Source organism: Desmodus rotundus, chromosome 3 (assembly GCF_022682495.2).
Source record: "Desmodus rotundus isolate HL8 chromosome 3, HLdesRot8A.1, whole genome shotgun sequence".
In the NCBI taxonomy this organism is placed as follows: domain Eukaryota; kingdom Metazoa; phylum Chordata; class Mammalia; order Chiroptera; family Phyllostomidae; genus Desmodus; species Desmodus rotundus.
Window position 1 is genome coordinate 146,943,403 of NC_071389.1, and position 72,089 is coordinate 147,015,491.

A 72,089-nucleotide genomic window follows, 5' to 3' on the forward strand; every position below is an offset into this window, starting at 1 on the left:
TGTCAAAGCCCCAGAGGTTCTGCTAATCTCATCCTTTTTGTGTCTCACCTGTGTTTCCCGCAAGCAGATTCTGTCTTGCAGTTGCAGCTCCTAGTTTTCTCCTTTCTCATTAAGTGACAGTGCAGAACCCTCTGGACCCATTCAGAGATCTGCCAAGTTCTTCTCAGCTCCTCCAGGAATTGTCTGAAAATAGCAGAAAGCTAACCAGGGGCAGACTGAGCCACTACTATAGAATGAACATCTCAAACTGTTGACACGCAGTTAATCCATGTAAAATTAAATGCAATAAATTATAAACACTACAGAGAAAGATGCTAGTGAATTAATGCCTACTTCTCAGACCACAAACGCTCTTATCTAGCTGCCTCAGTCAACCTGTCTCCGTGACAAAATATTCTGAATTTCTCCTCTTTTCTTTCTGCTCTGGTTTTGCTAAGCCTCTCTTCTGCACTTGTCATTTGCTAGCCTGCTCTAGGATATTCACACCTTAGTCCTGGCACTTGGTCACTATCTGTACGAAATTAGAAGTCTTTATATATGCAATTGTAAGCACATGGTATTTATCAGTGATATTGTTAAGGAGGCTCTCCTTCCCTCCCAATGCTCTGCAAGACAGACCTGACACTAATTACTACTCTTCCTGGGGACTTGGATCTCTCTGGTTTATGAAGCTGTGGCTCTGCTCTTGGTGGGGGAGGTGGGGGGCGGGGGGGGAGTTGATCCTACTCAATTACTTTTGTGTTCTGTCCCATCTTTTGACGGGGAGGGAAATTATGTTCACTTCTTCCGTTTGGTAAAAAGAAAATCTTAAAACTTGGAGATCAGCTAAGACAGATTTCCCCATTAGGCAAAAAGTCAATGCCGTGATACTTCCTATGGATTAAAACTCAATGTCTTAGCTGGTTGCTATAGACCAGAGGTTTGAGAGCTTAACCATTTATATGCACATGGGCCACCTATACCACATCAGGCTATCTGTACTATGCAGTGATAAGAGTATTTTCTCATTCTCTCCCTATACCCTCCCCTTCTCCTGACAAACTATATGGATTACGAACTAAAAGCCATAGAATATATGGCATAAAATCAATAGGGCATTACACTGTGCAGTGGACAATTCTATCTTTGGGCAGATGAGCATGAAGTCCTCCCTTCTTTTAGGAATAACAAACTGTTGTTCTTTTAGGAAATTATCTCTCCTCCACTGGATACATTGGGATAAGATCCCTAATTAAGGTACGCAGCTGGCATTAACCATGAGGAGAAAGGGAGAAGGGGTATGACCATATGATCCAATCAGATGTCCCTCCCGGGAACTTGACCCCTGACCCCCGTTCATTCTGGCAGCAGTTCTCTGCTGGGCCCAAAGAGGAGCTCCTGCTCCATGGATTCCTGGAGCACCCTCAGTCCTTTTCCTGCTCTGAACTTAACTTTCCAGTATTCCTGCTGCTCCATCATCCCAAAAAATTCTCTTTTTACCCAGTGTCAGTTTCTGTCGCTTGCATCCAAATAGCCTTGACTGTGATACCTTTCCATAGTGTCACCTCTATGGACATTGCCTAAGTCTTAAATAGCATCAAGCATACCAGGTCACGTCTTCGTCTGTGGAAAGAGAAAATGAAAGCTAAACTAAACATTTTTATCTGCTTTAGCATTTTTCCCAGTTGAAACTAAATGTCATGTGAAACTTCCCAGCTGCTCCCATAGGGCTTGTCTTAAGTGGCTCACTATCTGCTGTTCTGCATCTATTTATGCAGCAAACCCACCACTTAGTGACCCTCTTGGGAAGGGACACCTCCCTTCTTTGATTTACATTCTCTCGTGACAGCCACCTATATTTGAATTCTGAGTGGTTGTTTATCTGTCCTTCATTCTGTAAAGGAAAGGGGTGGCATGAGGAAAAGAAAAATGACGGCACATTCCATTGTAAATAGCAAGAAGGTTAAAAAGTCGTTACTTGGTCCCCAACTGGTGTGGCTCAGTCAGTTGGGCATCGCCCCACAAAATGAAAGGTCACTGGTTCGAGTCCAGTTCTTTCTTCCTCCCTTCCCTCCTCTCTAAAACAAATAAATAAGTAAAAATTTTAAGATCCTTAATTGGAACACCAATAGAGAAGGAGTGAAAGGTAAAAAGACCTTACTACCTCAAGTTGTTTGAATTCAGCTCAAACAGCCTAAAGCTGTTAAACATCTCCAGGCAGGCTGAATTTTTTTTCTATCAAGACAACCATTGCCTAGTTATGAAGCAAAAAAACCCCCCTAAAAACAGCCTTCTAGTGGTTTTCTTACTGCCATTTACTTCTGAATTTGTATAGACCTCACCCTAAGTGAAATAAGAACTTCTGTTAGGTGTCACAGCCAGAGGCCCGGAAGTCCCTAAGACTGGGAAAGTGAGAATTTAGACAGCACTGTACACCTTATTTTGCATGTGTCAGAATGTTTATATTCATTCAATTCTGCTTCCTTCCTGTCAGAGAAGTGTCAAAGCCAAGAATGCATTTCATTAATTCAGTGTGATCTGTTTTTCATCTTTTCCCACACACCCGAAACACCTGCTGTCAGTTTACATCTCTACCACCGTGTGAGGGAAACTCTTGCCATTTATAGAGCATGCAAGAAAGCCACACCTGTGGTCGTAAAATAAGCCTCACTTTTTCTCACTTGAATGTTTTTCTGCCTCACTCATGTAACTTGGGCAGAAATATACCATAAGAGTATTGCAATATAATAAGGCAATTAATAATATTTGGGGCCAATAAGAGATGTAATACGTTGATATGCTTCTTTCCCCTATAACACATTGAGTTGTAGAATACGAACTATCATTGTCTTTCTCTTTGCATCACCAAAGAAACCCATAAAGATAAAGAATGACAGCATCTGAAAGAGAATTTGCATTTCCAAACTGACCTGTCATCTCCAGCAGTAGATGACACTAGAATCAGACTCGAATGGAAGACAGCAGACAGAGGAAGGGAACTGGGAGGAAAATCTGATGGCCCTTATTTCTTTAGAAGAATGGTTTGAATATTCTACGGTCTCGTGTTCATTACAAAGGAAATTAGAACAATATGCCTTCACACACTGAAAAGGAAGGAGGGAAAGGGGCACTTGGGGGTGGAAGTGACTGGAAAGGAAATCTGGAAAGATCTGTCATGTTCTCTGACACAGAGGCTATAAACACAGGCTTCTGAACTGTGAGGATTTCTGAGCAGCCAGCGCTGTTATCACACGAACTGCCGTGATTAGTGGAGGTATTGACTAACGCCTCATGTTTGAACAGTCTGGGTCTATGACACTTTCCCTTGTAAACAACTGGAATAAAGCCTGAGGTTGGAACATATCAAAAGACACGGATACATCGTGGATCATTTACCATTATATCATTAAAATCATAGAGGCCTGCAGCTGCTCATTCTTTCCTCCAAGGCAGCTACTATTACAGCTAAAATCTGCAAGCAAATTTTAAAAAAATAGGCCAGATTCTTATAGCAAAAGAGACTATCTTTAGTGGGAATTAGAGCTCTGTGTATCAAAATACCTCTCCTTTCTTTTAAAGAAAATAAGAAACATCACATGTGGAATAGCTGCATATATTTGGGTGGACATGTGGTGCTTCTTGGAAAAATAAGTGTCTTTTACCCGTGTTCATTCCTTTCCAACGAGCACTCCCCCCACCCATTTATATTCATACCATAGTCCTCTCATAACTTGTTCTCTTTTTCAGTGTGCATAGCATTTATTTTAGAAGTTATAGTATAATTATTGTGGCAAGGCTAACTCAATATTCTGTATCAAAATATGTACTATACTGAACAGAATTGATATACTTGTATTCTACAATTTGGCCTCCTTTAACTATTTAGTAGCTAGACCTATTGTAAAAAGTTCATTTTAATAATTCTTTGCATTGTATATTTCCTTCTTCAATCAATTGTCACTTTTTTCACACTCTGATTACTCCACAAAGTTGAAGTTATTTCTACGAGACCGACACCTTACCACTTGGCAATCTGAAGTTATTTCTAGACACACTTTTTCACCTAATAAAATATAAAATGTGTAACATAACTTCCTAAGTTTAGAGATACGCGTTAAGTGCCTGAACTAGACTGCATAGTCCTGTAGTAAAAGGCTCCGACTTTGAAGTTGAAGAGAACAAGCATCAAATTCAAGCTCTGACACTTACTAGACTATGTGACAAGTTACTAAACTTCTTCAAGCCTTTGTTTGCTAAGAATTAAAAGAGGCAGGATAATGCTAAATTCATAAGGTACTATGAAGTGTAGGTGAGAAAGTGGAGGTGCGTGTTTAACGCAGTGCTGCGCACAGAGGAGGTGACCAGGAAAGGACAGCAGTGGTGGCGTTGTGGTGCCACGGAAGGAGAAGCGGAGTTCCACCTCAGGACACGTGGTTCGGCTCCTGGCCCCACCTCTGACTAAGAATGCAGCCTTGGTTTTTCCATATGCAGTGTGAAACAGGGTGGACTTGATCATGCCTAAAACAGGGGGTGGGGGAGCAGATGATGACCAGTCTCTCCTGGGACTGGCATTCTTTGGCTCTTTTATACATATTGATCAATTCTTAACACATTGTTTGGTGTTTTCTCTTTCACCTGGACATGCCACCCTGGGCACTACACAGGGCAAGCTCCTCCATTGGTCTCAGTTCGCTGTTACCTCTGAGAGGCTTTCCTTGACTATATTCTGTGTGAAGCGGCAGCCTTCCCTCCTCACCATCACCTGCTCACTCTCCATTTCATAGCCCTTATCGTTTCCCTCATCATGTTTGTTTATCATTTCCCTCCTCCCAGTAAGTTGTTAGCTTCATGAGAGCAGGTACCTTTCCTGCTTAGTTAGCCTTTTACTGCCAATGCTAACAACAGTGCCCGGAAAGAAATAGTCTCAGGTAGTCTTCAGGGTAAGGCCAGCAAAGTTCATCAGGCCTGAGTAGGCCAAGCTATGGCTGTGTGAATGGAGGGGTCTGCACCAGGGAGGCACGTGAGGGAAAATGGTCCCCATCCTAGAGCCTCACAACTCAGTCTGTCTTGGATTCTGCCCAGACCTCCTGGAAAGCCAGAGCTCCACAGGGTGTTGTCTCCACAGGGCCACCAGGAGTTCCGCCACTGACCAGCTGCCTGACCTCAGTGAGACCGCCACTTCTCCCAGCCTCCCTCCCTCCCTCTGTATTACAGAGAAGAGATACTATATCCATCCCCCCAGAGATTCTCTGTAAGCATAATGGAGATTACGCAAGAGTCAGTGGCACAATAACCAGTCAATAGAAATCAAGTGTGCGATATCATTTAAAATAAAATTCCACCTCATACCAAGTAAGATGAGTTACAGCCAATTCACGAAAGCTAGTCATATCTTCAAACCACAGAACTCCACTACATTCTACTTGAAAGTTAAATGTATTTAAATATCAGTGTTCATTGACCCTTTCCAAGAAAAATTCCCAGCTTCCTTTAAAAGTAAATGTCTTTGGATCGGAACCAAGATGGTGGCGTAGGTAGACACACTGCGCCTCCTCGCACAACCAGAACTGACAGAGAATCGAACAGCAAGGGGGACTGACACCAAGGAAACAGAAAATAATCATTCATCCAGACTGGTAGGAGGGGCGGAGACGGGCACCGGGGTGGAGAGGACTCCTGTGGCTGTGGCGGGACTGAGACTGGCGGAGTGTGGGGCAAATGGCGCAGGCAGTCCGAGCACTAGCAGACCCTGCGGTCCCACATTTGCACAGATAAACCCAGAGGGCCGGACTCAGAGTGGCGGGTAGCACCTTGCGGCACCACATTCGCCCACAGATAAACCGGACGAACGGCGGGCAGCGAAGCAGACCGCTGCGCAACCCAGGGCTCCAGCTCGGGGAAATAAAGCCTCAAACCTCTGATTGAAAGCACCCCTGGGGGTTGGGGTGGCAGGAGAGACTCCCAGCCTTACGGGAGAGGTTGTTGGGGAGACCCACAGGGGCCTAGAGTATGCACAGGCCCACTTACTCGGGAACCAGCACCAGAGTGGCCCAGTTTGATTGTGGGTATCAGAGTGGAAGATTGAAATCTGGAGGAGAGTGAGGCGGGCGCCATTGCTCCCACTCGGCCCCTCCCCCACGTACAGCGTCACAGCGCAGCGACCAGCATTACCCCGCCCCGGTGAACACCTAAGGCTCCGCCCCTTAAAGTAACAGACGCCAAGACAAACAAACAAACAAAAAAAATGGCCCAAATGACAGAACACTTCAAAGCTCCAGAAAAAATACAACTAAGCGAGGAAGAGATAGCCAACCTATCGGATGCACAGTTCAAAGCACTGGTTACCAATATGCTCACAGACTTGGTTGAATCTGTTCGAAAACCAGATGAAAAAATGAAGCCTATGCTAAGAGAAACAAAGGAAAATGTACAGGGAACCAATAGTGATGCAAAGGAAACTGGGACTCAAATCAATGGTATGGACCAGAAGGAAGAAACAAACATCCAACCAGAAAAGAATGAAGAAACAAGAACTTGGAAAAATGAGGAGAGGCTTAGGAACCTCCAGGACACCTTGAAACGTTCCAACATCCGAATTATAGGGGTGCCAGAAGGAGAAGAGGAAGAACAAAAAATTGAAAACTTATTTGAACAAATAATGGAGAACTTCCCCGATCTGGCAAAGGAAATAGACTTCTGGGAAGTCCAGGAAGCTCAGAGAGTCCCAAAGAAGCTGGACCCAAGGAGGAACACACCAAGGCACATCATAATTACATTACCCAAGATTAAACGCAAGGACCCACATCCAAGATTACTGTATCCAGCAAAGCTATCATTTAGAATGGAAGGGAAGATAAAGTGCTTCTCAGATAAGGTCAAGTTGAAGAAGCTCATCATCACCAAGCCCTTATTATATGAAATGTTAAAGGGAGTTACCTAAGAAAAAGAAGATCAAAAATAGGAACAGTAAAAATGACAGCAAACTCACAGTTATTAATGACCACACCTAAAACAAAAACGAGAGCAAACTAGGCAAACAACTAGAACATGAGGGTTGTCAATAAGGGAGTGTGAGGGGGAGAGGGGGGTAAAGGTACAGAGAATAAGTAGCATAGATGATAGGTGGAAAATAGACAGGGGGAGGGTAAAAATAGTGTAGGAAATGTAGAGGCCAAAGAACTTATAAGTATGACCCATGGACATGAACTATGGGGGGGGGGGGAATGTGGGAGGGAGGGGGGTGGGCAGGATGGAGTGGAGTGGGGGGGGAAATGGGACAACTGTAATAGCATAATCAATAAATATATTAAAAAAAAGTAAATGTCTTTGAATAAGTTAGTATATATTATACTTTATGTCCTAACTGAAGGAGTTGGTTTATTACTTTCACAAAGCAATGTATTTACATCTTAAAAGTCATACTAGACCACCTATAGATATATGGCACTTTGAAAAGTTGTTGAAAGTTCTAGCACAATTATTTTCTGTACAAAGGTAAATGGTTCTGTTTTAGAAAACACACTAAAATTTCATTTTTAATGTTATCAAGTTATTTGAGCTTAAGTGTTTCAAAAGAAAATGGCCCCATTTCTTAGCTCTGAGAACCCTGGAGCTATGTTGTTTTTACTAAACAACACCTAAAGCCGATTGGTACACAGGCCCTTCTCCATTGTTAAAACATGAGATGCGGGGTGGCATTACTGTACGGCCGTGGTGGAGCCCGTAGTGAATGGTGGAAGGGGGCAGCCCAACCCCACGAGTCTAACAGGGGTCCTCAGGCATGTGCAGCCCTGTGAGTGAGCCGTGTCGGTACATTAAGGGCCAAGTATTTTCCTGTCAGAGGACAAGTTAATGGTGGGGAAGGCTTTATATTTCCTGTGTTGCTTCTGAAAAGAAATAGGAAATATGCTATTTAGATACCAAGACAACTAAAATAGGGGCATTTTGTGGCAGATGGGATTTTTATGAGCTGTTTGTCACTATATACCAGTCTTGTTAAGAAGCAATCGTTTTCTGCTTCATTACACTAAGATAGCTCTGTTTAGGGTTCCACTCAGCTGTGAAATGATTTTAAAACTTCTATAAGGAGTAGAAATGGGGTTTTTTTACATAATAAAAGATTGTTGACAAAAGTATACTAAAACACACAAAAAATGGTCAAATGCACTATTTTTTTATGCTGAGGAAATAGAGATATGCTGAATCTCATACTTATGCCTAATCTGCTCATTTATGTCAACATAGAAAACTATATAATGTTTTTATTTGTTTGTCTAAGAAAGATAAGAGTTTACATAGTCTTCATGGCATATATCATATAAATAGAAAGGGACAGGTACTTGAGTGAAGAGCAATTTCAGCTTAAAATATATAAAGGGAAAAACAAATTTAATAAATGCAAAAAGTACATTTTTAATGGCTTTACTTTCCTCAAAACCAATCTACTACTAGGTTTCTTTTCATGTTTGACCATGTTTTTAATATATCAGCAGTGGGGCCAAGGGGAGCCTAAGCTCCCTATTTTAAAGATTATAAACTTATCATGTCACCTCCCTGGCTGTACTCCTCACTCATTGTAATTTGGGAGGAGGCAGGAGGGCTTGGACTAAGTCCTGGCCTAGCCACTGACTTGTGTGACTTTAGGTACATTAATTAACATTTCTGAACTTCATTTTCCTCATCTATAAAAACACGGTTAGTAACACAAACTTTGCCATATTGATTATCTATTGCCCTATTAATGCTGCATAACAACCACAAATTCTCAGTGGCAGACAATAATAAACATCTGTTTAGCTCATGAGCCTGTGGGGTTCAGTTGATTCAGGCTGAGTTCAATCAGGCTTGGCTGTGCCTGCTGCGTGGCTCTCCTGCTCATGTCTGGGGGCTGGCTGATCTTGGGTGGCCTCAGCTTATCTAATTGGGTCAACTTGGCCATGCCTCGTGTGTCTTCTATCATTCCAGCCAGCTAGCTTGTACTCATTCTCATGACAAAGCAAAGGTGTTAAGAGAACAAACCCAGTCACACAAGATTTTTTTTACCCCTTGCTTGCATCACATTTGCAACTGGCCAAAGCCAAGTCACATGGCCCAGTCAGGTGGAAAGGCGCTACAAGATGCGAGCAAAAAGTGAGGATCATTATTACACAGAAGCAGGCTCATACAAGTTCACGTGCACTACTAGAGATTCTCCCCAATCTATGCTAAGTTCTGAGAGTTCTGGGTAATTGCAATTATGTAAATCTAGCACATTTGAAATATGGTTGGGGAGTTTAAATTTTAAATACTGTTATGGTAAATCATTTTTTAAAGCAAATTCTTAACTTAATTTTCTTGTTTTATAAAATCAGGTTTTGATACGTGACATGTTTAAAATGGGATAAATCCATAATTCAGCTTCATTAGGTGTGTAATCTTCTGAGTCTGCAAGCATCAACAGCCATGATTCTGGGAGACAAAGACATGCATCCTCATGCCTTGGACTAAGCAGAGGCAGTTCTACGTGCTTAACGAAGGGCAGAGGCGGCGGCCTGCTGTTTTGCCTCCTCAATCGCACTCCACCTGGGGGCTCTCAAGTGCTTGAGGAAACTTTACAAACATTCCTGTTTCTGTGCCTCACACACCTGACACCAAATTGTACAGCAGGAACTAACCTTTCTCTGCTCAGAATCCTACAACTTCTTCCTTTTAAAAATCAATTGCCTTACTATTTTTAAGTTTCTATTTTCAACTACTAAAGAAAAATAAGCCCTTTATCAAAACTCCTCTCATTTAAAAAAAAAAAAAGAAAGTCTATTCTCTACTAGGCACAAAGCAAACGTTTTTTCATGACTGTCAGTTTGGGGGTGAGATGCCTGGCTGACTTGCGGAAATTAAGTTGTGAATATGTGTATCATATCCTTAAAATTAAAACACAGAAACATTCATATAACTCAAAACCCTAAACAATGCAATTTAATATTTTAATTTATTGAAACAAAATGTTTTGAAAGCTAATTTGTGCTAGGAAGCTCTATAAAGGAGAGAATGTCAGTGAAGCAAAGGGTACCAAGGTGACGATGGAGAAGAATAGACAAAAAGCATCACACATTATAAAAGCAGAAGGAGATAGCCCGATGGTCTAGAAACCCCTTCTGTTGCACCCAGGGCCTTAGGACCACCATTCAGTCATTTATGGGTACTGCTAGAGGAAGAATAAATGTCACTAGGCCTTTCTGTATTATATGTGTTGTAATCTTTAATGAAATTAACTTTAACTAGTTTTTACATGAAAAAAATTGTTAAACTTCACAATCAACCTGGGTACAACCTTTATCTGCTACTATGGTAAATGATGCCTTTATGGGCCGACCTCGATTTTTGAATGTTGTCCTTAAAAAATTCATTATGGGAAGGAGAAGACCTGAAGGAATTCTTTCCAACATATAAATAGCTCTCACCAAGACAATTAGGTCATTGTTGAATCAAGTCAGAAGCATTTCCATGTCTAGGATACACTGAATTTGTAAAGGATTTTTCAGCTGTACATTTTATAGAACATCTTCAAATGAAAAGCCTGATTCACCCTTAGAGAGCAGGTTCTTTTGGAACTTGCAGAGAGTCAGAGGGCCAGAGACAAGTTCTACCTTAATGCTTCTCTGCTAAGCACTTCAGGTGGGAGGTGACATGGCCACGGATGTTTTAGAAAGCAATTCAAATGACATAATGAGGTTATGATATAATTATAAGTAGATATAATGAGGTTCTGAACTAGGGCAGTATCCACAGGAATGGCAAAGAGGGAATGAATCAAGAAATCCTGAAGAGGTTAACTGAATGTGGTCTCCTGACTAACTGGAAGCAGGAAGTAAGGAGACAACAACGTAAGTTCTAGATTGGGTGAATAAAGGGGAAAGTAAAATCATGAAGTTTAAGATACAGGACAAAAAAAGAAGAAAGATCAGACTTAAGGAAGGCACTTAATTCCATGTGGACATGTTGAGTTTTAAAAACTTTTAGGCCAGCCCTGGCTGGTGTGGCTCACTGGATTGAGGCCAGCCTGAGAACCAAAAGGTCACCGGTTTGATTCCCAGTCAGGGCACATGCCTGGGTTGCAGGCCAGGTCCCCAGTTGGGGGCACGCAAGAGACAACCAATCAATATATCTCTCACATATCGATGTCTCTTCCTCTCTTTCTTGCTTCCTTCCCTCTCTCTAAATAAATAAGTAAAATCTTTTTAAAAAATAAAAACAAAAAGAAAATGGTAACAAATCACAATTCTTTTTTAAAAAATAACCTTTTAGGCCATACAACAAACAATTAGAAATTCAGATCTGAAGTCTCAGAGAACGATTCTGAAGAATATAACTGGGGATCATACATGTGGTACTATAAAGTTCAACACAGGGAAGAAGAAGAGATCCTCAGAGGAAAAACGTGGGGAAGAAACCTTAGAACAAAAGTTGGGGAAAAGCTAAATACAATGAGCAGGAAGAAGATAAGCCATTCATTCATTCATCCATTTATTCATTCAACAAACAGTTTGAATTAAGCAACTCTTCCGTTCTGCTTTGTGGAAAGAATTTCATGGCCGAATGGGTGAGTAAGGAGTGGATGCTACAAAATTTTTTGTCCTGCTGTAAGAATGGTATAGAATGAAAAAGAGGGGCTGCTTTCCAAAACAGCTAATTGTGAGTGGCCCAAATGGGTGCAGCAAGTATTGGGGAAGCTATGTCAGAAGTCTCTGGACAGGGTTGACTAGAAACAACTCCAAGCACAAGGGTGAAGAAGCAGGTGTGGTTGGCACCCTGCCCCACACTGCCTCACCATCAGTACTCTATCATCACATCTCACCCTCTCCTCTCACTCCAGGTTCTTCTTCCAAAGGCCAACAAAGCTTAAATCAAAATATCAGGAGTCTTTCGGGAAAAGGGGAGATTCACCTTCTAGGACAATAAAATGATTCAAAATACAAGACTAAATCTTCATGCAATAAATGTACATGTAAAACACACCTGAGCACACACTTTTACAAATGTGTTCATGGCTTCCTTCTTGGCCTGATGGACATTTCTAAACTTCCATTACACCACCATCTCTTCCCAATGTAGCTCCCCTGTCTTTCTCTTCCATCACTGTGACTTAATTCTGACACATCCCACGTGTTGTGTTTCCCCATTTATCTGAATGGCCATCTCCAGATAGGCAGCCCTGTGCTTGCCTCTCTATTCAGGTCTTGCTCCTGCTCTTGTTCCTCTTTCCACACCTGCACTGACCCTAAAAAGCACACAAGGTCGTAGTGCACCATTAACACACAGGACAGCTATGCAAATCAGCCAGCCAAGTCTGTCAGGAGAGGCGTTCCTCTTCTACCAGCTGCATGGAGAGGAGTTAATGTCGATATAAACCTTCACATCAAGAATTGAGAGTGCCATTGTGGCCCAAGCCAAGGAAACTCCAAAACTACATTAGAAATAAGCAGCCTACAGCAAGTCACATTGCTCTAAAGGCACATAATTCCCTGAAGAAGAATATTCGTTTTATGAACTCAAACATACATTCTCATTTTTGCCAATTGTTCAGTAGTATTGGGTCAGAATAACTGCTTTAAGTAAACATTCATAATGTTTCCATTATTTTCTGTGTGAAGAGCTGTTCTGATTCAAACATATGCCCTGTAACTTTGCAAATCATTGTTTTTATCATTGCTGCAATTGTGTTTTTACTCCAAAAGCTCATTGTTGCTGATCTATGGTATTTTTCTTGCCATCAAAGTGTATGCTACATCCATCTAATCTTTTTGCCCTCTGTATATTTTAATTTAGAAAAGAATACCAACATGTTTCTTGGGCTGAGGATACTTTTATGGTGAAGAAACTAATGGCATATTTAATCACCCTGTTATTGGTATCAGCATATCTTGGTATAACGGTCAATGTCTGAGAAAGCTCAAGTCCTGAGGAAAAAAACTGAGGTCATCCACAGGGGATAGATATGTCGTGATTATTACTGGGTCATGTTTTCAATTTAATCACCTCCTATGACCCATTTGCCCTTAGGATATGACTATTGAAACAAAATTATTTCACTTACACGCTTTGAATGGGAGCTGTAATTCTAGTCAGCAGCTCTTTGTGTTACAAAGGACTGCACCTCCTACCAATCATTCATGAGATTTAGAAATGCATAATAATTCAAATAAAATTTCTCTCGTAAGGCAATGGGGCATATGACCATTTTATAACAAACTATAATTTGGGGGTACATAATACAATGTTCCAGCATTTGCCATTCCTGGAAGTAAAACACAGATTAGTATTAAAATATCTTGCTCTATGTATTTCATTCAACACTACCTAGTAACACATCTTTTTGTTTTCTCGACAGTGATTTAAAAGTGTTACAAACCTGTGCCATATCTAAGATAGAACATTTCGATAATCTCCTGAATCTTCCTTAAAAGTCTCTGGCACAGCAATTTTCAGCCGGTGTGCCACAAGAATTTTTAAAACATATAATACCTGAATATGTAGTCAGGGGCACTGACCTCTTTTCTCTGAGATTGTCAAATGGAAAAAAAAGAGAGAGAGAGAGAGAGAGAGAGAGAACACAACAATAGCCACCCGGTGTGAATGAATCAAAATCATACCTATTTTTTGTCAGATCGGCAGAAAATATATTTTTTGGTGTGCCTCAGAATTTTAGTTATTAGTTTCCGTGTGCCATGAGATGAAAAAGGTTGAAAATTGCTGCTCTAGCATAATGTTCCTCAGAATCATTCTTTACCACAAGCTAAATTAAATAGGTCCTCCAAAGAAGTCTAGATAATCGTCTAGTCCTCTATTTACTTTGCTCCCATAAAGCAAAGGCTGGAGGATTAGGGCTAAGTAAAACAGGACATCTTTGAAAAGGCTTTCCTGTGGTCCCAGCTTATCCTGCAGAATTAGGACACCTTTCTGTTGGTTGCGTGTCTAAAAGACGAGCAGGGTTCTCAGTCCCTGAATGCAAGACCATCTTTTTCTCATGACGGCCCCATAGCAGCCACTTCCTCCAGCACCATGGCCAGTTTACCTCCAACATTCACATTTTCCCCGCCACACATCCACGAAGACGCTCCAGGAAAACATACTTTGTGGCCTAGTCCCTGAACTCGCCTTCCTCCAGCCCTGGTGAACTGGGCTAGGCTTCCTGTGGTCCTCAACTCTCTCTATCTTTTGACACAGCTCTGGACAACAGCAAGCTTTCCCCCACCTCCATCTGGGCCCCAATGTGGTTCTGCTCCTTGCAGCAGGGTGCTTCTGGTTTAGAGGCATTCCTAGTACCAGCTTCCCAAGACAAAAGCAGATATACAGATAAGCACATTCCTTTAACCCAGCCCCTAATCAGAGCAGGATCAAATGGTCTACTTCTTGCTTCCTTTCCTCCACTGTTGATCCCCAGCCCCACCCTACCAAGGCCTGGCTTGAGCTTCCAATTCTAATGACCTGTCAATGAGAAGTGTTTCCTAATGCCTCTTATCACTATTTTATTTCACCATAACTGTTGTATGAAAGGAAAGAGAGCAAAAGAGAAAGGAAAGAAGGAACCAAAAGAGGAGGGAAAAAGAAAAGGAAGGGAGGGAGGGAAGGAAGGAAAGGAAAAAAGCCAAACAGGCAGAAAGACACTGTTCCTTATAGTTCCATCTGTAACTCCTTTTTTTCTCCAATATCTACATTCCTTACTTTGCATCTCATCCCAGGTTAGCGACCTTATTATGTGCCCTTGTGCATTTCACTTTATCCCTGACTCTTCACAGGTCAGACGAGGGGGCTGGAGAGGACATTGGCCTCCCCTGAGAAATGAGAGCATGTGATGACTACCCTCCTGGCTCAGCACCCACACATAACACCAGCCTTCAACGCCAGGCTCCTCTCACTAGCTGTCTATGGCTCCAACAGAGAAAGAAGAAAGGAGGCCCATCGCCCTGGATCTTTTCTGTCCTGGGTCCATGGTTAGTTTCTATGCTCACTGAATTCTGACACATGAGAGGGAAACTAGGACAAATATGTTCAAAACTTTTCAGTTATTTTATTTTCATCAAAATAAAGAGGGAAATTTTTAGATAATAAAAAGGAAAACATTTGAAGTAAAATGGGCAACATTGAACTTCCAAGATACACTGCTTTGTCCAAAGCCTATATGTTTATTAAAATTATACTTCAAGTGGGTGCATTTTAAACTTTGAGAATTCCAGGAACAAACTGGCCAAGATTTATGAGAACTAAACTCCATGAGAGTCATTGGAGTTAGCAGAGGAGGAATCAGACACCTACTCTATCAGTCACAGTTCAACCCAGGAAGAACTAGTAGGGGTGTGTGATGTGTGTGTGTGTGCGTGTGTGTGTGTTACAAGGAATTGGTTTATGCAATTGTGAGGACTGGTTAGAGAAGTTCAAAGTCTATAGGGTCGACTTCAAAAAGGGAAGACGTGAGCAAGTTATTACTCGTGGACACCAGCTGAAGCTCCTGTCCACAGGCAGCCAGGAAGAAAGACCATGAGTAGGCTAGAGCCCCGCAGGCACAGGCTGAAGCTTACTGTCCACATCAAGAAGGGGAACGTATAATAGGCTGCAACCCCGAGATCCAGATGAGAGAGAGAGAGAGAGAGAGAGAACGCAAATGTAGATGCAGCCACTGTTGGAATCTGAGCCCAGAGAAAGCCTCTTTGGAAAGGCTCACCTGATTAGGTTAGACCCATCCAGGATAATTTTCCTTTTGATTAACTTAAAGTTAACCTATTAGGGACTGTAAACTGCAAGATCTCTTCATTATAGCACCTAAACTAGTGTTTGATTGAGTAATTAAGGACTATAGTTTAGCCCAGCCAAGCTGACACATCAAGACGCCATCGTACCCACTGTCCCCTAAAACCAGCTGGGGAATTCTCCTAGTCCACATGTAGTCACTACAGGAACACCAGCCATATGCAAAGCCCTGTGCTTTGTGCTGGAGGAAAGTTACTAGATTGCACAAAACCTATGAAAAGTGAGGTACCAGCAGGAGCAAAAATATCTAATGAATAAAACAGAATTAACAAGGAGAGAAGGATTTAAAAATAGGATACATATTTTTAAAATGATATTAAGAACAGTTGAAAATATCACTGCGTGGAATATCTGAGATTCTCCTGCCCATGTTTTCCTCTAGGACTTTTATGGTGTTACGACTTATATTTAAGTCTTTTATCCACCTTGAATTTATTTTTGTGTATGGTGTCAGTTGGTGATCAAGTTTCATTTTTTTACATGTAGCTGTCCAGATCTCCCAACAGCATTTGTTGAAGAGGCTGTTTTTACTCCATTTTATGCTTCTGTCCTCTTTGTCAAATATTAATTGACCATAGAGACTTGGGTTTATTTCTGGGCTCTCTGTTCTGTTCCATTGGTCTATGTGCCTGTTTTTATGCCAGTACCAGGCTGTTTTGATTACAGTGGCCTTGTAATACAGTTTGATATCAGGTATTGTGATCCCTCCTGCTTTGTTCTTCTTTCTCAAAATTGCTACAGCTATTCAGGGTTGTTTATGGTTCCATATAAATTTCTGAAATGTTTGTTCTATATCTGTGAAATATGTCATGGGTAATTTAATAGGGATTGCTATGAATCTATAAATCGCTTTGGGTAGTATGACCATTTCGATGATGATAATTCTTCCAATCCATGAGCATGGTACATGCTTCCATTTGTTTGTGTCTTCCTTAATTTCTTTCTTCAGTGTTGTGTAGTTTTCTGAGTACAGGTCTTTTACCTCCTTGGTTAGGTTTATTCCTAGGTACTTTATTTTTCTTGTTGCTATAGCAAATGGGATTTCTTTCCTGATTTCTGCTTCTGATGTTTCATTGTTGGCATACAGGAATGCCTTTGATTTCTGAGTATTGACTTTGTATCCAGCTGTTTTGCCAAATTCATTTATTAGGTCAAGTAGTTTTCTGGTGGAGTCTAGAGTATTTTCTATGTATACTATCCACTGCTGAGATTATATCCTAAGAACCCTGAAACACTGATCCATAAGAATCTGTGCACCCCAATGTTCATAGCAGCACAATTTACAATAGCCAAGTGCTGGAAGCAACCTAAGTGTTGATCAGTAAATGAATGGATCAAAAAACTATGGTACATTTACATGATGGAATATTATGCAGCAGAAAGAAAGAATGAGCTCCTACCCTTCATGACAGCATGGATGGAACAGGAGAGCATTATGCTAAGTGAAATAAGCCAAGTGGTGAAAGACAAGTACCATATGATCTCACCTATAAGTGGAACCTAATCGATAAAACAAACAAGCAAGCAAAATATAACCAGAGACATTGAAATTAAGAACAATCTGACAGTAACCAGAGGGGAGGTGGGAGGGGATAATGGAGGGGAAGGGGGGAAGGTTTTTCAAGAACAACTATAAAGGACACATGACAAAACCAAGGGGGATGGGATCAGAGGAGGGAGGTGGGGATGGCTCGGGGAGGGGTGGGGGGGAGTGATGAGGGTTAAATGCAGACAACTGTACTTGAACAACAATAAAATAATTATAAATTTAAAAAAGAACAATTGAAAAAAACTGGTCTCTGTAAGAAAAAAAATGGAAAAGATATTCACACTGGTAGAGCATCAAAGTCATATTAATACTGATGCATAATAATATTCTCAGAGTACAGACCATGACTTAGCTCATTTTCCCAGTGAAGCTTTCTCAACTAATAAAAATGTATAAATATACAAAATATGTTAAAGGGAAAATTACATCTATGGGCTCCTGAGAGGAACCACTCCAATTCCAGACTATAAAAATTAAATTTCACCCTCAGTAGAACTGTATGGTACAAAAACAATGTGTCTGTCACCGTTGTTTTGGCTGTGCTCAAGAGAATGAAAGATGATGCAAAATACATTACAGAAAAGACCTGAGGGAAAAAAACAAAGTCATTATGATTTTGTATATATTTAGTTGTGAAAATTGTCACACTCTTATGGATGCTGAGCCCTGTGTTCAACAGTGTAACCTGCATAAACCTGGGCTTCCTGGGGTCCAACCTGAGCACTGTGGAGCCTCTGAAGTCCATCCTCACCTCTTGGCAGCTGTTCATCGTACTCACCCCTCCCCATATTTATTCACTTCTCTCTCCACCTCTCCCTCTGTCCCTGCCTCTGCCCTTGAATCTCTTTGTCTTCCCCTCTCCTCTCCTTTCTAGTACAGAGTTATCTGGCCTATTTTTGGTCTGTGCCATTCTCCTCCCCACTTCCCACCACACACACCTCATTTAGCACAACTGAGCCCCTGTCTCAGGCCAAGAGAGAACGAAGGATTTTTCCTCCATGGAAGGCAAGGGGAGCATCCAATTGCAAATACTCATTATATAATTTTTTCCTGACAGAGCTGTAAATCTCCAATGCATATGCAAGTAATGAATCAGAACTAGTTCTTTCATTTCTCAGATGCAAAAAAAAAGTCAGATAAAAAGATAAATATACTCATCTCAGGTGTCACACTGAAATGAAGGGGAAAAAATGTTCTATTTGTTCATTTGCTGAACTGCTCTTAAGATTTTTATTTCTCTAGATAAAATACAAGGTATGTGGGACCAAAAAAGATAGAGGTTTATTCTTTATGTGATTATTTTTTAAGTAATAGAAAAGAAATCTTTGTGGTTTAGGATGATTTTGAGACACACACACAAAAAATACAGAGTTGATGCCCATCATTATTTGTGCCTGATAGGGAAACTAAATTTGTTATAGCTGACTCTCAATTATTCTAGGAGCTGATGGGGCAACTTGTGAATTAACCAGAATCTCTGCTTCTCTTTATGCCTCCCGCAATAGGGCTCTTGGTACTACAGATTGGGACTTCTGTGGGAAGGTGAACAGGGGCTAGAGAAGTTATCAGTCCAATCCATCCATTCTGCTCACCTGCTACTTGCTAACAAGCTTAGTGTGAGATGCTGAAAAAATTAAAATTAGATGTATAGATTCGGAGGCATTTCAATTACCTCTGGTATTCCTGTTCACCATTATATTTCATACTCAAGAGTAGGCTTCATATTCAAGCATGCAATTCAACCATCCATATTCATTATCCAGGCTGAATTAACTGAAAAATATAACTTTTTCAATAATAATACAAGTAACATTTTGTATAATAATTTCAACATTATAAGTCAAGGGAATACATTTTGACAAAAATTTTCAATATTTTTATTTTTGAAAGAATCACAGTGGCCCATTCTACTTTTTCACTCAAGATTTTCTCTCAAGATTTTTATTTTTATTTCTTGAGATGAGGTGCAAAATCTTCACTATTTAATTTAAAATTTGTAGTTCAAAAATGTAAATGGTTGTCAACACCTTAAGTGCTTGCCTTATTCAAACACAAAATGATATGTCCATAGACATGAAATACCAGAAGTGAAAAGTCCTGAGAACTCTATTTAGGAAATATAAAATGAAGAATAGATTAAAAATAAAGACTCTGACAAGGGCACTCACTCTCCTACTCTAATTCAACATAGTACCATAATCCCTAGTTAGAGCAATCAGACAAGAAAATATATCAGAATCAGAAAGGAAGAAGAAAAATTATCTCTATTCACAGATGACATGATTTTATATACAGAAAATTCTAAAGACTCACCAAGAAACTGTTAGATCTAGTCAATGAATTCAGTAATGTTGCAGTATACAAAATTAACGTACAAAAATCAGTAGTGTTTCTATACACTAACAACAAATTCACCGAAAAAGAAAGCAATCCCATTTACAATGGCATGAAAACAACAAAAATACTGAGGAATAAATTTAACTAAGGAGGTGAAAGAGTTCTACTCTGAAATGTACAAGACACTGGTAAAGCAAATGAAAGAACACAAAAAGAAATGCGAAGGTATCCTCTCTCCATGGATTGGAAGAATCAATATTGTTAACATGTCAATATTATCAAAAGCCATCTATAGATTCCAATGGCATTTTTTTTACAAGCAGTAGAAAAAACACTCCTAAAATTTATAAGGAACAATGAAAGACCCTGACTAGCTAGAGAAATCATGAACAAGAACAAAGCAGGAGACATTATACTTCCTGATTTCAAGCTATACTATAAAACTATAGTCATCAAAACAGTATAATATTGGCATGAAAACAGACATGTAAAAGAATGAAACTTGACCCCTAACTTACACCAGTCACCAAAAGTAACACAAAATGGATTAAAGGCTTAAATATAAGGCCTAAAACTATTAAACTCCCAGAAGAAAACAGAGAAATAAAGCTCTTTGACGTGGGTCTTGGTAGTAATCTTTTGGATATTACACCTAAAGCACAAGCAACAAAATAACAAATGAACAAGTGGGACTACAGCAAACTAAAAATCTTCTGCACAGCCAAAGAAACCATCAGCAAAGTGAAAACAAAGCCTACAAAATGGAAAGTATATACTTGCAAACCATATATCTAATAAGGGGTTAACATTCAAAATATATAAAAAACTCACACACCTCAATAGTAAAAGAAAAGAAAATCGACAAAGGACCTGAACAGACATTTCTCCAAAGAAGGTTCACAAAAAGCCAGTAGGTACATGAAAAGTCGCTCAACATCACTATTCATTAGAGAAATGCAAATTAAAACTACAGTGAGATATCACCTCATACCCGTTAGAGTGGCCACCATCAAAAAGACACAGGATAACAAACACTGGCACGGATGTGGAGAAAGGGGAAGCCTGGCACGCTGTTGGTGGGCTTGTAAATTGGCACAGCCACTATGAAAGTAGTACGGAAAATCCTCAAAAATAGAACTGCCATATGACCCAGTGATTCCATTTCTGGCAATATAGCCAAAGGACATGGAAACACTACCTGGAAAAGGCATCTGCACCCCCATGTTCAGGGCAACATTGTTTACCACAGCCCAGACTTGGGAGCAACCTCATTGTCCACCAGTGCATGAATGGATAAAAACTTGTGAGATGTATATATATATATATATATATATATATATATATATATATATATGCCTTTAAAAATGAGGAAATCTTACCATTTACAACAACACGGATGGACCTTGAAGGCATTATGCTAGTGACGTAAGTCAGAGAAACATAAATACTGCATTATCCTACATATATGTGGAATCTAAAAACAAAAACAAAAAGAACCTCATAGAAAAAAAGAGATCAGACTCGTGGTTACTCACAGAAACAAAGGGTGGGAGGAGGTCAAAAGATTCAAACTTCTAGTTCTAAGCACTGGGGAATATAAAGCACAACACGATGAGTAAAACTAACACTGCTGTATGCTGTATAGGAAAGTTGTTAATAAGAGTTCTCACCACAAGAAGAATTTTTTTCTTTTTTTCTTTCTTTTTATTGTATCTAATGAAAAGATAGGTGTTAGCTAAATCTATTGTAATTATTTCAATATGTTTACAATACATGTAAATCAAACCATTATGCTGTATGCCTTAAACTTATACAGTGATGGAGGTCAGCTATTTCTTAATAAAATTGGGAAAAAATAAAGACTTTGGTAGATGGCATGCAAAACATTGTATGTCAGAACCACGTAGTGCCGAGCACTTTCCTTATAGAACTTGTCAATATGTGTCCAAGTCATGTGTCACTCATGAATTTATTTATTCATTCAATAAGCGTTTCTTGAGTATCAACCCTTTGCTGGGCACTGTGTTCAACATGGAGGATACAAATATGAGATAAGATGTAACCCCTGAGCAAGAGAGTGAGAGCCCACAAACTGCAGGAACAGGTAGCTGTGATGGCGCTGAACAGCCTCTAGGTTTATAGAGTCTGGTTAAAGAAGATGCCCAAATACCTCAGTAAAAGGCACGTGTTGAGCTACTTATGGAAGAAAGGGGACTGATGTGCCTACAGCTACAACCTGTCTGTGTGTGTACAGCTTGTGTGAAACATGAAGCAAATGGGGAGCCTCGTCCAGAAATGAGCTAAAGGGAAGATAGAAAAGTAGCCGCAGGAGACCCGCCTCAATCTTCTGCTTCTAGTAAAGGCAGAAGGAACTTTGAACCAATCCTCTGTTTTGTCTTTTCCAGCTCACTGTTGAATCTACCCACAAACCAGTCTGCTCTCAGTTACTGAGCCAGACCACAAGAAGCAGGAAGTCTATCTGGGGCCTCAGCTCCACCCTCTGGTGGGGATTTTATGTTTCTTGTGGGCCTCATCCAGCAGACCCAGCATCTGCTGCTAGGAATGGGGCATAAACATCTGAGTGACCCTGTTTTGACACTCTACTCCATAGTCTGCCCAATATCACTACCTTCTCCTATTTTGTCATTAATTCATGTCTTCATTCAATAAATATTTATTCAGCACTTAGTATGTGGCAAGTACTATGCTGGTGCTGGGGACCTAAAGGCAAAGAAAACTGTAGTGCTCCCTGTCCCCACAGAGCATTCAGTCAGGTAGAGTGTCTAGAACTAGAATTCCTATTCTCAACTCGAAGTCTTTGGGCTCAACTCTGAAAGCACGCTCTGTGCAGACCAGAAGGAGCGGACAGGGGGAGGAAGATGCATTTAGTTGTTAGAGCGCATGGGTGACAGTTCGCCCTCGTAGGTATGGCAATTCCTTAGCTCTTTTCTGGAGTTGTGAAATAAATTTTGACTTCACATCTTAATTGACATATAAACATAAATTTACTGGAAAATAAAGCAAGTTCTAAGGGACAGTTGAATCTTTACCTTATTCATGATACCTATTTATATTATTTAAAGTGATTCAGTTCAACTGTGGTTTTGCAAATAGATGGAATCATTTCCAGAGAAGTCATAACAACAAATCAATGTCTTATTCTAGACTTATAAAAGCATCAGCCTCTTTTTAAATAACTACAGTTGCATGTCAGAAAATCTAAACAAGTGTGTAGTTAAGAATGATTGTTATACCTTAGGGACTTAGTTTGTACAAGACAGATTAGCAAGATATGAGCCTCATTATGCATGAAAGTCATTTGTTTTTCCATGAATCCAGCACAGCACAAGTTCTGGGGTTGCAATTCATAAAGAGAACAAATGTGAAGACTGAACGCTGTTATGACATTAATCTTCATGAATATGGAAAGAAGTGAATTATTATCTTTCTCTTTATGAGGTGAAGAGAACTGTCGCAACAAATTTGAATCTTGGTGTACAGTATATTAGTACGTGAAAGCTGGAGGGGCCCCAGAGTTAGCCTGACCCTTCTGCTTACCCAAAGGAAACTGAGGATGTTTTTAAGAGGCTTACCCATCTTTTTGTGGTGAGTTAATGGCAAAGATGGTCCAGACCTATGCACTCCCAAAATTGAGATGCTTTCAACCTACAAGAGGGGCAAATTTTCCCTAATTCCAGTTTTTCTTTTCTTTCCTTTCCCTTTTTTTCTTTCTTTTAGGGGGTGGAGGTATATAGAAACTATTTATTAACAGATAAGGCCTACAGATTTATTTCTTCTCGGGCACACAAACAGTGAGACCCCGGTGGCCCACAGTCTTGGTGTGCTGGCCTCACACGAAGACCCCAGAAGTGGTGCAGTGCTCTGTGGGGCTGAATTTTCTTCAGCCGCTCCAGGTCTTCACGAAGCTTGTTGTCCCGACCATTGGCCATGACCTGGCTGTATTTTCCATCCTTCACGTCCTTCTGTCTGTTCAAGAACCAGTCTGGGATCTTGTCCTGACGTGGGCTCTGCATCATGGTGATCACGCATTCCACCGCATCCTCTGTGAGCCCTCCTGCTCTCTTGGTGAGGCCGATGTCAGCTTTCCGCAACACCGCTGAGCATATCTTTGCCCCACACCCTTAACTGCAGTGATGGCAAAGGCTATTTTCCACCCGACTGATGTTGGTGTTGAGTACTCACTAAACATGCTGGAACCTCTCAGGGGTCACTAGTGACGTGGCGGCAGCCCCAGAGTGCAGTGCAGCCTGCTGTGGAAGACGTAATTCCAGCTTTTCTAAACAACCAAGAGTCTGCTGTGTGTGTGTCCTGTTTAACACACTACCGGGGACCCTAAACTAAACATAAACAATCGATTTTGACCACTTATTGTGAGCTAAGCCACTTCTTTTGCGTTCATCTATGTTTATGCCACTCCAGTTCCACTGTCAGTAAGTTCTCTGCTCTGTCAATGTTGCTTAAAGTTATGAATCGGTGTTTTTGTAGCGGTGTTCAGCACAATGACCTTATAAGGAACGTTTCCAGGCTATGCAGCTATGGCTGTGCCTTCATATATTTAACACCTGGGTTTTAAATTTTCACTGAAAATCCATTGACATTTTATTATGTGTAAGGAATTTCAACTTCTAAGGTTGTTGTTAAGGTCTTTTTGAAGAAGCAAGATCTCCTAGCAATAAAGGAAAAATACTTTTAAAAAGTAAAACAGTCACTTCAAAGTGCCTTAGAGTCCTCTCTACATTGGAACCATTGCTAATTATAAATTTGCATTCTATAATTTCTGTCAAATATATTAACTCATTTAAAGGATATACTAGCAGAAAGGCATCTGGAAATTAGAATAGGAATAAAAAGACTTCAGTGTGAGCATTTGTTTCCCCATCAGGGAATACAGTGAAGGAAGAATGGTATAATGAGAGCTCAGCCTCGCTCCCAAGTCTGACTTCACCACCTACTTACGAGTGAATGTCAGCACATGCTTTAACCTCCCTAGTGAAAATGAGTATAATTCTTACCTCAATAGTAGATACAAGAATTAAGCAAGATAACATAGTTGAAGCACCTAGTTTATTATCTCTTCATCTTCCTTCACCCTTTCTGATCTCTCTGCCTTGGTCCCTAATCTGGAAAACTATATTATAAGAGGACTGTAATGATTACTGCAGGATGATGCACAATAAATATTTGGAGCATCTGATGCACTGCAAAAATTCTTCCATAGGAAAAAAGATTGCTAAAGTAAAATACATAACAGAAGGATCTCCTGCTAAGAGTAAAGATACATGGAGGATGCATAGGTAATGGAATTGATTGGTAACTGTGCAAGGTGCGAGGGGAAGAACTGGGAGATGGGACAGCGAGTCTTCTGGCTTAAGCAACTGAGTGAACTAAGGTGCCTGGAACTGAGGTAGGCAGGATGGAGGATAGGATGAGAAGAGGCTATGAGTTAGGATGGCAATGGGTTTAGTTTTAGTTTTAGACACTGTTATGATCTGACTACCAAGATTCATTTGTTGAAATCCTAATCCCCAAGGTGATAGCATGAAGAGGAGTTTTGGGGAAAGTGCCTAGGTCATGAGGGATTGGTGCCTTCTAAACGGGGTCTCACAGAGCTCCCTGGCCCCTCTCCCACATGTGGATACAGCGAAAAGGCACCAGCTAGGAACCAGGAAGAGGGCTCTCACTAGAACCTGACCCTGATGGCACACTAATCTGGGACTTCTAGCCTCCAGGTTGTGAGAAATAAGTTGCTGTTGTTTATAAGCCACCGGTTCGTGGTATTTTGTTATAGCGGCCTGAACGGACTAAGACGGACGTGTTGAATTTGGGTTTTATGACTCTGTAGTCATCCTCACCCCCGATAGACAGTGTAAACAAATGCTTGAGCATGTGCATGCCTCTAAAACGATCTGATTCACAAGAAATGTCTCTTATAAAACAAAGAATCATTTGAAAAAACAACTCCTTAACATATCTGTTTTATAAATTCCAATTTTAATATATCAGGTTTTCCTCCAAGAAAAGCACATCTGTACATATGCTCCTCACAGATTTTTTAATTCATTGCTCTGGGAATGCTGACTGCCAATTCTAAAATTTGAAATGTATGTCACAACTTCTATTTAATCCAATTTATCATTTCAAAATTAAGTTTACATGTTTGTTTAAAAAAAAGACCAATTTGGTCTTTAGAAGCACTTTTGGAAATAGTGTACAAATTTCTCAGAAATTATCATATTTAAGACCATGGAGTTTAACCTTGGTCTTAGTTTTCAAGAAGTTTTCCCTGCACCCAAAACTTCATCCGCTCTGTACACCTTATGCCATCTTCGCACCCCCCACCCCCAAACTCCCCACCGTTACCACCCCTCCACACACAGAGAATTTTAAGGCCACTACATCATATGGCAAACATATTAAAATAAGCCATGCAAATCATTTACAACTTTATGGGTTGAGTTGCAATAGACTAGTTGATATAATGTTATATTCTAGAGGTATTTAAATTAAATATTAATTAATTTTAATTTTGCAAGATGGGTTTTGTTTTTTAATTTGGGAGCCAACAAAAACATTTTAAATTTCAAACATTTCATAGGCCCTTGAAAACTTGTAGACCATTAAGCACTTTTTTTTAACAGTCAATGGATACAACGGTCCCAACAACAAATCCTGACTCAAAGAGAAAGATGAAACATTAGCACTTTCAGAATATTTTTGCTGATTTTTTCCCTCACAGCATAAAGCATCTGTGTTGTTTTAAGTGTTTCTTATCATGGGCTCCCTTTGTCTCATGCAATGGTTGGCACAGAGCACCACGCCGTCTGGGAATTGTTCGTTAGCTGGCTTGTCCTGGAGGTGGGGGTGCTTCCCCTCCTCCTGCCAGGGGCTTGGATAATGTGCTCAGACCTGGGGGCAGGGGGTGCACACCCAGCCATCTTGTGCACCGCTGCCCAGTTATAAGACCTCCTAGCAAACAGTTTAGGGCCTTGTACACTGTCCAACTGAGGCCTAAGGTAGAGCTGGGTCATCTATGAGATCGTGCTCCAATTTCTAAAAATTTTGGAAGATATTCACAGGAAAAATATTACAAAAGCAAAATGTGATTATTTAAAAGCAAATTGTCGAATATACAGTATCAAATATGTCTAAGGTATTTGCCTTGTCAGAAATCAGGAGCAGAAATATGCTGAAAACTATTAAGTTTGTGTGAAGTTTGTAACTAATTTGAGATCTACTTTGGTAGTTTTCTCCCAAGGCTGAAAAGGCCAGGACAAGAAGGACCATGAGTTGTTCTCTCTCTTTCTCCTTTCCCACTGATGCAGTCACTCTGCTGACCCAGGTCACACTTTGGACAAAGAGAACAGGAGAGAAGAAGAATAATGGAATTAATGGAGTAGATTGAAAGCAATGCAAAGATGTGCTCTTTTCTCTTACACCTCAGACACTCAGATCGACACCCCTCTGTGTGGAGACAATTTGAGTTGAGTCAGAGAGAAACAAAGGCCTATTACACCAATAATTTGACAATATTCTCAGGACACCCTTTCCTCTAATTAGACAGCCACTTTCTTTTGACAATGAAAGAAAAGTAGCTCTTATTAACTTCTTCAATAGCAACGTTGTATTGAATTTAATGTGTTCATTTAAGTTCTGCTTTTCACTCACCAGAGATAGCATTAGATAATTGGTTTAAAAAAAAACAAAACTGCAGAATACTATAATTACAACTTATTGATGGTATTAATTATTTTAGTTCCTGTTCTGTCATTTTTGTATACAGTTTTAAAGGTTCAAGAACTTAAATGTAAAAGGGGGGAAATTTCTATGAATGGAAATTCTGTGTAATGTTATAGCTAATAGGGTATTGATTTTCCCTCTTTCCACTTTTGCTGTGCTTTGTAGCTGCTTTTATGTATTTTAAATATACAGGTCTTGTGTTACCTTCGGGAAAACATACACATACATAGAATGCATTCTCCCAGGTGCATCTCGGCATTTCAGCTGTCAGAAATCCATCTCACACACATTGGTCCAGCATCAGACCAACTGTGAGGCCCATGAGAGGAATACATTGAAATTGGAGAATTCAGCAGTAACTGTCCAATGAATAAGACTGATTTCAAACCAGAAATAATTTCAACCTGATTTTTAATTAAAGACAAAAAAAAGATGGAAGTGATCGTGAATGCTCATACTTCCTGATGTTTCCTCCTGTTCTTTCCACACTCCGACTTCTTCAATCACATCCTTTGAATGCTGAAAAATAATTAGCTTTGGTAGCAGGGCTGGCAGGCCCTGAAACTGACATCTTCAATCTTTTTACCAATTTCAGCTCTAAGGACAAAACTGTAACATGCGGGGAAAAATTTTGACGGCAAGGGGAAATAGTTACATATTTTAAATGAGGCTATGTTAAGTACAAAAGCCAAGTGTGATCTCTTTGTATTAACTCAATCCAGAGTCACCAACTTCTAACTTAATTCTGAGTGTGGCAGTCCTCAGGGCAAGTCAGTCAGTTAAGGCTGGTTATGAATCTGGAGTAAAAATTTGTGTTCAGTGAAAGCAAAAAATGCAGCTTCTGTAGAAAGCAGGAGCACCTTAGACTCAGAATCATTCATCTTTGGGTTGGCCTCTCATTAGCTGTGTTGCCTTGGGCGTGTCACTTAGCCTTTCTGACTCTGCTTCCTCATCGGTGACATGGACTAATTGGACAGGATGATATTCACAATCGCCTTTAGTTAATTCTCAGCCAAAAAGCATTGACTGAGCAACTACCTTGGGAACCAACTCTGCAGGATAAAATAATGGGCTAGGCAAGTACCATGTGCCTGTGTGTGCGTGTCCTACCCCCCTCCTGGCCTGTGTGTAATTTGAAAGCAGGTCTGTGCCCAGTTCCTCTTTCTTTCCCCATATACTTAACACAGTGCCTAGCAAAACAGAAGCACCCAATAGCTTTCTGGGTGAATGAATAAATAAATATATAAAAGTTTCCATAGGAATTTTATAGCCTCCTTGAGAAAATATCACAAAAGCATTCTTTTGGGGGGGGTATGGGGCGCAGGGAGAATAACTACTATAACCAAGAAACATGGTGAACAGTGGCTCTGAGGAATCTCATTTATTTCACTCAGAAGCAAAAAATTAAAATAAGATACTATACTATTCTCCTGATTTAAAGAATGAAAGCTCAATTTATAATTAGGAAACACCCCAAATTAACAAGTGTTGTTGCTCATCTCTCCAGCTACACCTAAAACGACTGATGCCTTGAAAGGAATTTGCTTGCTAATAATCATGGGTGCAGCTGATGTCTCAAAGCTTTCCACCAAGATTGTTACCTTGGTTAATGGAGTCTCCTTGGAAGAGCAGAATAGAGACTCTAATCTCCAGCAAAGTAGTCATAGAATGGCAAACATCAGAATTCATTTCATGAGGCTTAAAGAACATTTCTTTTTAAAATAAACTTAACTTTTAAGGAGAAAAGACATTTAAATAGAGAAGAAAATTTTTCCAAACACAATTTTTCCAGTTTCCACAGTGACATAACAAACTGAAGCTCCACTTGATTTAAAAGCAAGCCAGGATCGAAACCTAAGCCACAGTCACCGAGACAACTGGTTTATTCCCTGGAGGGGGCTTTGGCAAGGAGACTGGGAGGTTTCTTATTTGTCAGTCAGGGTGAAAGACAAAAAGAAAAAAAAAAACAAGGTGTCAGTTAAAGAAACATATTTATGCTTCTCTAATGCCTTCGAAAGTCCCCTGTCAGGAAAACTACATATGTTCTAGTCTTGCTCATTTTATCTCCTGAGACATCACTTACCATCAATCATCTCAGTCTGTCAAGACAAAGAGCTGGAAAACATTCTGAATCCAAATCTCTCAACTATCAAATAGGTCTCACACACAAAGTGCACTCCAGTTATCGACTACTACTGGATGTTCCAGGTGACAAGTTCTGTTCCAGACTCTTGGCTTTCCCCTCCCACAGTCAGGCTCGGAGGGTTGCAGGGGAGAGGCCCAAACTCAGGAGGATGGTTAACGTCACCCTGAGGCATGAACAATGTCATTCCGTGACACAGAGAGACAGGCAGCATCCACTGTGACCATGACTTCCTCGCAGGGGGGTACCCAACATTCCCCTGAATATCTGACTGGCTCCACGATGGTGTTTTCTGAGAGATGGGAAAGCCCACACTCTTCCAGCCCACCAGCCAATGCTGCCTCCCCCAGCAACCTGCCACACATGAGTCACAGACTTAAAGCTTTACCCATGACCAAACACCCAAGGCATGGTATTGCTAATAAGAACAGCGTTAGGAGGACAAGCCAGAGAGAGGGTCAGGTAGCCACCACAGAACAGTGGGTGTTGAGAAGGAAGGGAGAAAAAAAAGAAGGCTCTGGAAAGGGAAGACATGTGGTTAACTAAAGATATCATAACCTCCTTTGCAGCTTTGCCTGAACGTGCAGCTCTGAGATCTGGAACAGGAGCTCTACAGTGATGAAAAGAGCACCAGGCGTCCTGGGCACAGGCAGGGAGCGTGGACCCCTCTGTGTGCTGTGGGTCTGCTGCAAGGCCCAACACGGTGGTGCTGAGCTGTTCACCACTGCGCACCTTTTAGCCCTCAGCTCGCTAATTCAAACCTGAACGCTTCTTATTTAATGGAATTTCAGCGTTTTCATTTCTAAATACATTTTTTTCCAAATATCCAAGTGCTTTCCCATCTTCTTATCATTGTTGATTTCGTTCTATCTGTAAGAAAAGCCCAAGTCTATCTCATGTCCTCTGTGACGATCCTCATTAAAGAGTATCCTTTCCCCCTTTGAACCCTCTATGGCACGTCTATATAAATCACAGAGAGAGCGAGGGCACGTCAGAGCTGCACAGAATTCACACGTTTTCTAAATTCGGGACGCAGGCTGGCGGGACAGGCAGAGCATAGGATACACCCCGTCCCTGCTCCAAGGATAACCAAGGCAGGGCGCTCAAAGCATGTTCGTACAGTTCTCCAGCTCTGACCAGTTCCTTTAAGGAATGGTTTCCCAGCACCCTAACCTTGTACAGTTCTAAGAAAAATTACTTTGGCTTGGAACTAATGATAGCAAACAAGTTTTGCCAACATTAAAATGAGGTTGCTTCGTCGTGATTGGGAAAAGAATTTTTTCACTGTTGCTCTTCTATTGTTTTCACTTAGCTTTCATACCAGTTCTACTATTTTCTCATTTTTTGGTGTATTACCAAAACTTTCAAGTAAAAGAGCTAAGGTAGATTGTTTTGTATATTTTACCTTAACATTTCACTTCAGTCTTAGAAAACATATATAGTTATCAAATGAAAATAATAAATACCATTTCTGTATTATGCTATTTTTAGACAGTAAGATAACTATTTTTTACATGTTTCTGATTTGGTTTCAATCTAAGAAATTAGGTTTCCCTGATCTATAATCTATTATATGACTAGTGTGTGCAAAGTTCACCTTCAAAAGCATCTAAAATAAGGAATTTAGTATGTAAGATCATTATTTATATTCCTATTAGCCTGATAATTAAATTAGCTTTTTTCTTTCTTAAAAAAATATACTTTTCAAATTTTTTATTCCTACCACTATGCTTCTTAATGGTTACTGGTATTGCCTGACAATATTAACTAAAAAAGGGGTAAACAAATTGTTAAGTAATATTTTTGAAAATGTAATCTATAAAAAGAACAAGCAACTCGTGATATCCAAAACTTTCTATAGGAAAGAACAGCACATTTATGGGTTCATGTGCACCCACAGGGAAGTTTATAAAAGATTTAAATACCATCTTCATAAGATAACCTTGGATTTTAAAGAGTTTGTGTTACACTCACATGAGTTCTCCTCAGCATCAGGATGGGCCAGGTGACCTATTGCAAAGCCACAGTAATCAAGACAGCGCCGTGCTGGCATGAGGACAGACATATAGATAAATGGAATAAAACTGAGAGTCCAGAAATTTTTTTTAAAGAAAAGATTCTGGGAGATTTCAACCTAGTCATGAAACCATAGATAAAAATTTGCAGATTATCTAGTTTAATATAGAATTATAGAATTACAAAGTGACTTATAGTACTTCTTCATCTAACTACATATGCATGATGAGCTCTAGGGTATTTTCCAGAAAAAGTGTCTACTAAAAACAACTAGTAAAACCAACAGAAAAAAAATAAGCTAACTCTCTGTTGAGGGTGATATAGGGCCACATTTCTTATGAAGGTAAATAAGATGCTAAAATTTAGAGGCATAGCAGAAACATCATTTCTATCTGTACTCCGTCCACCTGTCCTTCCACCCAAAGTCAATAGGAAAGAGAGATAATAGAAAATGACAGGGCATGATCCCAGAATAAAGGGCACAATCAGACACATGTTACTGGGCTTGCCAAAAAGTCCACTTAGTTTTTTCCATAAAATAAAAGACATTTTTCATTTTCACCAATAACTTGATTGATTTGAGTATGTCAGCTATCTTCCATGTGGTATAATGTTGATTGTTCTCAATTAATGCCTCGATCTGATCGCTATCAACTCCAACTGGTCTACCCAACCAACCATGGGACATTGTCCATCAAGAAATCTCCAGCACAAAATTTCACAAACCACTTTTGACACATTCAATCAGTCACAGCACCTTCTCCATACATTGCACAAGTCATTTTTGCCTTTCAGTTGTGCATTTACCTTTCTGGAAATAATAAAGCTTAATATGCCAAAAATGTTGCATATTTTCTTCCATCATCAATATTAAAATGGCTATACAGAAACTCACCAAAAAAGTTTTTTTTTAATGCACACTGCTATGACAGCTGTCCCAATACAATCTAACAAAATTGTTTCAAATGAAGTTAAAGACAGCTAACTTACTACAGCCATCTTAGGGAAAAAACCAAAAGAACTGTTGGCCAACCCAATACAATATGGCTTTTCTTAATCTGATCCCTGTCTCCAATCTCTGGAGCAGTTGGCAGGTACTAGGTCCTGTACTATGCACTGGAGATTTGGCATTGACTCAGAAATAGTCCTGGCCTTCCAAGAGTTCATGGTTTAATTAGGGAAATCTGGCAAGTACATTAATTATTGAAACCATAGGTAAAACATCATCCATGTCATAAAGAAAGATACAAACATAGAAATGTTCAAAGACAACAACGATGACCCCCTGAGTGCCATCCGGGATAGGTGGGATGGGTGGGATGACAACAGGTAGAGGTGGGACACCAGAAAAGGCACAAAAAGTGGGTATCTTCCAGAACTGGCACTTGGTTTCCTGGGCTGCAAGTTCAAACACGGTTGATTGGTGCCACAGTCTGGAGGGCCTGGCACACAGCAGAAAGGATTTTGTATCTGACTGGTGACCTTTGAAAAAGTTGTTGCTGTCAAATGGAAAGGTTTAAAATTAAACCAAGAAGTGTGATTTGCATTCGTAAATCCACTGACCAATCCTCCCACTGTCCCTTTCTTCTTGTAAGGCTGCTACCAGCATCTGGAATTTGATTCAACACCCCCAAAAGTCATTTTCTCACTCCCTAGACCCTTGGAAGATTTAATTGGTGATATAGTCAAAGTAAAATAGACAGTAATAGAAAGAGAAATTGGAGTGGTGGGAGGAAGTATCAGTAGCAGGAGACTGGCCGAGAGAAGAGATCAGTGGATCTCGAAGGTGGGGTGGAGAAGTTGCACACCCAGCCATGCCCCTGCCCCAGAACTCACACTCCCCACAGAAGGTGAAGGTCAACGGGTGAGGGGAAAGGAGGCTCTTTGGGATTCAAGGATCCGTACACTGTGAGCACAGAAGGTAAACACGTACATTAGAGTCAAACGGATGTCCGTTTGAATATACCCTTACCAACTGTGTGAACCTGAGCAAGTTACAATCTCTCCGGCCCTCAGTTTTCTTGTCTGTAAAACGGGAATGCTATTAATATCAGCCTTAGGGGACTGTTGGAGAAGAGAATGAGATGATACAAGAAAAAGGACTCAGTCCAGTGAGCCCTATAGAGGACTTCTATGGTCAGCTACAAACTCACCCGGAAATAGAGATCAGCTAGACAACCCTTTACTACGTTCAGAGAACAGAAGGCACAAACCCTCCCTACCCCAGCGTGTGTGCGTGTATCAGAAAAACTTCACTCTCAAATCGTTTGTTCTTTTCTTATGAGAAAAAACACTCCCCACAATCACGGCACCTTAGTGCCATTTTGGGGATGAGTTACAAATTAAGCCACCACTTACAAGGGAAGGGTCGTATAGAAAGGAATAATAATTGATTTTTGTCGAGATTTGGCATCCTGAATGCAGGACTATAAAAGGACACATTAACTCAAGTAATTCTCAGGATGTGGAAAGCATGTGTGTACGTATCAGAAGAGATGTTCTTTGGTTACACATACAGGCGGAGGACTGCAAGGGCAAAGCTGGAGGAAGCACCTCTGGTGGATAAATGGAAGAGCTCCAGCAGCTCCAACTTTCAGCAATAGGCTATGGTCTCAATCCAGCTCGAGTCACATGTCACCTTGCCTAGGGTTTTTATCAGTCTGTTTGAGGAATGAAGAATCAATTATTAAAACAAAAAAAAAATCTTACACTCAAAGTGAAAAATAACAAGTTAACATAGTGATTTTGGCTTTTATACACTGTATGTAGCCGGTTGCATCTGGAAGAGTTCTTTGAAATCACCTTATTCTATTTTTTCATTTTACAGATGAAGAAGATGGGATCCAAAGAACATCGGTGACTTGCCCACAGTCACCTCTCTCCTTAGAAAGGCTCTTTCCACTATAGGACAGTGACTGCATGTTAAAATGTCATTCCTGGAGCCCCCTTTCTCTATTGGTACTAAAGGATGAGGGGTTCTGGAGGACTGTCTTCTTCTCTTTCTACTAAAAGGTTAGTGTGCTCAATACCCTGAGTTAATTATCAAGGACTACTGCATTGCCCTGGCTGGGTAGCTCAGCTAGTTAGAGCATCATCCCGATACAGCAAGGTTGTTGCACGTTCGATCCCCAGTCAGGGCACATACAAGAATCAACCAACGAATACATAAATAAGTGAAACAACAAATCAATGTTTCTCTCTCTCATCTCTGGCCCCTTCTTCTCTCTCTAAAATCAATAAATTTTAAAATTTTAATTTAAAAAATGACCACTGCCTTTACAACCAAGTTATAGTCTAAATCTTTCCAAATCAGCAGGGTAGAATTTGAATTACATCTTTCCCATAGAAACAGCATTAGAAATGATAGGTTAGTCCCAAGGAACTCATAGAAATATATTTAAATTATGTTTAAATTTTAAAATACATTCAAATTTAAACTGCAATGCCATAGAAATTCTAGAAAATACTGTAAAGTATAATATTTTTATAATTCTTATAATTAACACTTCTGAGAAAATATAAATGCAATCCATTCCAAAGTAAATAATCAGCTTTCAGTTATCTTGAATGTTGATGCTTAAAGAAAAGCAGTTTTAATAAGTATTTTTCTAACAAGAATATAGTGGGTACCAGCAAATTGAGCGGTTTCCTCCAAGAAGCTACAGATGCCTGGACAGAGATAAGAAAAGAGAGAGAACGAGAAGGTTAGCAATCTGCCCTTAGCACTGAAGGAGCACAGACTGCCTGGGGAGATCAAGAGGGTCCTTGTAAAGGAGGTGATTTCTGATCCAGTACTCAAAGGATGAACAGGAGTTTGACAGAAAGATGAAGAAAGAAATGTCATGCCAGGAAGTAGACAGAAATGTGTTGAGGCTGTTCCGATGGGAATTTGAACACTCTTAGGGACTAATTATTTCTCATTTCACTTAAGAATACAGACCTTCCTTTTTGTTTAATAGACATATTTCACTAGCACTGCTCACGTTCTTTAGTCATAATAAAGATTGTATTTTACTATCAGTAAAAGAGGAAAAAAGGAGCAAAAGAAGAAAAAGTTACCAACCAAGAACTGTAAGGGAGACAGGAAGACCCGCTCAAATACTGTGTTTGTCATCCCTGTAGGAAGCCAGGCTCCCGATTCGTTTATTCTTGAATCTTTCAGAGCACAGTATGTGATATGTATTAGTTATTTAGCCAATGCTTGTTTGTTTGAGTTAAAAGTCACAAAGTTCCACAATGAGATACCAATTTATATAAGCATAGTTGTAACAAAAAAAAGACATAATAACAAGGGTGGGTATAAGAGAATATGGAGATGTATGGGCTTTTAGATATTGCTGGTGGGAATGTAAAACAGCGCAGACACTTTAGAAAACAGTTTAGCAATTCCTCCGAAAGCTGAGCAAAGAATTGCCGTATGATCCTGCAATTCTACTTCTAGAGAACTGAAAACATATCCACACAAAAACATGTACATCGTTGTCCATAGCAGCATTACTCGTAATAACCCAAAACTGGAAACAACCTAACTGTCTGTCAACTGCTGAATGGATAAATGACATGTGATCGTTTCATACAATAGAATATTATTTGGCCATAGAAAGGAATGAATATATGTTACAACATGGATGAGCTTAGAAAACATAAAGGGAAAGAAGCGAGTTACAGAAGACAAAATACGGTACAATTCCATTTGTATGGAATATCCAGAATCGGCATATTTATTGAGACATAAAGTAGATTAGTGGTTGGTTGCCTACGGCAGGAGGGTTGGGAAAAACGGAAAGAGACTGCTAATGAGCACAGTTTCTTTTGAGGTTGCTGAAAACATTCTAGACTTGACCGTGGTGATGCCTCACAATTCTGTGAATATACTAAAACCTATTGCTATGCACCTTAAACTGGTGAATTCTATTGTATATGAATTCTATCTCAATAACCCTTTTTAAAAAGTCATCACACCTATAGAGGCAACAACACCTATAAAATTTCTTTATCCACGCATTCAACAAATATTTTTAAGCCCCCACTCTACACCAGGCACTATTAGAGCCCTGATACAAAATAATAAGCAAAGTAAAGCTCCTACCCTCCAGGCATTTATGGGGAATATGCTGCAATAAGCAAAAAATCAAGGGCCTGGATAAACAAAGTAGAAACAGGCCCTTACATATGCCCCTTCCTCCTAAATCCTACAAAAAAGACTGACAAGGACTAAAAAGGTATAAAAGGCAGATACAAAGTAACAGAATAGAAAAAAAATAAAGCCCAGCTAAGGCATGACAGCAAATTTTTGAAGACAGAAAGCAGATGGACAAATGATATCTTAATATGACCAAGGAGAAGTCACTGAAAGTTTTTAAGTAAGCAGAGTGACTTGAATCAACACTAAGACCATTTCTCTGGTTGCTCTGTGTAGAATGGATAATGGAGCAAGAGAGTAGAAGTCAGGAGAACGATTAGATGCTATCACTACAGTCCAACCATGTGAAGATGCTACGTGGACAGCAAAGACAGAAAAAAATGGGATTGGATTTGGGGTGCATCTCGAAGGTAAAACCAATAGGACTTGCTGATAATAGAACTTAACCTTGGGGTGTGAGGAGAGAGGGGAATCAATAATGACCACTAGATAGTTTAGCTGAGCAACTACGTAGATGGTGTATTATTTACTTCAATGAAGATGGAATGGGATGGAGGAGGAAAGATTTAGAAATAGGGGCAAGAAATTAGGAATCAAGCATTTTGGACACGTTAAGTCTTATATTGCTTAACATGCCCAGCTATCCAAATGCCTCAGATGAGTGCCAAGTAGTAATATGCACAATGTGGAGTGGAAGTATACATAAATTTGAGAGTCATCAGCACACGTATGGTGTTTAAAGTCATGGAACTAAGAGGAGAAGAGAGCCTAGATCTGAGAGCTGAAGCATTTGGATGTCAGCTGCAAGCTCCAGTATTTGGCTCAAAACTATTTTTATTCTTGAAAAATATATCACCCTTATAGAACTTTTAAATTATCTTTTTAAATTATCTTCTAATGCTTCTTCTTTCCATGCCATGCTAAGAAAGGCCTCCTCCATTCCATAGTGTAAAATTATTCTTACATTGTCAACCAGTGGTTGTTGGCAAAACAGTTCAACTATGCAAACAGCTCAATTGTGATACAGCATGGCTGTGAAAGAGCTCAGTAGTGTTGCAGCCCAATTATGAAACAGCACAGCTGTGAGGTGGCCCTGGGGCAAGGCCCCTCTCCAGCTAGACAGCTCTGCTCTGCACTAGTCTGCTCTGCTTCATTCTGGTCTGGTGAGATACATTTGGTATTTCAGCCCCAGACAGGGAAATGCAATCTTCAGTCTTTCATGGAAAGGAAAGTGCACTCCCCAAGCCAGAGGGCAGCTGACTTAAATAGAGAGAAGTCCTGCCCCTTGCCCCTGATTGGTCCATCTTCATGCAAATGAGGACTCCCAATCCTTATAGTTTGAGTGGTCCAAAAGGCACTCTTCTGATTGGTCAGAATGGAGCTACTCTGATTCATCAGTGAAAATGTTGATGGGTATATAACCATGCAACTCTGATTGGAAAGGAAAAGCCTCAGTCCTCTTGGTTGAAATACAATTCTAGAAACTCCTTTTTAGGCTGACTCGGACCCCAGGAGCACAGTGCAGGCATGCGGTTTAGCCCAGGCTCCTCCCTGAAGCACAGTTTGCATGAGAGGCTCCTAATTAAACATGGCCGCTGGGCTCTGCATTTAAATGTAAGCCCATTTAGCCATCAGGGGCACTTCTTTGTAGTTATCTTCTTTCTCAGGGTCTACAATGTCCTTCTAGTATCTTCAATATTTATATGTATCTCTTTGGCACAACAGATAGGCTAGATTTGAGTAGGCAACAAACCGGACAGCCATAGAACTCACCTATTAGTTTTCTGTCTCTCAGGAATTCCTGACTTTTCTGATGTCAAGTATCTTGAAAACCAACCCATATATGTTTTTGTCATATTTAATATAAAAGAAGATACACTAAACATATCATATAAAGTAATTTTATCTTTATACAAATAATATACGAATATATAAATATATTCATACTGATAAATGTGCACATAATTTACAAGTTCATAGAAAATGAGCTGGAAGGATATGTGCCAAACGCTTACCAGTAGTTCCCTCCCAAGTAAGGGAATGAAAGGGAAGTAGGGCTCACTTTTCCTTTTACTTCATATACCCGTACAGTGTTTTAACTTTTAGAGTGATCATATATTATCTTGGTAAATTATTGTAAAAATAATTAAAATATTAATAAGAACATCTTGGCTCATTACCCTCTTCAGTTCAGTGAACTGTGCTGAAGAAGGGATGTTCGTCTGGACTGATTAACTCGCGCATCAGCTCAAATGACACTGTGTCCTTCACATCGTGCCTTCCCACTAAGGCCACCTAGACTGCGTCTGTCTCCCATGTTTTGAAAATCTAATCATCTAATTCCAATAATATGAGGAGAACAATTTAAACCAACAAATGTATACCTTAACTTCAGTTTGATAAAAATAATTACGTCAACTATACTTTGAAATACAGCTATGGCCATTATCATCCCCCCTGAAACTTTCTTGATGGTAGGAAGGCTGTTTTATTTTGAGAGAAAATAGAGAAGCTGTCAAACAATTCTACTACAGGGTACATCCCATCCCTACTGTCTCTAAAAACCGGATTTCTTATTTTGAATGCTGTATTTAAGTTAGATGACAGGGTTTACATTGTAAATTAATGGGGAATATTCTTGTGCGTCCAAATGCCAATCTTGTTTCCAGAGCTTAGGACCCAAAATGTAAAATCCACTATATGTCTTGAATGACCTTGAAATAAAAGAGTTCAGCAAGAAAGATGGGTCTGGATGTACAGTTGTGCTTCTTAATGGGTCTCCAAGTCAGGTGTCAAGCCCTCAGAGGTAAAATAGGGCAAGGTATGGAAGGGAGCTTCAGTCCCCATGGAGTTGGGGTGCACCACCCTCACAGTCAGTGGATACTTTCATCAACCTGGAAGCTCTCCTAATCTTATAGTTTAGGGATTTTTAGGGAGGCCTCATCACACAGCCATGATCAGTTACTAACTCAATCTCCAGCCCCTCTACCTCCCCAGAGGATGAGGAATGGACTAAAAGTTCTGTGACTTGGTCTTGGGTGACCAGCCCTCATCCTAAAGCTACCCAGAAGCCTACCAAGAGTCACCTTATTAGAACAGAAGACATTCCTATCATCCAAGAATTTCCAAGGAATTTAGAATCTCTGTATAAGGTGTTCCTAATACCCCCATAACTCAGGAAATTACAAGGGTTTTAGAACTCTGTCAGGAACTGGAGGCAGAGACCAAATATATATTTCTTCGTGTCACAGATGGGTGACCACATAATATAAAATATATCAAACTTTTTTCTGTAGACAGAGAGATGACATGTGTGCTCTCTGAAGGTCACTTCAAGCTTTAAACTTCACTTAAATCTATCATGTGTTTTGTACTCCTACACACACACACACACACACACCATGCATGCACACATTTATCCCTAACTTTTTTTATCTCCAAGCTACTTTAGGTTTTGAGTAGATGATAAACTTTCAAAAGTGCCAGAGTTTTATCCATCAGTTCTGTAGGATAAAATAGAATTGAATATTTTGAGATTTAATTGACGAACATGTGAAAGCACCCAGAACAGTACCCAGGACCTGGTAGAAGCCGGGGATGATATTTAAAATATTTTACCACAAGTATGGCATGGTCATCCGCCAATCAGAACAAACGCCAGCTACAAATCTTTAGCAGGAGTATATCGCAACATGCTAGCTAAATTATCAATGCTAATAAAAGCTCAATAATGTTTGCATTTTTTACATGTGCCTTTGTTCACATAGAGTTTGTCAAACTAGAATTAATATTTATAGGACATTATCATCACAGTATATATGCTTTCTTAATTAAGTTATAGAATTATATTTACATTTTATTCATTAATTCCTTATTGATACTAGAGGACTACAGAAACCTATCTCCTAAGAACTTGAAACTAAAAGAAATAAGATCTCCCCCTGAGAGTGAAGACTATAAAATCAACTTTTACTCAGAGAAGTGATCAGCCATAATGGCTGAAGTACTTCCTCAAATTAAGTAATCTAAGGATAACTCGAAGTATAGTTTATCATCACGTTAAAGCTGTGGAATATCTAGAGTACAGAGAGAAACAGAGATCTCATTGACATAGCACCTGTCACATGGGACGCACTCAGTGACATACTGCCGCTGTTGATTGAGAAATCCTGCTCCTAGACAAAACCCTCTGTCTATACCTCGGATATCTGATAAAACAAACTTTAGCTTTCTTTCGACTGTTCCAGAAGATGTGTCCCCTTGGCCTAATGAGTTTCTAGTGAGTCCACTATCTATCAAATGGTGAGAAAGGCTTACTTGTGTGAAAAGCTGGTAGACATAGATGCTTGAGCTGTGCTGCCCCACACCTGGTCCAGGTGTCCTCCAGAGTGAAGTCAGGGCAGAATGAAAACCCTGCTTATGTGAAAAGCTGAGGGAAATAGGCGAAGACTAACTCGCCCTGGAAAGTTGCTTCTCCAGCCTTGCTCCCGTCCAGGCTCCGGAGCTGGTGAATAACCAGGAAAGGAGCATGCCCCAAGGTTGCTTATACATGGGGAGGAGGGTAAAGGGTACAACTCTGGCCTGGGGAGTTGTTTTGTGGGTGAAGAGGAAGCACAAAGTCAAGAAGAAATAGGAAGTATAAAATATACAACAATGAAATAAAGAATGCAACAGTACAAATAAGTAGAAGAATGGAAACTTCCAGGGCTCAAATTAGAAAACTGAAAGAACAATTGTAGAAACCTCCCGAAAGAAAGAAAGAAAGGAAAAAGAAATAGAAAATAGAAAATGAAAGCTAACAATATGGGGACTAGAAGTGCCGGTATCCAGATAATAGAAATTACAGACATGCCCTGGCTGGTGTGGCTCAGTGATTGAGTGTCAGCTTGCAAACCAAAGGGTTGCTGGTTCGATTCCCAGTCAGGGTACATGCCTGGACTGCAGGCCAGGTCCTCAGTTGGGTGTGTGCAAGAGGCAACCACACATTAATGTTTCTCTCTCTCTCCTTCTCAGGCCCTTCCTCTCTCTCTCTAGAAATAAATTTTAAAAATCTTTTTTTAAAAAAAAGCAAATGAAAATGTCCTCAGGCGAAGATAAAAGAAAATTTTTTAAAAAAGAAATTACAAAGAAACATATAAAAATAAAGAGGATTCTCTATTTTTGCATATGTTTGAAATTTTAAAGATAAAAAATTTAAGTTGATTAGAAACATTTGGAAAAAATGAAAATAAATTTCCTGACATAAAGAAAAGACTGTAGATTGAAAGTACTCTAAGGGACCAATAGGGAAACATTTAAAAAAAAAAAAAAAAGCCTTACACTTAGTGCAAATTAAGAATGTCAAAAACAAAGAGAAAATCCTAAGTCTTAGAGAAAGAAAGAACAATCAACATTAAAAGGACCAAGAAAAATTGGATAACATTGGATACAAAAAAATAGAGCAATATTTCCAATATAAACTCCAATATACCATTACCAACCTTAGGGTTTTCCCAATCTACAAGGGTGGTTTAATATTAGAAAATCCATAAAGATATCCTATAACACAATGAATTAAAAGAGAAATACCACATGACCATCTTTAAAAATGCAGGAAAATTATTTTATAAAATTCACCTTTGACCCACATTCTCACCCTGATAAAGAGATCAAAAACGGAGCAAGTATTATCCTAAATGGAAAACTTCAGTTGATTGGCAAAGTGATCCCTGAGTCTCCAGCACTAATAGATATGGCTGTTCCCAAAAGGAGATGAAGTAATTTAGGAACATGGCCCTCTTCGAGGAAAGCAGGTATATGGGAAGACTAAAGTGGGGGTCTTTACACAAGTGGGGGACAGCATGAGAGGGTGGGGCAGAGGGAGCCCCATGAGAGGGAGCAGCAAAGAACAGGGACACAGAGGGGTCTGGGAAGGAGTCTGCTTCAAAATTTTCCCTAAGGTGAACCCTGTCCCTTTCCCCCACCTCACCTTTCCAGAAGCCAATTCCAATGTCGTAATCAGGGTGGAGCCTGCCTTCCCCGGAGTGCATTACCTGGAGTGATGATAGAGGCTCCAGGAAAGGGTCAGGAGAGGCTTCACAGAATGGGGCCCAGGACGCCCTCAAGCCACAAGCAGGAACTGGAAGTCTTGGATGACTGAGCCTGTGTATCATTTAGCAGAAATTCTGATACCCAAACTTCAGCCTCTGAGAACTCTGAAGACCTTCAAGTGTCAGGCTTGCTTTTGTCTTCTATGTTTTCATTACCCTTCTTCCTATTGCTTAAGAAATGCAAGTGCAAAATGTAGAACTGTGGGAAAGAAGGTGGGTTCATTATATTGGGGATGGCATGTTGGGCTTGAACCTTGTAAGGAGACGACTCTTTTCCCCATATAGCAGCGGAGGTAGCATATGTTCTGACGCTGCGGAGCATGCAGTGTAACAGATGATAGAAGGGGAAATGCTGTCCCAAGGAGCTGACAATGTGTTTCACTCTGAATTCATGTGCCAAAAAATGCCATGGAAGAGGGTGCTTAAATCTCAGAAGTATAGGGTCTGCCAAACTATTTCCTTTGTTCATTTTCTCTTCATGATTATGAGGCTTTTAGGACTGGCTAAGATATAGAAAATCTAGCATTCATCATCTATATTATTAAATGCTGTACTTATTTCATACGAAGAAAATTTTCATTATTGGGCCAGTGTGTATTAAGAGAAGGTGAGGGGAGGCACTCAGGGCATCTCTGAAGAGACATTGGAATTTGGTACTACTTACCCTCCGAGTGCTCCAGGTTTTTTCATGTCCACAATCAAGTGGCGTTATATTTTATTGGACATTGTTTTGGAATGGAAATTCTAACACGGCAAAGCAGAATAGACTGAGTAGGGAATTTAACAGTGTTGCAACTGGATAAGTTGTTATTTCATATATTTGAAAATTTGAAGAAAAACAAAACCTGGAACAAAGAAAATAACCATAGATGTTATTCAGCCACACCAGAGGTGACAGTTCAACTTTGCGTTATAGAATGAGTGGCTTTTTCAGCAGACGAGCCAGGTAGGAAAGAATGTTCCAGGAAGAGGCAACCCCGTGCATGGAGGAACGTAGCCCAAAAAGGTAGAGTGTGTTCGGGAACCAGCATGCTGTACGGTGTGACAGAGACACAGGATGTTCATAGAAATAGTAAGGGGATGAGGCTGGACACGTAAAAGGCAGGGGCATGTTGTAAGGAGCTGTGTATTCCTCATTTATCATTCAAGAACTTTTCTGCGGTTCATGAAAAAAGACCCAATTCCAACTGGCTTAAGCAAAAAAGAGAGGAATTTATTGTTTCTCAAAACTGAGCAATCTTGGTATAGGATTTAGGCACAGTTGGGCTCAGGGTTCAAATGTGGTCATTCGAGCTCGGGTTTTCCCCAGCCTTCTGCCAGGTTGGCTTCATTCCTAACTCCTCACAGAAATTTCTAAAACCAGGATCACACCTCAGCCAGACTAGGGTAAAGCGAGGGAGACACAAAATTTAAGGGGACACCCAAAAACTCAGTAATTGAGATAAATAATATTTTAATGCAATATTTTAAAAATTCAAAATGGAAACAAAGAATTCTGTAAATAACATATCAAAATTTTAAATAAAGACAAAATCAGTATTACTGACTTTTGGGGGCTCTAATTTTAAATAAAGATAGAATCAGTGACAGTGTTACTGGCACTAGAGGAGTGAATGGATGCTGGGGGTGGGGAGGGCACAATGTGACGCCCACACCATCTGGTTGGAAGCTCCGACCTTGCCTGTAGGCAATACACAATCACAGAAGAATCTTAACCAGGCAAGCAGCATAAAGACAATGGACAGAAAGCATTGATGGAGGGATTGGAGGAAGGAAATTGAGGGATAGCGTTAGGAGACTATTAGCCTGAGCAAGACACAGTAAAACATGGGAAAAAGCAGTGCCGGTTGGGGACAGAGGAAGGAGTATAGGGGCCATGGGGAACAAAAACTCAGAGATGGTTCAGAGGAACAAAAACAGTAGAGCCTGGAGAAATGCGAAATGAGGAGTACTGAAAGGCCAGGGATACTTCTCTGGTTTCTGACTCCAGCAGCTGGTTAGATGCTAGATTAAGAATTCAGGGTGTGAACAGGTTGGTGACTGGCCCAAGGGCAGTAAGGGTGAGGAAGAAATGCAGTTCTAGACATATGGACATTGAGGTGGCAACCTCCAGCAGATGCTGGAATCAGAACCTCACGAGAGAGGTCGGGACTGAAAAAGTGACTTTGGAAGGTATTAGCACAGTTGAGGTCCTGGGAATTACCAAATTTACCCAGGGGCTATGTACAAAGGGAGGAGAAAAGGCTGAGGAAGGAATTGATATTCTTAAGAGTTCTCTTGAGTGGAATTTTTAAAAAATAACTCTGGCTCTATACCTTCCCTTTTGATTTTATTAATTATTATTACCTGTTGAACTTACAACAATTCCTAGAATTTTTTTTTAACTCCTAAAATTTTCACATAACTTTGGCCTTGGATTAAGCCGCTGAAATCCTTTTGATATAATGCAAATGTTATCTCTACAATGATGGACTTTAAATACACAAATTAACATAGCTAAGATAACCACGGAGCAAACAGAGAACACAGAACTTCCCAAAAGGAGGGGGAGGGGGGTGAAAGGAGAAGCAAGTGCTACCTGTTGGGTGTGTGACCATCTTAGAAGGCCTTTGTTTATCATTGATTTCTCAGGTTGGGCCTGAAAGAACTACAGAGCATTAAAGGTTCCCCGATATGCCTTTTATACACCCCGCATCTGATTAAGTGAGAGAGTTAAGAGAAACAGAAACAAGAAATGCAAAAAAAAAAAAAGAAGAAGAAGAAAAAGAAGGGCCTGGAAGTGGGGTCTAGGGTCTGAGCCCATCGTAGGTTTCTGTACTCTTTCCTTTCTCCCTCCAAATTAGAAGTGAAAAAAATCAGTCATCCCTGGAGGTCCCTTGCTGGTGCCAACCGTAGAAGTATTAGAAGACACCCCCTGGCTCTCACTGAGGGGACAGGTAGACAGGAGACTCACTCTTTCTTTGGACGGAGGGACTGACCGCAAAGTAAAGTTCCTGAAACTTTGACACTATAACAGCCTGCAGTGTAACTTTAAAAACCCCAATAAGATCTATAACAAGGAGAAAGATTACTTTCATTTGCAAGCTAAGGCTGGAATCATTATTTTTTATAGTGTGAGGTTTGGCAGAATTTAAAAATCTCTTGTTATTCTAAAACTTTAGCCTGTTTTTAATTAAGACACCCATGTCAGTTGAAAAATGTGGCATATTTGCATAGAAATAACTATAGCAAGCCAAAATCTTAATTTTAAGCCATTTTAATCACTTTCCCAGACATGCCAGTAATTACTTCTGGTTGACACCACTGAAGTGCTTTCCAGCACACTGAATACATTCCTATCAACGGACGCTCTCCCTCGTGCAGAAAGATGGGATGCCCGGGATACGCTGGGAGTGGGCCAGTCATATTTTTCATCAGTGCCTCATAATTAGCAGAAATTCATTACTCTGTGTTTGTTTGAGCCTGAACAGTATCAGCATGTAATTACTGGTAGCTTAGGGCAAGGTAAACATTTGATGTGATTGCCGGTAAATCAGCTTGTAGTGATACCAGGAGTTAGCTGATCATGTATTTCTTTAGCCTCTAATAAGATTATAAGTATTAACCACAAAGGTGAGGCTGAACCTTCCCCAGCTGTTGTGGCTTCATGCTGCAGACAAATAACAGGAAAGAGACTGCCTTGGAACACCAAGCTAATGAACCCTTGGGGGACTAGGGCTGTCTACTTAGGTTAAAAACAGGAAATTACTTTTAGCAAATTCAGTGCAAGAAAAATACTACAGTAGCCTTATCACTAAAGTCTTATTGCTTGTTACAGGGCTAAGCTTTGACCTAGTTTTGATTTAAATCTTAATTTTTTTTTCAGTCTGACAGCCTTATACTAGAGGCAAATTTAATCTCTCCTTATTGGTTGGCTAGATATTTTTTAAGTCTTAAAATTAAGCAATACCCTTTATGTAACAGCACAGCAGGTAAGTTCCACAACAATCTTCTCCAGTGGTAAATACAAAGAGCCAATAGAAGTGCGTCAGACTTTGTGACGGTCCAACAGGAATATGTACACACAGCTCACATATCCCACTACGCTCAGCAAGGGAGGCAGAGCCAGCAGCAGGATTCCCATTTTAAGGATGAAAAAACGGATTCTCAGCGAGGTTCAGGCACTGACAGGAGGTCACAGTTTTAGTTGCTGGTGGAGTCAGTTGAAATATTCAGTCTCTGTTCCAACCACATTCCAATAGGGAAAACAAGCAAGAAAGCCAGTGACTGTTGTGGAATGTGGCAGGTGCAATGAAGGGGGTACACTGGCTCCTAACGGTGGATGGGCCCCTGATTCATTCTAGTGGTCGGGGGTGGGGGGAAGCCAAAGAAGACTTCCCAAAGAAGTTAATTAACTCTTGAGATATTAAGTTTATCAGATGGAAAAAATGGGAAAATGTTTCTAGGAAGAGGGAATAATGTTAAAAAGCAGAGACCTGTATCAAAATACCCATTTTGAAGGAACAGTAAGTAGTTTGTAAGACACAAGAGGAAGAGGAATGAGAAGAGAATAGACTGGAGAGGTGGGAAAGCAGAGATTGTGGTGGACCTTGTGGGCCAAGCCAGGAGCTTGGACTTGATCCTGAAAGTGACTGGAAACCATTAAAGAGTGAAGGGTGTGTGTGTGTGTGTTTAAGTTATAAATGTGCAGGGTGGGGCAAAAGTAGGTTTGCAGTTGTTTGTATGAAAAACAATACGATAAATCATAATACAAGAATAAACTGTGTTTTGCGTACTCACAACTATAAACCTACTTTTGTCCCCCCTTGTAGGTGGAGAACGATGGATAGGGATTCTAAATGCATGTAGCAGCTAAAGAAGACTGTGCGTTATGGTTGACAGTATGGAAAATTGATTTGCAAATTATTTGTATATAGAATTATAAACTAGTATAGCATTAGCTCCGAACAGGACAGTTTAGAGGTCATCTACCCCATAACCCCGTTTTACACATGGGGAGATGGAAATGATAATTGCCAGTAATAATCTTTTATTTTTATAATTATTGTTTGTGTCAAAAATGTGTTTTAATTAATAAGACTTTTATTTGGCTTGTATTGTACATTAACAGCAAAGGTTGTCAATGTCTCAAATAGTTTATATAATAAATTGAATCAAATAGGAATAACATGGATTTTTTCAATAACAGGAAAACAGCAAAATCAGTGTGGTCCTTTCAGGAAGTCACATAGTTATGTCATTGACGTCAATGTCAGTGATGCAGACAGTGTTGACCACACCAGCTTTGGAACTCACCCTTTGGAAACGCCTCTGAAACCCCAGGTAGCATAGCATTTAGTCAGATTTCAGTCTCCTGAACCCCAGAGTGGCTGGGTTCAAGCCTGGCTCTGCCCCTAACAAGACGAGTGACCTGAGCAACTTGCTTAACTGCTATGTGTCTGTTTCCCATGCAGGGAAAGACAAACAATAATGGTACCTACCTCTAGAGTTGTTATGAGGATTAAATGAATCACTATTTGTAATGGGCTAAGACTAGCGCCTAACACGTGTAGGTATCACATAAACTTACATTAAATGCAAATAAAGTCGAATGTAAACCATGAAACAGTTGGCATAATGAATTTTCATCATGCTCTGGTTAAAGCTAACAAACAGAATTCTAAAACCTAACTGGAGAAAAAAATGTCTAAAGCATTTTTATGCTGTAGATGTTCATCATAATTAGTCCATCATTCACCATTATTCATAAAATATAAACATTTATTACTCTATTTGTTCGACATTCATTATTTAATTTTTGGCAAATTTTTACATGTCTGTTTACATTTTAATAACCCCCAAATGACAAAAACCATGTCTTTTTTTTTTAATTCTTACCCAAAGATATGCTTATCGATTTTAGAGAAAGAGAAAGGGAAAGAGAGAGAGAGAACACGCCCAACTGAGGATCAAACCCAGAGCTAGGTATGAGCCTGGACCTGGAATTGAACCTGCAATGTTTTGATGTACAGGACAATGTTCCAAACAACTGAGCCACCCAACAAGACCAAAAACCATGTCTTTGAACTTGATCTCTAAGGTGCCAAAACCAAGTAGGCACTTTTTGATGATGGGGATTTAACTAAACAAGTTCCTTCACTTCTTTAAGTGTCTGTTTATTTGGCTTTTTGGTGCCTGTTCATACATTTCCTTTTCATTTCATTTACTTTGATTTTCTTTTGAATGCGGGAGAAATAATGCAAAAGATAGTTTACCACTATCTTTGGATAGATTTGAGGGATTGGCACTACCATGGTATTCCCACTGGCTGCAATCTACTTCATGATTTCCTTTTGGCTAGTAGGGTCTGCAGTAGGGCATTGGCGACTTGGGACAGGCTTGATTTAGAGGAGACACCGGGAGAGACCTACAAATGAGTAGAAGCAATGATTTCATAGCAGCACACTGTTCCCAACTGATCAAAAGGGCTGGCTCCTGGATCAGCCTAAGAGCCTTGATTCATGCTCTAATCAATGGGATAAAGTTAATAACACAAAATATAGTGCTGGAATGAAATTGGGTGGTTTCATATTTTGTGAGAAAGAGCAACTTAACACAAACACATAAGGAAAGGAGACACGTCAGGAAAAGTGATTCTGAATACAAATGATATTAAAACCACCTTTAAAAATCCCCAACAAGAAAAAGAATAAAAACATGACAAATTGAGCAATTTCAGTTCCACTTCTTGCACAATCTTCATCCTAATCGAGTGCTTTGTTGGCTAAAAGCTACACATGGGGCTTTTCAAATAACAGAGGATTGTCTGAAGACAAATTTTGCAAAGAAAAAAGTTACATCTCCCTCATAATATTCTCTGGGAATAAAAATGAGGCAAGGTCAACATCTTGACCATTAACAAAATAAAACATTTGTTTAACTGAAAGCAAAGGTCAGGTCACAGGTAGGATGAAGCACTTGAAACTAAAAGGTCCCTCGAAGTATATCCACGTCCACAGTGAAGGGTTAAGTGATATTCCTGTGAGAGATAAGTGAATCTAGCAAGAAGCTACATCTGTCTCAAAATTATAAGTATGTTACTGCCATCACCAAAGAGCCCGGCCTAAAGCTTAGTAATCCAGTGGAGTGTTTGTGGCACGTGGGGTTGAGTTCATTAGTGAAGACGGTATAATAGAAATATTCTCTTTGAGTGGAAACACTTCTGTATAATCTATTTGAACAATTACCCCCCAAAACATATTTTTATGAACTCCAAAGGGTTGAAATCAAGGTCATAGAACTAAAGTGTTTAAGAGATACATTAAGCCAAGAAGGGAAACGTTCGCTGTCACTTACTCAGCAGACACAAAAGGGCGCGGGCGCAACTGTGCTGGCAGCTGGCAGCCTCCCCCACCTCATAAGCCTGGCACTCCAGGAGCGTCTCTACTGCTGTTTGTGAGGAAGCCTCAGGTTTGCACCACATCTGCCGTTATCAATGCATAAATGTGTATTTTCAGTGTGCGGGGAAATGTAGGAATCTCAAATTGCCTCAATTCAAAGAAATAATTTTCCTGATGATGACATTACAATGGCCCTTTCCTTTCTCACCAGCTAGTGCACACCTTCAAAGGTCAAGTCATTTAGGAACTAAGAAATTCACCTGTATCATTTCAAGAATGTGCCAAATAAAATCTTTAAAGATCAGCAAATCCATTTTTCAAAAATGTCCTTGCTATCAATTTGTCAAGGATGTCTGAAAAAGAGTGATTTGTGATCAAAAGTTCTTTCCCCAGAAAATATACACATTTCCACTCTGTTTTATGACTGGCAGAAATAGCCAATATTAATACACTTAATTATTTATGGTTTGACCTTTACTTTCCACAGAAATTCAAAGAGCAGCCTTCCTTATAAATTCAGGGTAATGGCCATATTATTTTTTGAATATAAATCAACTTTTTAAAATTAAAGGTGTACTGACTACCATTTTTTTAATTTTTTTTTTATTTTACAGAGAGGAAGGAAGAAAGAGAAAGAGAAACATAGATTTGTTGTTCCACTAATTTATGCATTCATTGGTTGATTCTCACATGAGCCCTGACCAGGGATCAAACCTGCAACTTTGGCTTATTGGGATGACATCCTAACCAACTGAGCTCCCCAGCCATGACCTGACTAACATTTTCATTTCTTGTTGAATAATGAGATGAGAGAAGAAAATCAAAAATATAATTTCAATATCCCAGGTAATCTCTTTACTTTCATCTCTTCAACAGTGTGTGCACAGTTCTACCTATGAGTAGGAACATGAGTTAGGAAAAAGAAAGTAAAATAAGGAATTCAGTATAAGACAAAATTTTTATTAAGGAGGCCTAAGAATTTGCCTAAGAAGGCAAAATTATTAACAAGAGGACATTAAAGTGCAAAATAGTATATCTACAAGGGCAAAATTAATTGCTGCAAAGAGTATGTCTAATGGCTAATAGAACAACAAATAAAGGAATGATTGCTGTCAAATTAGGGAACAGGAGGGTTGCTATTCTGGGGAAGATTTGGAACAGGTTAAGTTTTGAATGGAGCCTGTGGGGGGTAGCTTCTCCGAATCTTGCTTTCCTATAATGCCCTTCTGCACTCTACTCCAAATTGCCACTCTACTTAAGTCTCGATTATTCACTCACTACTTAGCATGTGTCACTCACTGTACTGGGCTCTATAAATACAAAAAATAACATACCTGAATTCTGTCCAGACAGCATAGTGGGGGAGACAGTCCCCTAATTCAAAGTGACAACAGTTGTAACAGTGTAATCAAGCTGCCAGAGACAAAGGGAGCTGTTACCTGGCAGGTTAGAGATGTTTTCAAAAGGCAGAAACTGAGTAGAGTGTTGAGAGAGGGACAGAAGTTCCAGAAGAAGAGTGGGACAGAAGGCCACACCAGGCAGAACAGCCATGCAGAGTTTGCAGGGCACAGAGGTAGAAAGGCACAGCGGGGCTTCCAGAGCTGCAGCAAGTCCCAAATGATGGAGCTGGTTGCGAGGCCTGAGAGCCAGGAACACAGGGACCACCAGAGATGACAGAAAACTGATGGGGGCTGGAATGTAAAGAAGGTTATTTATGTACTGTTTCCTCCTCAGCACTAAAAGCACATCAGGAAAGACATCTAATTTTTTAACGTTTATCTTGACACTTATTTTCCCCCAACATTGTTATCCCATTGGTCTGTGAGGAGCCAAGGAGAGAAAGCATATCAGATACTCATACTCAATTGGTTGGTATTGTTCTGAAATTAATCTTTGCAAGGTCAAAAGAAGAGCACATTGTAAGTATTTCTATGGTGGATACTGACTGGCAGCACTAATTTCTTGCTTAAATAGGGCAATCTTTATTATTCATAAAAGACTAATGCATAATATGGGATAAAGTCTGCATTTATTAGCAAGCACTTCGCTTAATCAGCCTGAGAGTTACTATTGGTCAGACAAGTGCTTATGAATTGTGGCATTGCTTTTGGCAAAACTATTTATCTGTGTGACATGATATGTCACTTTTGAACTTCAACTTGACATCCATAAAATTACATTTTCATCAAACTGAAAGATCAAGCTTTCTGTGCTGACTCACTTGGGTCAACATTTTGCAAATGCTTGGATTTACCACTTGAACCATAAACCCTTTGTGAATAATTTTGTGCACTGATGTTTGATAGCCTAGGGCACAGATCATAATTTCGGAGCAGAAGAAGAGATGTCAAAGCAAAAGGCATTTCCTTTATGCATACTGATGACTTACTCCAAAGTGTAATCTCATCGGGTCATTTTTAAATCATTGAATAAACACTAACTTTGTTGAATCCCAAAAAGAGAGTCAATAGCGTCAGTGGTGTGTTCTTGTGTGTCTTGGGGTTAAGAGGGAACATCACCTCCCCGCCAAAGAATTTTCACCAGAGTAATAGGCACGTGCCACAACTTGCAGTGGTCCCCTTCTTTAGGTTAGACGTAATTTTAGGTTTTTTAAATGTAAGGAATGAGGTAGAAATTTCACAAAAGACGTAGAGATGAATCAAGAGTTATTCCGTCCTTAATTCTGTACTCAAAATAGCCCTTATATAACATCTGGGTGCTACCGCTCTTGTCCGAGTCCTGTTGTGAGGTGGATTGTTTTTCATACGAACAAGCACATAAGGACCTCTCACTCTGGTAAGTGAATACAGAGGATCTGGACCTCAGACAGGCAGCTGCTTGAAAGAGGAAATGGCCCAGTGCCCTTATAATCTCTTTGGTCATAAGTAATGAAATACAGTCATAACTCAATTACCCATCAGAGGATGTTTAAGTGAGCAGATTCCTTGCAATCTTAACTAATCACATTAAAGAGCAATCTGGCACCGTTTTTGGAACAAAATTTTTTACAGCAATTTTGCAAATATAAATATCCTATTTGGTGCAATAAATTCATTCATTCATACATGTTCCTTGACTAGTCCCTTCCCCTTCTTTCCACCCTTATCTCCCACCCTGTTCTGGTCACTGCCAGTCTGTTCCATGTTTCCCTGCCTGCAGTTCAATTTGGTTCATTAGTTTATTTTGCTCATCAGATTCCTCTTATAGGTGAGATCATATGGTGTTTGTCTCTCACCGACTGGCTTATTTCTCTTAGCACAATGCTCTCCAGTTCCATCCATGCCGTCACAAAAGGTAGGAGTTCTTTCTGCTGCGTAGTATTCCAGTGTGTAAATGTACCACAGTTTTTCGATACACTGATTTTGACATCATGTCCCATTAGAGAATTTCTTTCACTATTGGGTAATTATTTGAATTGGGTTAAAATAAAAAGGCACTTATTTAAGACAAGTTTCTAAGACATGAATTTAAGTTTCCTTTGAGTTTATCATGCTACTTTGCATATGAAACACAATAAATATTTGCTGGTGTCATGAGTTGTGCAAAATATAAGACAACTAAAGTAGCAAACAGTGATGTAACAGGTCCAAGGCAGCTCTGGTCAACACTGTACATGTAATTACGCTCCCACCTCACAGTAACAAGTTTATTGTACAAAACTGGAGGCGAATTATCAACAATAGTGATTTTGCATTTAAATGCCTACACAGCTTAATTTGTATCTCAGCTTGTAACATGGGGAAAAAAACTGTTTGAAAAGTTTTTAAATTTTATCAAAATGTTGACTTAGAAGAATGTAGGTTTTTCATTGTATGTGCATAGACACCGCCCTACGGTGAAATTTCTCTACTCACTGTGAATTGGAATATGTGCTTCACTTCAGCTATAATTGGTCTAATTTGTCAAAAGTTTTCCTACCTACCCTGAATAATTGAATTTAACTAGCCAACGTGAAGTTAACATTAGTACACAATAGCTTTTTGAGACATTATTTTAGCAAAGGATTTTTTTTTATTCTTACACCCAGGGAAAATACAAGCATGAAGGGAGAAATGTTCCATGCTTCCTAGTCTAAGCTTTTGGATTGTCTCTGTCCAGGACTCAGTCACTAGAAAAAGCTACTTTTTTATGGAGCACTTACCATGTACCAGGTACTATGCAAAGTGCTTTCCACACTTTGCCTCTTTTAATCGCCCCCACCCACAGTGATCCTTCACAGATGAGGAAACCATGCCTCAGAAGGACTAAGTGACCTGCCCAGCCTCTGAGCAGCAGAGCCAAGGTTTAATCCCTAACCCGTTTTACTCCAAAGCCCTCACTGTGACTGCTCCACTCTTGGCCTCAGCTCACATGAGTCCAGAGCCATCCTAAGAGCTAAATTGTCCAATCAGCAATCAGCCCATTTGGAGCGGTGCCGTGTACCTTTCAGGCCATTTTCGGGATGTCTTTTATCAATGTTCATGTCGAGTGAAAACCATGCCTTAGAGAAAAAGACCAAATCCCTAGAGCATGCACTTAATGCAGCGCGTACTATGTCAGGCACTGTCTAAATATAATACACGTTTACTTTTAATCCTCAAAACCCTCCTGGTTAGTCAGTATTGCTGTCAGCCCTAATTTACACAGAGTGATTTGTGACATAGAGAAATTAAGTAAATTGCCTAAGCTGATGTGGCCGGCAAGTGGAAAACTGGGTCAAAGGCAGACAAGCTGGTGCCAAGGGCCAGCGTCCCCGCCACCACACCGCACCGCCTCTCACCGAGGCCGGGCCCTCGTCTTCACGTTTCCCGTTTCCCACCGTCTCTGCAATGCAATGACCAAGGCTTTCAGAAGCAACTTTACTATTTGAGGTTTGGAAATAACACACTTCTTTACAACGTGTTTGCAGACGTAGACATAAGTTATTCAATTCAATAAATAAATACTCTGTTTGTATGCTCAGGTACTTTTTAGATAAAACACTCTGAACTTGTATTTCCTTTGGTAAGATCTAAAGGGGAAATAAAGAGGAGAGAAAATCTGATGGTGAGAAAAATGTTATGACCATAATAAAATGGCTTTTTAAATATGTATAGACTCCAAGACCTTTCTTTTAGTCAGGTAATATCTAACTGGCTATAGGAATATTAACAAGTATAAGACAATGCATTTGAATTGCAGAGAATTAATATTTAATTTGGTGTCCATGGTACCTTCTCAGGCACAGGACAAGGTGATTGTAAAAAGCAAACTAAGGAGATAGCACAGTTTACATAGCACTCAATTGCTGGAGCCACCTCTAGGGCCAGATTTACAAGGCTTAATCGGTAAATTAATTCAATAATTCAACCACCTGTATTAACCCTTTTCCTAATGTAATCTCATAACCTTTGGCCCCACAGAAATGGAACTCATACCAATCAATTCAGCCGCTGCCCATGTGCTAACTCTGGCAGGAAAAAAAAAAAGGAAATCTCTCATCCAACAGTGGGCCAGTGCAGAAGAGAAAGGCTGGGAGAGAAGCCATTTAACTGGATGCCCCCTCTCCTTTCATTTAATTGTACTGTGCTGAATCGACTAACAAGATCAAAATGAGAAAACCCATCCAATTATTAAGAATTGGGTACATCCATTGCCCTGCATACACCATTGGCTTGATTCACTTTGGAAAGCAGTGCAGATCCAAGAAATTCAAATATTTGAGTAGACTCTTCTCCCTGGGAGAGAAATGATCTTGTCATAGGGCTGAAATTATCCTGCAGTACTAGAAAGGCAGAAAACTAAGACCCTAGGAACTAAAAGGAGGCCTAGATAATCCAAAGGAATAACTGTCCCTTACTGAGTACTCACTGTGTGCGAAGCATGTGCTAAGCATTAGAGTGATGTAACAACATACTGAGACAGACACTGTGTTAGTTAGTAATCACACGACCTGGGGTCTGGTTCTGGTAGCTCCACTTGTGTAGCCTTTTCGATGTTTCCTTCCCTTGTGTATAAAAATGGGTCAGCAACGCCCACCTGACTGAGGTACTGTAAGGATCAAATAAGATGCTGTATATGTGACAGAGATTGCTGTGAGACTCCCAATTTTTACCCAGGTTCTTGGCTGTCTGAAATAAATATTATATTTCCCAGATCCCTTGCAATTAAGTGTGGGCATGTGACTACATTATGGCCAATGGGAAGTAGATAACAATGTCGAGTTGTAGTTTTCATTCACTATCCCTAAGAAGCACATGAATACACCCTTTGCCTCTTCTTTGCCCCATCCTCCTGCAACCTAGCACACAAGGCTGCCATACAGGACCATGAGGTTACAGTCACACGTGCTCAAGCAAATAGAAGGAGCCTGGATCTCTGACACCATGTATTGGCATATCCCGGATCCATCCACCCAGACTTTACTGGAAAAAGAAATAAATCTGTTTAATTTACTGGTATGGTTTGGTTTTTCTGCCTAACTCATTGTTGTTTATTGCTGTTGTTGTTTCTGTTGTTGTTGTTGTTGTTAAAATACCATCCAAGTGTGTCTCTCATTGAGTGATGAAGAATGAAGGGAAGCATAAAGGAGCATAGATAGCCCTGCAAACAGAAAGCAAACCAGACCCTTCTCAAATGTACCTTGAGGGTCCAAATTTGTAAATGTATAATCTCTTCTCTTTTTCTCTGTATTAACTTTCATGTGGTCCAGACTCCAGCTCTAAAGTGCTAAAATTCTATTATCCCCATGTTGTTACTCTCATAGAATGTGAGCTCAAAAGGGTCCATCCGATAGGGAAGCAATGCTTCATAAACTTCCTGGGACTACCTGGGAGGAGGATGCTGCAGCAGTCTGGAACCAGGCTGGGTTAGGGCTCCAGAGACGGGTCTTCTATTTGGAGATAAAGGCTTTATGCCAGACAAAAAGAACAGTCAAGATCCAAAAAAACAAACTCTCCTCACCCTTTGGTTCAAAGGAGGGGGTTGTCTTTTCAGTCTACCTGTCCACACTGAGCACAGTCCTGTGTGTGGCTGATGTCCATGCATGTCCCTAACCAAATTTTATTAGGTGTTGATGTTCAAATCTGGCCCCCTTCCTACACTCCTTTACTCTCAAGAGGTACCATAGACAAAATAGCTACTCATTTGCCTTTATCACTGATCCTATCCATCTAGACTACTGGCCAAGAAAACATGTACACCAGTGCTAGCTCAGTAGTGTGACATTGGGCAACTCACACAGTTTCTTCAGCTATAAAATTGGAAGTATATGTCAATTATATCTTAACAAAACTAGAAAATGAATAAATACAGGCAACTGAAAATAATGGCAGACTAGAAAATCTTTTGCTAGCACCCCTTTCAACACCATGATCTATGATCCTGCGCGACACTGAAAATGATCCTTGGAACCCAGAGGGAGAGTGGCCCTAGTAGAGAGCAATGGTCCCGAAATTTTTCTCACCAGAAGATGGCGCTGTACAGATCCTAATATCAGTCACAGGTGTTTAATGGGAAAAACTGTGTCATCTCCATTGTCCCCACCTGTAATGGCACCTCTTCCACCTTAGGTCTCAGCGCTTTCATATGTGTCTAGGTCAGGAGAAGGATAAAGGATTTTGCCCTAGGCCCACGAGGTGAACTCCTACATGTCGTGAAGCGTCAACTCAGCATTAGCATCTCTAGGAGCCTTGCCTAACCCTCACGGGTGGTTTTGTGCCTCTCAGGTACCCTGTACATGACTCTGTAATAAGACTTAACAGGGGATCCAACATGGTGGAGGAGTAAGTAGAACCTCCACTCAGAACCAATCTGGAATTACAACTAAATTGTAGAGAAATCATCCTGAATAACAACTGAACAACTAGCTGGAGAAAAGCCTTATAACCACAGACAGACAGAAGAAGAAACCACTTCACCACAACAAGACTGGTAGGGAGTACGGAGGAGGCATAAGAGGGCTGGATGGGATACCATGGGCAGCAGCTGAAGTTCCAGAGGGATATTTCAGTACCAGGGGGATCCCCTTGAGAAGTGTGGGGTCTAAACCCCAAGCTGGGCTTCCCAGCCTGCAGCACCTCAGATAGCATCTCAAAAAACAAACTGTCCTCACCCTTTGGCTCAAGGGAGGGATTTGTCTTTACAGTCTACCCACTGTATCCCACTGTGATAGCATCCCGCTGTGAAAAGCAACAGCCTTTCTGTCTGCCAGATACAGACAGCTGGAAAAACAGAGAGCCTCTTAAAGGGCCAACACACAAAATTTCATTTGCAGCCACAATGAAAACACATATACCCACACAAACATTTGAACATAAATATTCATAGCATCTTTATTCATAACTCTCAAAAACTGAAAACAGTTCAAACATTCACAACCACATAGAGGAAGAAACAAATTGTGGTATATTCATACAATGGGATAGGATATTATCCAGCAATAAAAAGGAAAAACTATGAAAACATGCAAAAGTATGGATGACTCTCTAAACAATATGTTGATTAATTATTGCATTTACATGAAGTTGAGGAATAAGCAAAAAAACATATCTACAGCATTTGTCTTGGGCGGGAGGATTTGATTCAAAGGGGGCATGTAGACATTTACAAGGATAATAAAAATGTTTTGTATCTCAATTCGAATGATGATAACACCAGTACGTATATTTATCAGAAGTCATTGGACTTAAGATCTATTTTACTGTATGTAAATTATTCCTCAATAAAGAAAAAATGTTTGAGGATTACTGTTTTTTAAGAATGATGCACTTCAAGAAGTAACACTATAAGCATTTTTCCTTGGGAGATGGAAAAATTCAGGTATGTTCTATTTGAGACATTACCTAATAAAAGAGAATATATGGTATTATACCTAATATAATTACAATGCAAAATATAAACCCTTTTAAACATGACAAAATGGCAGTATGTTGAGCAATCAAAGAGGAAAAAGTGTTCTTCAAAAGTCTTCATTAAAATTTCACTTTTGCTTGCCTGCCATAATAGATCTTAAATCAATTCTTTGATTATGAATTGCCTATTATTTTTGGTCTCTTTTTTATGAGAATGGAGGAACATATTTTAACTTGAGGAGGCAATCAGGGAAATGTGGCTGCAAGTGACAACGAACAAAGGCATTTATGAAGCCGAAGTGATTGGTAAGTGCTTTGAGATCAATGAATTAAGAGCTGTGCAGCATATGCCTGGCTGCTGTAAAAGAAAATAGTTTCATTTTTGACAATCTGCACAAAGACTTCAGTTTCAGTGGTCAACAAATTTATCCAAATATTCCATCTTGTTTCTGCTTGTGGAACTCAAATCAATGTTACTCAGCTCTTTATCTCTCGACACCCTTCCCAGTGCCCCGATGAATATCACAGATTCAGAAGTTCCTTTGTTTGTGCACACACACACACACGCACACACACACACACACGCACACACACATCTTCCACCCGTCGGGTGCGCTTTAGAGTGATGTTCCAAACTCTCCCACCTACTAGCAAGTTACTTAACCTCTCTCTCTGTTCTTCAGATTCCTCATCTGTAAAATGGGATAATGACAGAACGTACCTCAGAGTCACTTACAGGTCAAACATGATTATGTGTTTGGCACAGATCTAGCTCATCACGGTTCTCAACTAACGCCAGAAGAAAAGCTACCACACAGAACTTTAGAGACAGAAAAGACTTTAGACATCATCAGTTTTCCTCAGGAAAATTGGATACTAATGCTTAGAGAAGGAAATTGCCTTCCTAGAAGCATACAGATATTTGACGGCAGAACTAGAATATGTTTCCTGACTCCCAGACCAATGCTCTTTCCAACATTGTTGCTCTTTTCTCCACTGTAACCCAACCTTTACTAGCCAGGTACCCATGAATAAGAAGACACTGTGACAGACTCGAGAGGCCTATATTCTCCTCCCAAACTAACACCTCCCTGAACTTCTGATTTCTCATCTGTACAATGAAGGGATTGAAAACATATGATCACAAAGATTTTGGCTAGTATTAGCATGCTGTGATTAGCAAATTTAACCTCTGCACTATTTTTATGAGTAAAGACTCAGACAGGAATCACTTACACTGCCATCTACAGTCTTCTGCTCTGACTGTCTGATCACTTTGTAAACTTGTCCAGTCTTGTTCTACCCTCTCTAATATCTCCCTCCAATGTTTTCTCCCTCTGTCTAGAGCAATGTGGGCAGAAATGTAATGAGCACAGGTGAGACCAAGAAAGGAGATCTAAGGAGGCATCTCTAGCAAAAGAATAGATAGTGTATTCCTCGTGCCTGATGGTTTATACAACAAGCATCTAAGTTAAAGAGGAACCAGCAGTCCCATAGGGGCACACAGCATGCTTTGTGGAAACCAGCAATAGACAAAGTCTAAGAAATAATTTCAGTTCTGTCTCCAGGGTCATGTGTGCCTCTTCTTTCTCTACCATTTTAAAGGTGCTCATTTACAGTAACAGGTTATGCACAGACAAGTTTTGTAGAAACTATAGGATATAGTAAGCACATCCATGCCATAGGTTAAAGGAAGAGTGGAGGTGAGCTAAAGCATAGTGATGAGATAGAGGAAGATGACCCATCATCCTCCCCACCAGCTTTCAAATAACTTGGGACAGACCCAGATGCTCAGTGGAGCTTATAAAGTGGCGTATGGGGGAGACTGGCAGAGAATAGAGTACAGGATAGAAGTCAAATGAACAGGGTTGGGCTGGCAGGGTTACATCTGCCCTCCAGGCAGCACTGAGAGCATTAAATGGCTGTCCATCTTGTCCCTGAATTGTTTTTTTCCTATAAACCCCACAAAGCCAGTCATGTCCAAGGACAGAGCCAGAGGACATTGAATAGCCCTACTCTGCACCCCAGGAGAGGACAATACAGGGATTCCTTTCACATGTTGAACAAAGCAGGGAAATGAGGAAGCCTCGCCTAGAGAGTAGGTCAATTAGAGGCAAAGAAGTAAGGTTAAACATGTAAAAGGCTAAGACATGGTGAAGAAAAGAAGTCACTTCTCCTTAACTAGAGTGACTATAACTCTCATTTTCCCTGGGGCAGTACTGGCTTGTGTCTGTTGGCTCAGGGCCAGTTTAGCATTTGTCCCATTGGAAGTATTCTTATTAAAGCTTCATTAAGGTAACTCAGCACGGGTTTGGTAAACTTCCACTTTGTATTTCCAGCTTCAGCTATAATTCTTTTTTTTTTTGAGGAGGAGGAGGAAGAGGAGGAAACAAGGGTGCCTTTTTAATTGCAATCTAATATGCTCTCTTGGTGTAATTCTCACTTAGCATTATGTGAGACCTATACGCAGTGAACAGAGATCTAACTTTAAGACATGTTCTCTAAAAAAAAAAAAAAAAAAGACATGCTTTAACAAAGATAAGCAACCCATCTCTCTTTTCCAACCCCTTTCCAGAAGCAATGTAATATTTCCATTTCAAGAGCAGCACACAGGGTGCCCACTAACCCACAGGACAAAAGATACTCATACAAACACTTAGGAAAAACGCCTTCCCATTTCAGGTGTGGGAGATGTGTTCAGCATTGCTCCCTCTGCTGGCGAGGTGGTGAAGGAGCCAGGCAGATGAGTCCATGAGAGTCCCGAAGCGGAGGCCAGGTCCCTAGCTGAAATCAGAAGTAGAGGCTGGACTGTTCTGCCACAGAGGGCAATAGAGGAATTTCCCTGAACCTTCTTACTACAGTGATTTTGTCATTCACTGTATGGAGTTTTATTATTTGATAATGCTTTTTTTATTTTGTAATGAACATTTTGGCAGCAATCACTTTTTAAAAGTGTTTAATAATAAAACAAGTACTAAATTTCTATTTCTCAAGAATGTTCACATTTACCATCCGCTATGGGGAGAGTGTGATATCACTGACCACATAAAAACCTGAAGACACAACTCTCTGAAAAGCATTAGCATCTACTGTACCCAACAATAAAAATTTAACTCTTTTTTTTAAAGATTTTATTTACTTATTTTTAGAGTGGGGAAGGGAGGGAGAAAGAGAGGGAGAGAAACATCAATGTGTGGTTGCCTCTCGCATGCCCCCTACTGGAGACCTGGCCCACACCACAGGCATGTGCCCTGATGAGGAATCAAACCAGCGACCCTTTGGTTTGCAGGCTGGCACTCAGTTCACTGAGCCACACCAGCCAGGGCAAAAATTTAACCCTTTCAGCTGCAGATGTATTTACATATCATTCTGTGACACATAATGTCTTAGATCAAATGACTTCTTCTAAATTAAGTTCACTTATTTTATATTCCAAATGTTTCTGTGAATATACCAAAATTACAGAGAAAGCTACATGGATTGATTCTGTAAGGAGAAAACCCACACAGTTGAAAATTATCAGCTTCATATCAGTGTCCTCACTGAAATTTCCATGAGAAAATCAGTTAATTCCAATAATAGCTCCAATATTTCACCCATTTCATGAAAAATTTCAATAGTGAAAATTAAAATTTCTATGATGGAAATATAATTTTTAGAGTACAGTGTCATGGACAAAGCAATATTTTTACTAAATTAGGAACCCATGAGTAGAAATATAATGGTAATGTATTAAAATGTCTTTATAGAGATGTTTGGAGTAATTGAACTTGAAAAAATTTAATGAAGTTGATGTAAAATCAAAGCAAAGTTCTATTTGACTATCAGAAAATACTTCAAAAAAGTATGCATTTTAATTATTTGTGGCTCCTTTCACTCCTTTTCACTCTTAAAACTGTTTTAATTTTTCTCAAAAGTGTCCTGATGGGCACCCCCATGTAAAGCTTAGAAGAACAAAATTAATACAATGAAAGAAATGTAGTAAGGAGCAGACTGCAATTCAAAGTAAAAAAGAGCTTTCTAATAATGAGAAGTTTTTGACAAGGGGAGCATGCGTGGTAGGAAGATCACCTAGTACATCATCCAACGAGAGGTTGCTGATTTCAGTATTGACAATGGAACGAGCCACTTCATGAGGCCATGAGCTCACCACTACTGGAAACATCTAAGCATCATCAGTGAAGGGAGTTGAAGGAGGATCCAGAATGCTTCTGAGGTTCCTTTAAATTCTATGACTTATCTATTCAATAAATACTCATTGTTCTCTCTCAGATTGCTCACCCTGGACAAAGCTAGCCATCATGAAGCATCTCACACAGAAGTTGTATGAGACAATAAATGTTGTTTTAAGTAGGTAAAAAAAAATAATTGAGAGCCCACCACATGTTACACACTATTCTAGTGGTAGAAAACAGCGGCAGTGATTCTACACTCTAATAACTGTATGAAATTCTAATAATCGCCCCATGTTAGCCTCCCAGGGAAAAATGGGTAAATAAGTCAAGAGTAGTGAAAATGTAAAAATATTAATAAGTAGGAGGAAATGCTCTGAAAATTATCAAGGGCAACATAGATGTGAGCTCTAATTATTGTTAATGGACTATATAGTTACAGCTTCAATTTATCCTATATTTAATCACTAGCTATACATTAAAATTGTTTTACAAGTATATACTTTACAGTTTTAGTCTTCCAGGTTGAGGTTTTCAGAATTCTGTTTTTTAGGCTGGCACCCCTTAATCTGTGTTAACTTGTATTTCGTTTTGTGAAGTTGCCCATCCACATAAGCATGTTCGACCTCCCAAAATAGCTTAGATGAATCTGAAGGTAAGGGTCTCAGCCCTCACCGTGTTCAGATCAAGTCTCCGTACTCAGAGGGCTCTCGGGAGACAAGACTTGCTGCATAAAGATACTTTCCTCCCCATTGGGCAAGAGTAAAATCTCAAATCTTTAGCACTTATTTTTTATTATAAAGAGCAAGCCCCATTCTGTGCTGCTTCATTGTGCCTGCCTCCTATTATTCCCCCACAAAATGAAGTTTTATTATTACCAGGATTCAGCAAACAAAGCTAACATGACTCAAATCCTTAAAACCCTAAGAGCACTTCTCAATAGAAGTTCAAATCCACTGGTGTGCCCAGTAGCTTTTGATCCCAAAAAGATAAAGACCTGTGCCTCAATATGTAATTATTTCCCACTCCCCTCAATCACACTGGGATCCCTTTATCATGATTATAACATTTCCTTGCATAAATGGCCGAGAGCCTTTATTCTGCGCTCTCGAGAGCTTATCGGAATCACACCCGCAGAGCGTATTGTGTGAACTTGCAATTATTTCCTGTGAATGTTCTATGAATGTATTGAAACCAAGAATGAACACTTCCAGCAAAATTGAAAAAAAATTTTAGGACCTTTACAGCATCCCAAGTCCTGAAAACAAGGAGTGTTAATAGTAGGTTTTGACACAAAAACTGTGGAAGCTCAGTTTGCAAAGGCCAAATTTTCCAGTTCCCACATTCATGATTTTAATGTTTAAATAGTAATGGATCAATCACCACTCCTCTTCCATTCCCCAATAATTATTACTCAGAAGATTTCTACAACAATTATAAGGGCAAAGGGGGGCTCCCCACCGTCTCCTGATGCACACACATAATTGGGAGAATGTTTCTGAAACTATTACTGCTTCATGTATGGTTTGTGTTCCCTGGCAGCCAGCCATTCTGTCAGTGGATTGTGAGAGGAGGGAAAATCAATGCCATCGCAGGAAGGAAGGATTATGCTACTGAGGAAGACCCCACCAGACAGGAAGAGAAAATGGGAAACCTTCTTCTTCCAAACTCCAGTGGATTATGGAGAGAAGAGATCAATGCCCATGACTGCACTTGTTCTCTTTGAAGAGAAATTCTGGAAGCAGGAAGCAGTATAGAAACATCTGGACAGGCAGATAGGAGGAAGCACAAGGGCTTTCGTTAGGGCTTGTGATCAGTGCGCTTCCCTGGGCGTAGTTTGAGAAGCCTGGGAGGGCTCAGGCAGGCCCTCATCCTCAGTGGAATGAGGAAAACAGTGCTGCACTGGGAGGGCAAGGAGACTAACCGAAGGAGCCCGGGCAATGCTGCTGGCTCCCCAAGGCCTGGGCAAGGCATACAAGGGATCCAGGGCCTCCCACCTGCTCTGGAGCAGGGGTTCAGAGACCCGAGGGGGCCTGTGGAGAATTGCATTCAGGACAAATGGTTGCAGCATTGAAGGACTTCATGATCAAAGGCGAGAACATGAACTCCAAATTGTGGACCTGATGTCCAAGTGGCCAGATAGGCCCATCACCAACATTAGCACAGGAAACAGACTAGATCAGCACCAGCACAGCAAAGACCAGTGAGGAGCCAAAGGAGACTCCAAGGTCTGAAACTCCCCCTCTCCCCTCCTAACATGAGGCCACGCATGCTCTGCACACTGATCTGTCCAGGCACCAGCTTAGAGAGAGGTGGGAATCTGTAAGACTGAACAGTTACCAAAAGAGATTGTTTACACCGGAAGGGATTGGGATTGTACAAATTGAGAAAGTGAAATCAGTTTCCACATTTCCCCCTGACTGCCACCACCCAGGGGAGGAGGATCACATCAGTTTTAGGAAACACTATTTGCTTTGCACATCCGTGTGAGGCAAGTGAGTTTATCATACCACTACCCACAGTCCTAAGCTCTCCTTTGCCACCCTCCAATTCTACACTACTCAATTTATTTCAAATTTTGGAGGGTTTTTTTCAACCTCAACATAAGATTTCCTTCTTTCTACTGGGTCTCCTCTCATCAAGATGTACCTGGGAAAATTTTGAGAGCTGGAATGTGATGTCCCCCAAATCTCACCATTGCCCTGACAAAACCAGTGGAGAGAAAGACATCCCCAGATAGCCAGCCGTTGGACCAGGGGCTCACTAACTTCAGAACAGTCGGAGGGAGGAAGAAGTGTGTGCATGCATGGTTCCACCCGCCACTGCCAAGGGGCCCTAATGCTCATCCACTGAAACATTCATAACCAGAGTGGGGGCTCCAGGAACATCTAAATGTTAAGGAGGACCTTTAAATTCCCCTATTTAGAACCTCTTGGTTCTAAATGAAACACACATTACCTCCAAATCTCCGGAACCTTGAACAGTGGCTGCAGACTGACCTGTCCCGACACATACGCACAGCGATCACCTGTTAGGCAGTTCCCCACCGCCACCCTAGCAGGCTCTCTCCAAGGCAAGCAGGCAAACCCATCCCTTCCCTTGCTCGCTCCATGTGTATAATCTCCCACTTGAGACACCACACTAACTTTTTGTGAGTGATTTGCCTTCATTCCAGCTAACCCTTGATGTTCCATTAACCCCTTCAAACCCTTTTTGTGACAAGGACATGAATGAATAAATTCACTTTATTTTTGCAAAAATAAACACCATTCACATTAACCTGGGTCAGGAGCAAGAGGGCAGAGGTGCGTCTTTTGCCAGGCAGGCCAGGGCCCTGCAGGAGGAGGCCTTATGCTTCGACTTCTCTGCTCCTGCCACGGCTGTAGGCAAAGTCAACTCCCACTCACAGTTTCCTTTGCTGTCACCTGTCCGGAGCCTGCCACTGTTTCGAATGTAGTCGTTCAAGCCCGAGACCAGCATAGGTAGTGATTTCAGAGACCTTTGCCTTCTCCTTCTAATTGGCTTTGCTCTAGTTCAGAAGCCAACTTACCCTTTTCCTCTGCCCTCTTCTGGGCAGCGTGCCCCAGTTCGGGAACACACACTGTTATACTCGGGCTTGATATTTAAAAGTGCTACTTCTTTCTTCATTTCTGCCCTGTAAAATATCTCCTTTCTCTTACATCTTGGGCAATAATTGGCACTTGGGATGACTGTTATTAAAAAATAAAAAGGAAGGCATCTTCCTTCCAGATAATTTTCTTCCTCCTTGAGGCCTGGCACTGATTGGATGCAAAGTCCAGGGCACATTGATTATATTTCCCAGAGTTGTTCCCTTCATTTTTACTTGTAGAAATTTTTTAAATGATTTATCAATATTTAATGATAGCAATTACCTCTAACTGGCAAAAGTGCCTTCCACTGTATAAGGTTAAAGGACAACATTTGTATAGTCCTCATATAAAGATTCTAGTCCCATTACATCCACCAGGGGGAAAAAATGCAATAAATAATTAACTACCTAAAATTGTTGCCATGAATAATAACAGTCAGCAAGGTCTTCCATCAATATACAAAATCAATCTTGTGAGGATGTCCCCACCTGTAACTGTGCACACGCTCCACTCCTGCTCACTCCTGATACAGGCCCCAAGTGCCTGTTCCCTTTCTGATCACACTGACTTTTGTTGCCGCCATTTTGAGATATGAGACCTGAAATCCTGAGCAGAGAACAGTGTTCTCTAAAGGGAAACATCAGTTACAAGCAGCCACTCAGCCCAGTGGGTCACTGCTGACGTGGGGAAGCAGCCTGGACCCCAGGGCTGTCCTCGCGGGCTCTGTGAACTCTGGCCACTGGCCTGACCTCTCCAAGATCTGCCTAGGGACTGACTGTATGACTTCCGCCAACACAGTTTTTAAAAGACACAAAGAAAAAGAATCTGAGTTTTCATATGAAAAGTAGATTGGACATTTGTATCTTCCTAAGTACTTCTAGAACTCTAACCTAATGAAGATGTTCATTAACATTATTGCTAGAAATAAATTTCAAAGCCACCTCCTTAGTGAGCACCACGGCAGACTAGTTTTCCATCCAGGCCACGAGTGCACTGAGGCCCCTCACTGCCTGGACTCACTCTTTAGCCCACATGGCACTTTCTGCAACAGCTAATGCAACAACGTCTCTGAAGAATGCATCTCTCCCTGGGAAGTGGGTAAGAAAAGACTAAGGGTTGCCACGTCTTACCCTTTGTCACCTCTTTCTGAACACGAAAGACAAGATCTTCATGGCAGACCCCTGAGGATTTCTTCCAGCTTCATCCTAAACCTGGAGTCCAGGACCTTACATGCTTTAATCATGTGTTTTCTACTCAAAGGCATCGCTGTTGTTACTGCAATGACCTTCTCTGGCACAGCAACATTTTCTGCTCATCTCTGTAACTAAAAGAATATGGATCATATCCAAGATAATTATCTGACACATTCAGTGGGCTACGATCCACCTAGCCAGAGAGTGTAGCTAGCTTCAGTCAAACACATCCCAGATTTGTTTGGCTGGGAAAACATAGCAGGCACTGGTTCAGATGCCGCACTGTCCGATGTCCAGAAGACAGATATTGCTCATGGTCTGGAATGATTCCTGACCAAATGGCTGTGTGATAAAGAATACAAGGAAGCAAAGAATTGCATGGACCACCAGAACTGGTGCAGAATACAACGCACCAAAGGGAACAAAATCACCTGGCCAGTGGGTGGAGCAGAAACCTGTAGAGAGCATCTCTGCCTGTCAGGAAAGGAGACAAACGCTGCAAACACAGAAATTTCTGTAAAGGCATCTCATTTTACGTGAGACAGCAGGAAGTGGTGTGCAGACTGGATGAAAACTGGTCTGTATGACAAGGAAGGAAGGAACCCTTTCTCTGTGCAGTGTCGGTCCTGAAACAGAATCTTACCTAAGCTAAAAATGAGAGCGTGGAATTGGGCAATACTTACTCAATATCTCCCCTCAGCCTGCCCCCTCTCTACATTTTTTTTCAATTTTCCATGATTACTTATGAATAAATTACTTTTAATTAAGTATTGTATGTTACTAAAATTATCAAGTTAGGTTTAAATGTGTAACTCAGTCTGACATCCTGAAAGAATTAACAGATAAACTGAGGTTTACAAAATTCAAGGGAGAGAGAGAGGAAGGGAGGGAAGAGATTGGAAACAACCCACTGTCTAAAAGCAGACAATGGTAATCCATACAATGGAACACTTATTTTTATCTTTATTTTATGAAAAATCATTTTCACAAAGGGAAAAAATATCTTATGTCATGGGGAAAAGTTCATGATATAATATCAAGTGGGAAAAATGGGAAATAATACATTATGAGACAAATTTTCTGAGAATAAAATAACTTAGCCTGGGTAAAAATACCAAAATGGTAACCTTTTCTTACCTTGATGATATGATACAAGGGTTTTTATTTGCTTTACATTTTTCTGTATTTTCTATCATGTTTATATATAACTTTCATACCCAGAAACATGATGGGTTTTTTTTAAAGAATATCTTGATCATAAAAGGATTGGTCGTGGTTGAAACATATGAAGAGATGAGTTGGGAGGTCAAAGAGGCAAATGCTGGTGTGAATTTCCAAGCCACGTCTTGCGTATGGCCCTGGGGACAGACCCGGCGGATACTGGAGACAAGTGCAGTGACCTGTCACTGGCCGATGTTATTCAACATTCAGATTGTAACTTATTCTTCGGGGTGGGGGTGGCAGGGTGGTGGTTAATTCTCCACATTGTTGCTAGAAAGTTCATTTTAGGTTCTGTTGTAGCTGAATTGACTAAAGTAGACAAAATTTACTACCTGTAATTATCTCTTACCCTGGACATGTTTTGTGATTTCTACAATGATTAGAATAGGCTTTACAAGCATACAAGTTTAGTCTTGTAACAAGACAATGTGACAACGAGACAGTCCTTATCTCTTTATATTAAACAGAAGAAAATCTAGTGAAGAAATCTGTTCCTCGTGGTAGAGAACAGAGTGTGATCAAATTTTCATTGTTCTCAAAAATCTTCATCTTGGTTGATTGTTCAGCAATCCAAAGCTCTTCATTTGCTTTATTAGATCACAAATCCAATGTAATAGCTCAGGTAAACTAATCAATTTTAGGTCCAAGTAAATTGTTTACCAGTTTCCTTTTAATTAAAGATTATTTCCTTCTTAAAGTAGACTCATGCTTCTGATTTGATATTTCCTTTCTCCAAAAAAGGAGCCTATGTCGTTTCTACATACAGCTTACCAGTGGGCATCAGCGTACCCAAGTGTATTAGACATTAGCCTTCCAGCTGTGCTGTTCAAGGTGCTGGAGGCATCTGTGAGGGTGTTGTACATAGGGTAGGGGAGTTTGGGTTAACATAGCAGCTCTATTAGGTTGAGGAGGGTTAAGGATGCTTCTACGGGACTTTCCAGAACTATTTGGCCTCAGTATCTCTACACAGCACTTGTCCCCACATCATACTCTTCTCCAAAGCATCAACATTTCTCTAACGAGTGACACTGGCAGCCCTTGAGATTTAGATTCTTCCTCCATATTTATCTGTGTTTCCTCGTGCCTCATAGAACATACTAAACAGAAGCTTGCTGAGCACCTCCACATTTACAGGCCCTATAATAGGTGCTGATGATAAGGCACTGAACAGGGCAGACCCAGATCCTGTTCTCATAAAACTTCCACTCAGTGGGGGAAAACAGAGTAAGTGCATAAACCCAGTTTCAGCTAATGTAAGATCACTGAGGAAAATAAAACAGGGTAACGGAATAACAAGCGACGGGGTGAGTACTTAGATTGGGTGAATAGGGAAGGCTCCACTGAGGAGAAGAAATTTAAACTTAAGCCTCATTCAAAGAAGAAGCTGCCATTAAGAGAGTATGAGAAGAACACACCAACAGAGCTGCAAGTTCAAAAGAACTGAGAAAGAGCAAGTTTGGTTTGTGAGAGGAAAAAGCAAGGAGCCAGCCTGGCTAGAATCTAGAGCAAGGAGTGCCAGATGACATTGGAGAGGTAGACTGAGGCCAAATCACGCATGATCTTGTGAGAAGGAAGTTCAGATTTCACTTGAAAGATGGATGGGGAAATGCCTGGAAATTCACCGTCTGATCTGTAGAACTTTAGGAACATGATTCCCTCCTTTGATGTGAGGGGCATTGACGAGTCCTCGTCTATATCATTTTACTTCAGGCCAACCCCAGTGCTGGGGTCCCTTTATTAGACACAGCTCCAAGGTGCCTCCCCAGGATTGTGGAGCAGAGGCAAGCAAGTTAGTCTTTCTGTATTCATTTTTCATCCAAAAAACTTTTGCTTTCCCTTTTTCTTTTGAAGATATCACAAATTTTAACTGTGGTTAAGGAAGAGCCTAACCAAGGTCCACATACCCAACTGCTTATTCCTCATCTCCAAGGGTGCCTCAAACTCAACCACAACCCACTCCCACCTGTCCTTCTCTGAAACCCAGCTCTTTTCTAGGGCCCCCCACCCAAAGGATAATACTCTCACCTCTCCAGGTTTACAAGCCAGGTATTTGGGAATTATCTACTACTTCGCACGCCTTCATTCCTATATTCGGTCTTCACCAAATGCTCCTCAGAGTCTCTCAGTTCCACCTTCTTCTCTCCAGCAAACCAACAGTGGGATTTTTGAGTCAAACCACCATTATATATGAAGTGTCTCCGAACTGGCCTTCTCACAGTCACCTTTGTTCTCCTGCAATCAATACACTGCAGCCTGAATGATCTTAAATATGCTTAAGGGTTTCCCTGGCTGGTGTAGTTCATTGGGTTGGGCATTGTCCTGAGAACCAAAAGGTTGCTGGTTTGATTCTCATCCAGGGCACATGCCTGGGTCCCTGATTCAGGGCCCGTCGATCAATGTTTCTCTCACGCCTCAATGTTTTTCTTCCTCCCTTCTCCTCTCTCTATAAATAAATAAAATCTTTTTAAAAACTATGCTGAAGGCTCTTTAATGACTTCTAAATTTGCTTAATACAACCACTAATCCAGGCCCCAGAGTTCTGGATGGCCAGGCCTTTGTCATTGTCTCTGGACTCTTTTGTGTATCTGTGCTCCTATCAATTCCTCAGATGCATCAGGCTTTCTTTCGTCTCTAGGTCTCTGCCCATATTCTTGTCGCCAACATCTTTCCTTCATCTGGTTAATGGCTACTCATCTTGTAGATCTCACCACAAACATCACTTCCTTAGGAAAGCTTTCTTGGGTTTCCCTGTTTTATAGCTTCATTACATGTGTAACTTTCCTTTACATCACTTATCAAAATTTATAAATGTATGTTAAGTTGAATCACTATATTATTAGATCAGTCTTCCCTACCAGTCTATGAGCTCCATGAAGTGGTGTATTTAGTTCACCATTCCATCAGCA

The 72,089-nt window shown here is 40.3% G+C and overlaps 1 pseudogene; it reads right to left on the minus strand.

The window, feature by feature from the left end:
* Positions 1 to 23,435: 23,435 nt before the first annotated feature.
* Positions 23,436 to 50,259, minus strand: LOC112319003 (small ribosomal subunit protein uS13-like; annotated as a pseudogene).
* Between the last annotated feature and the right edge of the window lie 21,830 nt (positions 50,260 to 72,089).